This window comes from Hevea brasiliensis, chromosome 9, assembly GCF_030052815.1.
Source record: "Hevea brasiliensis isolate MT/VB/25A 57/8 chromosome 9, ASM3005281v1, whole genome shotgun sequence".
NCBI classification, from domain to species: Eukaryota; Viridiplantae; Streptophyta; class Magnoliopsida; order Malpighiales; family Euphorbiaceae; genus Hevea; species Hevea brasiliensis.
The window spans coordinates 28917949-28976732 of NC_079501.1; the positions used below are offsets into that span (position 1 = coordinate 28917949).

Below are 58784 nucleotides of genomic sequence, written 5' to 3' on the forward strand. Positions count from 1 at the left end.
GATAAAGTTCAGATAACTTAAATAACTAGGATTGCAGAATTTGGGTGAGACTGAGATATAGATGAGGCGTTTCAACCAATAGGAAGAGAGAGAGAGGGGAAGGCACCAATAGAAAGTGAGGAAGAGGTGTGGTAGGGTTTGGAGTCCTAAGGTGATAAGGTTCAGATAACTTAAACAACTGGGATTGAGGAAATTGGGTGAAACTGGGATATGGGTGAGGTGTTCCAACCAATGAGAAGAGAGGAAAAGGGGGTGGCACCAATAGGGAGTGAGGTAGAGAGTGGGGCCAATGGGGGAGAGAGAGTTTGTATAGGAGAGGGATAGAGAAAAAGATATTTTTCTTATTTTAATTTTCAAAAAATAAATTAAATGGGTCATATTTAAAATTCTTAATTATGCTTTCTTAGGCTCATGGTGCCCAATTAAACTCAATTATGTCTATTTAAGAACTACCCATATTAAATTTAAACAAAATAAAATTTTATTTAAATTAAGTTAATTTCCCAAAAAGTATATTATTTTTTTTTTCAAGATCATGCCACTGAATTAATAATTCAGTTTCATGCCTTCAATTATATCTTACAGTCATACAATTTTTTATCATCGGGTTTCCCACGACCTCAATGCACATACTTATCACAAAATAAGGGTCTACAAGGAGCCAAAGACATCAAGTATGTTCCTCAAACAGCCCTAAAAGCGTAGGTCCTAATTGATTTCATTATTGAACTCACACTATTACTGAAAGTAAAAATAGAGCAGAAGGTAACATGGAGCATTTGGGTCGATGAAGCAGCAAGCACTAGTGGATTTGGAATTGATATCATTTTGGAAGGCCCTCAAGGCATAAAACTAAAATACATCGCACGGCTAAACTTCTAGGCTACAAACAACGTAGTCAAGTGCGAGGCTATGTTGATCACCCTACTCATAATCAAGGAGGTATGAACCCCTAATGTTATTATATATTCTGACTCTCAGTTGGTAGTGAATCAGTGTCAGGGTAACTTCTAAGTGTGAATCTGAACCTGAGGAAGTGCGAAGCTAGAATACAATAGTTAATAGCCCATATCTGATCTAACTTTGGAGATGTCACAATTGTACAAATCTCTAGAGGAGAGAATTGTGATGCCGACACCCTAGCCAAAATGGCAGCAGTAGGGGAGCAGCACTTATCTCAATGAATCCACCTTGAGCAAATAAGTCAACCAATATTTAATTAACCAGGAAGAGATCCTCCCAATCGACATCAGTTCAACATGGATATCCCTAATCTTTAATTATCTCGACTATGGGACATTGCTCGATGAACCTTTGGAGGCGAAGAAGACATTATAAAAGTCATCAGGTTACAGTGTTCTCAATGATCAACTCTATAGGAAGTATTTCACACAACCATGGCTAAAATGCATTTCAACCGAAGAAAGAACACCAGTCCTATTTGATATTCATGAGGGACTATGTGAAAGCCATGAAGGAGCTCAGACAATTGCTAAAAAAGTATTCTGACAAGGGTACTTTTGGCTTACAGTAGTAGATGATACCAAGAATCTAGTTCAGCAATGCAAAAAATGCCAAGAGCATGGTTTCATCCCCCAAACCCTTGTAGAAAAGTTGACAGCAATCAGAAGCCCTTGGCCGTTCTACCAGTGGGGGATAAATGTACTCAGACCATTCCCAAAAGCTGCTAGATCCATACATACATCATCATTGCCATAGACCACTTCACCAAATGGCCCAAAGCAGAAGCAACACAACTCATCACCGCCGATATGGCCATATCTTTTGTCAAGAAAAACATCTTTTACCACTGTGGTATCCCCAAAGTCATCATCATAGACAATGAAACTCAATTCAAAGGACATTAATTTAAAGGATTTTACGCAGAATGGGGAATCAACCTCAGATTTACTTCAACATATCATCCGTAATCCAATGGCATGATAGAAGTCTCCAACTGAACTATCTTAAGTGGACTAAAAAAAAGACTAGACAAAGTAAAAGGATAATGGCTAGAGGAGCTCCCATTTATACTATGGACATTCCGAACTACTCCCAGATCAGTAACCAATGAAACTCCTTTCTTCTTGGCATACATCTTAGAGGCAGTAATCCTCGTAAAGATCAGCATCTTAAGCTCCCAAATAGAAAATCCAGAAGCAGCAATGAACAATGAAGACCTCAGATTCAATCTTGATCTAGTAAAGATAGTAAAAGACCAAGCTTTCATTAAGATAGCAGAATATCGTCAGAGAATGACAAGCATATATAACTAGAAAGTAAAACACAGATCCTTTACTGTTGGCTATCTAGTTATGAAAAGACTAGATATTTGAGGAGGCATAATAGGAGCAGGAAAGCTAGGCAGCAACTGGGAAGGACCATACGTAATTTTAAAAGTTATCTGCCTAAGAGCTTATAAGATCGCTTACTTGGGTGGGAACGAACTCCCACTGGCATGAAATGTTTGCAACTTGAAAAAATATTATCAATAAATGAGTTCAGATTCAATTTTCAATAAGAATCACTCGATCTTCAAAGAGACATCCAATCCACACACATAATCGCTAATCTCTAAAAATATTAAAAGCATAAAGACCTCATCTGAGGCACAAAGACCTCATTTGAGGCTTGAAGACCTTATTCGAGGAGCAAAGACCTCATCCGAGGCACAAATCCTAACAAAGGCATAGTTTTTATGAAATCTCACTCAACCATATCGAGCTTTCATCAATGAAAATTAGTTGTCCTACTAAAGGTTTGGATTTCTAAAGATTTTTTTAGACTAAGTTAGGAAATACAAAAGGATTGATCTTCCAAATAAATAAATAAATAAAAGAAGAAAAAGAAAAAGAAGAAGAAAGAAGTTAGCATCAACAGTCTCAAACAGAAAGAGGATGTGAACAAAAGAGTCATTTTTCATTAAATTAAAGGGGTAAGTACAAAGTCATTCGGTAGGTGGATCCCCACCTGCCTGCACATCGTCATTTACACTAATAGAACCCCTAGCCTACTCATCCTCACTCTCACTTTTGGCTTCAGCACCAAAGGCAAACTTATCAAGCCAGGCGAAGTCTTCATTCAGGTAACACTTCAGTAGCTAAATAAGAAGGCTAGTATGGGCTTGCACAAAGGCGCTGGCCTCCTTTTTAATTACTTCATTTTCTTATGCCTTTAGATTTTCAAAAAATTTATCCAGGTCAGCAGCCTGACTCGCTTGGCATCCACTAGCTCTTTCTATAGCTTTGGTGACCACCTTCGACATCTCTCGCCTAAGGAAGTTCACCTTCTCTTTCACTATATATTGGGTGGCAACTGCTTCCAGGCTCAAGCTCATGGACTGATTAAGGAGATCGTTAATACTCTCTAAACCCATCCGAGCTCATTCTTCTAGAAGGCATAAAGTCACAACAGTAGCCCTAGCCAGTCAATGTTGCCCTTCATAGGCTGGTTCCTCTTTAGAGACCGAGAAAGCACTTAAGCACCCTAGGAGATAGGTTGCCTAGATGAACCACCTCCTAAACTGGTAGAAACTAGCAATTGATATGAAGGCCAATCTTGAATTCGAGGTGAACCAATATCGGTAGGCTCATTTTGAATATGAGCCAATGAGCCCATCTCTTTAGCTTGGGCCCTCTTCTGTGGCTGTTGTTATCCTACCTTCACAGCAACAGTGGCCTATTTCTTCTTGAGAACTCATTTGGCGAGCTCCCTTTTTCTCTTTTTTGCAACTCTTTCAGCCTCAATCCTGCCATATCTGCACACAAAAAGAAATTAGTGAGTTCATACTGAGTTAAGAGAGTAAGAACTACGGTTTTTACCCTTTCTAGGTCCAAGATCGAAAAGTTGCAATGGGACACTCTCCCTAGTAGTATTGGCCAACTACCACTTCACAACATTGGCCTTTAAAAACTGAGAGGTGTTGGCTTGACTTTTCAACTCCGTTACTACCACCTCTTAATCCATATTCAGGACAATGTCTCTTCAAGGCCTCTGAACCAAATAATTCCAGCTCCTCGAAACACCCTCAAAACTATGCGAATTTTTGCTTTGAAGTACAAAAAAATTATCTTTCCAATTTTTTAAAGAAGACAGGAATTCGGTGAAAAGCCTACAGTTCGGCTTTGCCTGAAAAAACCAATATTTGTCTTTTTTTTTTGTCACCCGAGGTAATGAAGATCAGTAAAGGTTTTCACTGTAAGAGTCAAATTTTTAGCCCAGCATAGACCTCAAAAGGCCATTAGTGTTCACCAGGAGTTCGGATGAAGCTGAGCTACACAAATGCAATGTTAATTTAGCACATCCTTATAAAATTGCTCTAAGAGAAAATGCAAACTAGCCTTCAACTGTTCCTCATAAACTATGATCTGATCTCCTTCCTTGAAACTATGATCGATGCTAAAGTCCTCATGACACTTGATCAGCTCAAAAATATTCCCTGAGAGATTGAACTCTTTGCTTATTCTGTTTAGATCTGAGGATGGCAGAACTGTTGGAACCTCATCCACCGATAGTGATTCTTTTCTCGGTTTCTGAGCTATCTTTTTGCTAGGATCAACAGAGTTATCAAGATTTGGCCCAATCCACACTTCTTTGACCTCAACCCTCCCACTAGTTCCCACATTGTCATCAGAACTCCACGAAAATTGAACAAATGTAGTACTCACCAATCTTTGACTATCAGTGTCACTCATCCTTAAAAGGGAAAAAGAGTAATAGAGAAGAAGAAAGCAGACAAGAAGCAAAAGGCACTACCTTTTTCGATAGTGAAAGAAACTTTGTCGGAGTCTCGCTAAAGTTGTAAAGTTGCCAAACAAAAAAAATCAAGAGAATTCGGAGAGAACAGAATAAAAGCAAAACTTGTGTAGGAGACGCGCATATATATAATGGAGAGCATTAAATGATAAAAAATTCAAATCGCCACTAAAACCATCACCTCGAATGCCAAAAATAGTCATTTATCTCTTGCAGCTTTCAAGAGAGAAGCCATCAATGCTCATCCAATTTCAAAAAGATAGTATCTTCCAAACCTAAAGATTTGAACTTGGCAAAACGATTAATGATATAAAAGACTAAAAAATTGACCCAGCTAGAGTTCACCCATCTGAGCTTAGAACTAGGCAGAGCTCGCCCATCCGATCTCAAAACTCGAAACCTAAAAGGACCGAACTCTGAGGAGATCTCTGATAATATTTCGACCTGTTTCGAGAGATTAGATAAATCAAAGAGATTGGTACTCTCTTCGAGTTCAGACCAAATGAAGACCACGTCACCAACCATGCCACTGAACATGCCTAATTCCTGGCATAATCTAAGGATGATTATAGTTACAACTTAAATAGAAAATTGGCGAAGATCTAGCCAACATTTCATCCCAATCACTACATAAACAAGGTAAAGCTTTAAAACAGGTACACAAAAAAAACACTCACTTTTATCATATTGAATACTTGATTCATAATCCTATTATTGACTTGAGCGTTAGAGTGGTTGACAACCACCACCGGCTCTCATTTATTCTTTGATTTTTAGGAGACCCACAATCCGATTAGATCCAATGTCCAGGAAATCCCTGGCAACATCACATGATAATTAGGTTTTCATATGATTTTGTTTTTCAATTATTACTAGCTAATTATTTGGAAAACTCACCAACGTTTTCAAATTTTAATTCAAAGGAAAAAAAAAAAAAAAGAAACTCAATGCAATAATGTCCATGGTTTTACAGTTCCCTTCACTAGGAATAAGAAAAAAAATTAAGATCAAAAAATTTATATTTAAAAATGATTTATTATGAATTGTAGCATCCATTATTAAAATACATATGTTAATTAAAGTAACTATATATAAAATACACATTTTATTTAATAGATCTTATGATTCATATAGGATTTATTCTTTTCAATTATATATTCTTTTCAAAATGATTTTATAAAAAGGTATAAATTTATTTTTACATTTTATATTCGAATATATAGATTTATTTGATTTGATTCAAAATATAATTACATTAATTTAAATTAATAAAAATATTTTTTAATATAAATTTTCCATTAGAAATAAATATAAAACAAAATTTATTTTTAAATATAAAGTTTAATCAATGGACTAAAAATACCAAACACTTATATTAATTTATTTTTACATCCAAAATTTTTATTTATCGATCAAATAAAACTTCAGATACTATATTGTAATTTACCATTAGCTTTTCAAATTTAATTTCACTCTATTGGACAATCATGACAACTATTAAAAGTGTAGCTATTTCAAATAAAATTAAAAGTTATGAATATAAATGTAAATTGACATAAACATTTGGCATTTTTTATCCAATTGGCTTTTGTAAAATAGGTCATGGGGTGTTCAAAAAGCTCTTAGAAAGGAATAAAGATTCGAGCATTGAAAAAGTAGGTTTTATTTGAACTTCAGAGTGGCTAACATAAGGGGCAAATGGCTAGTTGTTGAATTTATAGATGTAGTTCATTAGTTTTGACCCTTGAGTAGTTAATCTAGGATGGTTCTTAAAGTGGTTACGGTTGGTGTCTTAGAAAATAAAAAGCTATGTTGGTTGCATTAGTTTTTGCAAGTTTATTGATGGCATTAATTATATTTCATTATTCAACTTTTTCCCTTTTTTAGTGTTTGAAAATAAAATTTGAATTATTGGAGAACAATCATTTTTCTTTTTTTTTTCCAAAGGCAAATATTTCATTTGATTAAAAGGGGCTTTAGCTCAGAAACAAAAGCTTAAAAAAGCTTGATCATAAAATGTCCATGGTCCAAAACAACAAAACCCCAAAACTAATTTGTAACCCAAACCCATAAAATCAAACCCATACTTGACAAATATCTAACCCTAACCCAAAAGGACAAACATCAACAATTCATCCTCACTATCGTTCAATATTCTAGCACTATTAGAATTGATCATCGATTGCAAGCAAGGTAGGGAAATCATCATCATAACAAAACAGAGAGTCACAGATTAGGTGAGGTAACAGACAAGTGAGGAGAACAGAGCCACAGGTCGAAAAAAGTGTCGAAGCCATGAAGCCTAAGAGAGCACCGCCCGTACGGGCAAGACAGAGGGTAACAGTGATAAGGACCATTGGCATCTCACTCGCGCCATGCCCTTATGATGGCTAGCAAAAGGAGCAACAACCTCACACCTCTAAGCTGATAGCATCATTTGCAGGAGCCACCGCTTGGTTGCCAAGGAAGAATAGGAGATTCATATTTACGCCTGAAGGCTTCTAGAATAACTGCATGAACAAACAGAGCAAAGAATAGAAACACACAGCAAAATAGCAGCCCAAACACCCTTAACATTAATGATATGGTTGTAGCTAAAACCAAAAACAATATCTACAACCTACTCTGGAGGTGAGGAGAGAACCCACAGCTAGGTTAGGGGAAGAGAGGCCCTCTCCTGTCCAAAGGGGCAGAGGAAGGCTAACAAAAATGGTAGAAAAGAGAGCTTGAACCCTAGGCAAAGAAAAAAGAAAAAAGAGAGCTTGAGAGAAAAGTTCTCTCTCCATTTTTCTTTTCAGCCATTGCTATCTAGAACTAAAGATATTTAGGTGCCTTCAGTTAGACAACATTAGCTTTGGAAATTTTACTACCTAAATTGTGTAAGGACAACACTCATTGCCAAGTTTCAATGACTATAACATGTGCAAGCTAAAAGCAGCAACAGTGGAACAGATTAAAGCAACTAAACCATAGCATGTTGGTCAGCAAACTTAAAGTTCTAAAATAGATCAAGAGTATTTGCAGCTTCAAAATTTAAGGCGCAAATATGTGAGAGCTGACAATACTAATAATAATAAATAAATAATAATAGCACACCATGCCGCATTAAAAATTTCAGGAACCCTTAATTCCCTCATGGCATTTGTTACATGACATGCTAGAGCCTGCAAAAGAATTGTATTTTTTTGTTCAATTAAATCATAATCTCATTCACAATAAAATTATAAACCACTTTAGACCTAAATTAATTAAAAAGGAAATAGTGAGTAACCATTCTGAAGTTATCTAGAGAGACACATATTGACACACACCCATCCCTATTTGGTTCCAAATGCTGACAATTTTGGAGAAAATTATATAATAAAATAAAATTTTAAAAAATAACATGTAAAAAGCTAAAAATATCCAAGTAAACTTAGCTCTCCCCGAGTTCGTGATCCAATTTTTAATGAATAAATAAGCAGTAGGGCCAATATTCAATTCCTGCAATAATGATAGATTTAAGATGATTTTAATATAAAAAAAAAAAAGAGTTTGAAAAATCAAAGTTACCAAAGATGCAACCCATAGAACACATATCGATAATAGTAGAGCAATGTGTGTAGGGGAGTAAGAACTCAGGAGCCTGATACTAAAGAGTGACAATCTCGTGGGTGTAGCTTTTAAGGCAATAATGAAAGAGCGACCAAGGTCAAGATCAACAATATTGTGAGGAAGAGGAAGCTATGAATGAGAGCGAAAGTTAGAGGCCTAAAGTTAGTGCTTTTGCGGTGGGAATCAATAAACTTCTTGAGATCAATGATTCTCTATCACAATAGAGCATAACTTTGGATCCTTAATCTTAGTAAATGGAAAAGGACAGTGATGCTTCACCTTCCTTCCATTTGAGCTCACAATCAAAGCGAAAGAGTCCTGAGTGCAGCAATAAAAAATGAAAGGTCTTATTTCACTTTCCATCAGAGGAGTTCGAGGAGGAAGAATGAAGGAGTTTAACTAGACGAACAACAAACTCCCAACCTTCTTCTCCTATCTACCCTTACTTTCTTTCTCTCTCTCTCTAGCGCGTGCACGCAGATTTTGCATACCCAGAGAACATCTGTCCAAATCTCATATATCTGTCAGTAAGGTGTATCGAAAAACTACCAAAAAGATTAATTCAACCAATTCGAATAAATTCAAATTGAAATTAGTGATTTTATATATTTAAATATTAATTATGGTTTCAAAATAATTATAAATCAAATTTTCAATTTGGGTTTCGAATTGATATAATAAAAATTGAACATATATCATTTGAAAATAATTATAAATCAAATTTTCAATTTGGGTTTCGAATTGATATAATAAAAATTGAACATATATATATATATAAAGAAATAGGTGAATAATTTTATTTTATATTTTATTCTTATTTATTTTTATTAAATAATACATCTTAAGTTAATATTTCATTTTGATAACATGTATATGAAAAATACTTCATAAGAATTGAATTATAAAAGTCTAAAAAGTATTATTACAAGTACAAACTGTTCAAACCGAACTCAACCTGATTAATGTGAAATTAAATATATGTGATTTTATAATTTAATTTATTAATTTCGATTTAAATACTATCAAAATTAACTATTTTGATTTGATTTAGTAAAATATATTGAACTCGTCTAAATTGGTTCATGTACACCCCTATCTGTCAGAGACATGGAGTAGCATCAAATAGGAAGAACATTGTTAATCTAGAGTGTGGGCAATGGATATGCAGGAAAAAGGCTTGAAACATCGTGGCTTTAGGTGTGGGTCATGGGGAAAAAGGTTAATTAAACAAAGTCAAAGGTGTAAAGGTGTCATAAGAAAAGACAAAGAAATTGAGGTTAAAAAGACATAAAGCCTAAGGTATTTGAAATTACGAACTATGTGACAAAAGCAAGAACTATGTGACAATATGTAATTTCCATTGGCAAAATAAATTTTGTCTCACAGTTTTAATGTCTTATAATGGAAGAGCTATTTTATGATAATAAAATATCTATTCTTTTTTTTTTTTTGTTAATATCTGTTCTTCGTTTTTTTTATAAAGAAAAGTAGCTTCACTATAAAAAATGCAGACTTCAACAAAACAAAACACTGACTTTAAACTATTCATTACTAGAAAACTGATTTGACGAATTTAATGTAATTTCAAGACTAGAACTGCAAACTGGGGCAAAATCATCAACATTTAATCTTCAAGTTATCATAAACAAGTGGGGCACGAATTTCGAACCTTCAATTGACGAGAGATGCACTATTCGTGAAACATATGAGAGCATGACATCTTCATCAGCGTCAACTAGACACCAGATAATCCCTCTAAACAAATTGTGCAACCATTGCCCTCCTTTGCGAAAAACCTCCACTTATTCAACTTATTAAGTGCAGAGCTCGTTGCACTTTTGGAAATCACATATTAGCCCACTTCATTCATTATCATGGTCTGATCAATAGTATCTGCATCAAGCAAGTCTTCATGGGTAATCTGCATGTCGGCCACCACCACATGAAATCCCAAGAAAAGGTGTTTATTGACCATAAAAATAAGGACGCTAACAATGCGACAAGACAAGAATTCACGTAATGAGTCGTCAAAATTGAAGCAAGAAAATAAGTCATCAAGATAGCATCGGTAGAGTGGTTGATCAAGTAGGTGAAGAGGATGATGAATTTGGAAGGGAAAAGAGGAAGTTGGAGCAAACGAGTAGGCTTGCATCTCTCTTAGGTCTCCTTCAAGATTTCTGAGCGGTTTTCGATAATTGAAGTGGAAGCGAAGCTCGAGAAACAAAATGGGTGACTGCATGGGATTGAGGAAGTTGCTTATAGAAGAATTTAATATAACATCAATTCTTCCGGCACTCATCTTGAAAGATGACTGAAACCACTAGGTATTGAGAATACAAATTAGGAATTTTCTTGGTTTTGGGTTATATGTAGGTTTTAATCTCACAAAGGATTCATATCATCTCTTTTTCTTTTCTTGCTGGTAGAGATTATCATTGGTTTCACAATCTATATCAGATTTGGAGTTTTCAACGTAATTAATCATTCTTGATTTATTTATTTAAATGATTGATGCGAAAATATTTTTGTAAATATATATTAATTAAAAAATATTAAAAATTAATTTAAATTTAATATTTTAATTAAAAAATAAAATAATAAAATAATTTTTAAAATTTTTTAATAACATTTAAAGTGATATTTAAAAAAATATATATAGTTTTTAACCTCTAAAATTTAATGTCAAATGGGCCCTAAATATACATTTAAAAACAAATACAAATTTGTAATTACATTTACAAAATTATTTTTCTCGTAAGATGGCTAGATTTCTTTTAAGCTTGAAAATAAAATCACGAGTTGGATCTTTTTCTTAGATTAAGGGCAAAAGAGCAGAAATTCTTGTAATGTAGACTGTAGAGGATGGTCAGAGAATCGTCCTGATTCTATATTACACATGCTCAGTCTTCATTAATTAGCATAAACATTAAATAATCTCATAAATTCTGGATCAAAATGATCAAACAGATTGGCTAAGTCAGTCACACCATCATTCAATACAATTATCATTCAATACAATTAAGGATAAAGAAAAGAAACTTCATTATTAAAAAAATGCAGACTTTTAACAGAATAGAATATTGAATCCTATAACCCGTTCAAACTGCACATTGCTAGGTAACTGATTTGATGAATATAATCTAATTTCAAGACTAGAATTGAAAACTGTGGAAGAAAACAAAAAGTCACCTCTGAAAACAGTACGATCATCAGCATTCAATCCTCAAGTTCCTGTCGACAAGTGGGGCACGAATTCCGAACCTTCAACCAGCGAGAGATGCACCGTTCGTGAAATATATGAGAGCACGGCATCTTCGTGAGTGGGAATCGGGCTCCAGATAATTCCTCTAAACAAATCGCAGAGTCACCGCCCTCCTTCTCAGCGAAAAACCTCCACTTCCTCAACTTGTTCAGCGCGGAACTCGATGCACTTCTGGGAATCACTTCTTGGCTCACTTCGTCCATTATCATCGTCAAATCAATGGGATTTGCATGAAGCAAGTCCTCATGGATAATATTTACGTCGGCCACCACGGGAAACCCCAAGAAAGGGTACCTATTGGCCAAAAAGATGAGGAAGTTTGCAATGCGATAAGTAAAGAATTGGCGTAATTAGTTGTCAAAAACGAAGGAAGAAAACAGGTCTTCAAGATGGCATCGGCAGAGTGGCAGATCAAGTAGGTGAAGATGATAAATCTGGAAGGGAAAAGAGGAGGTTGGAGCAGTTGGATAAGCTTCCATCTCGAGCAGTTGGATAAGCTCGAGAAACAAAATGGGAGGCTGCGTGAGATTGAGGAACTTGCTTATAGAAGAATTTAGGTTGACTTCAATTCTTCTAGCACTCATCATGAAGGCTGACTGAAACCACTGAGTAATGTATGAGGAATTTTCTTGTTTTTGGGTTATATATATAGATAGTTAGGGCTCTTTTCTTGTCGGTGGAGATTACATCGTGGGTTTCATAATCCATATGGGATTCGGAGTTTCCCACGTATCTCAGTAGTTAACGATTCTTGATTTGTTTATTTATTTAGACAACGGAACATAAAATTTTGATAAATATTATTAGTAATTATCTAAATGGATAAGAAAAGTGAATTCCTAAAAAGAAAAAATTTATTAAATTCGTATTAAAATTAATGATTTTTTATTTGTTTATTTATTTGAACAACGGAACATAAGACTTTAATAAACATTACTTGTAATTATCTAAACGGATAAAAGTGAGCTTGTATATAAGAAAAGTGAGTTCTTAAAATGAAAGAATTTATCAAATTCATACCGAATCTGATATAAAATCAAACACAAATAATTCATAAACACAAATCAAATAAATCATTCCATAAATGAGGTTCAATTCTCAAGCACATATATGTTCATAAACTTTTAAACTTTTCCAACAAATATAATGAACAATGTAATGACAGTACAACAAAGAATTTCATCAATAATAAAGAATCAAAGAATAATAAACATAAAACTGAATCCAAATTCTATGGACCGAAACCTAGAAATCTGCCCTGCAATGAACTGAAACAAGTATGAAACTACAAAAGAATGAAAGAATGATGACAGCTTTTTCTACCTACAAAGAATTTATTGTCCCTTTCTGTGTGCAAGAATGGAATGAAATTTGATGGTATGTATTAAGAAAAAGAAACCTCCAGCAATCAACTTGGCTGAGAAAAAGAGGATGAGCTTCCCGCAACATCTAGAGGCACCCATGCAGACACTGTATAGAGAGGCTGATCTAACCAACATAGAGTAAGTGCTGCTCTATCTTGCTCTTGTTTAACCCTATAATCCTCACAAGAGTACATCTTCAACAACATTTGGCTTTGAAGCACTTCCCTCTCACTAATTCCCATGCACCGGAATCCACCTTGCTCCATCAACTTTCTCCACTTCTCAAAACTTTCATGCCTTTCAAGCCTATCACTTCCTTCACAAGCAATTATATTCCTAATCTCCCGTGCAAACATCTCCTCTATTTTGATTCTAACCGGGCTTTCTAACCGAAGGCTAGAATCGATTGAGTCAAATATTGCAGAGTAGTACTTCAAAGAATTGCACACTCTTGCTTCCAAATTAGGGGCATTATGTTCTGCTTCTTGCTCTGCCATAAGGACTACTGTAGGATTTGTGCTTCGAATAAGTCCCAAGAAATCCCTTAATGCTCCTCCATTTCCATCATAAAGTGTCTTGTGCATCTGGAAAATACAATTTATAGCCACGCACTCCCCTTCCTTCACATGGAGCATCCAAAGCCTCACGTCTTCCAACCTATCCACAACAGGATGGAACTCGAAAGGCAGGTTCAATGCCTCAGCAAATCCGGCAAGCCTATCACCTGTCTCATTCAGTTCTTGCTTGGACTCGCCTATGCCTGTGATTCTAACATGGCTAGGAGGATTAGTCCTAGAGGCCAGGCTTTGAAACAAACTAGGCCATTGAAGTCCTTGCTTTATGTCAAAGTCTATAATGTGAACCCTATCCTTCCCCTCAAAAGCTCTCAACAATATCTCATTTGCTGTGAAATGAATAAACTTGGGGATGGGACTCACTTGATTCAAAAGCCTCAATGCAGCTCCAGAATCCTCATCAACTCGATCAAACTCCCGCGGGGTAGTGATGTGAAATATATGTGGCCAAAGCCTTGTAACTCTAAGAGCTAAAGCCTCAGTATAGTAAGCACTAAGCCGTCTAAAAGCAGTTCCTTTTGGAGAAGCAAGATCCCCCAATTTAGCCATACAATGGTTGATCACCGCCATATTTTTGGACCCAATTGCTTCAACACATGCTGTAAGCAAGCTGATCAGCTCAAATGCATACTCCTGGTGATTCTCCTCTGCAGCTTCCACAGCGGTGCCTTCTTGTGGATGAGGATTCCTGGAGCCATTACCCACTTCGTGCACCACAACATTCTCGCTTAGCCTAAGGCCCAAGCTATGACTATCTGACGATGCACTTGAACCCGAGGCTTCTTTTACTGGTCTTTGGCTACTCTCTCCATCTTTCTCGCCGAGGTCAGTGATCTCGGTTACAACAGAGTCCAACCATGGATTGTTTGACAATGGCAAAGGTGGCGAAATCACCTCACCAGGCACAAAACAGACCCTCTCCTCATCTCCTGAACATGTCAAAGTGAAATGAGCTTGTGGAGGGTTTAGGCTTCTGGGTACCTCAAATCCTGATTGAAACCAAAAATTGCCACTTTCCCACTGACCTAGAGTCAAAGTATCTCCACCTTCAAGAACATCACCTGACTTACCATTATCATTGCTACCCCTTTTTCTCTTAGCCCTGTTAGCGCAAGACTCATCAACTGAAACCTGCTCTGCAAACCTCTTCAAGCTCTTACCCTTCTCCCAAAACTCATCTTTCACTGATTGAGTGCTTGTTGCTAAAGGGGGGAGCCTGATATTCTGTTGGAGAGAGCAACTGCTGGCCTTGGATTCAAGTGACTTATCAACAGAGAGACCAACACCAACAGGCCTAATAGGCTGTGACCGCGAGGATTCTTTGCGAGAGAAGGTACATGGCAAGTCCAATCTCTGCGTGCTCATTGAAGGTAACTGGAAATGGCAAGCTTGAAACTGTGCAGGTGACTCACTCCTTAATCTATGCCTAGGTGACAGCAGTGTAGAACTAGAACACCCGGCCAACATCCTCTACAGCCTTCCAATTTCTTTTGTCTGATATTTTTGTGCGATTCACCCACCCTATTTTCTTCTTTTTCTCTCCCTATCTCTCTTTGACTCTATAAAAAAATTTTGAACTATGAAACAAATGGTTTATTGAGTATACAGATACTGTGTTCAGATGAAAACTTTGTGTGTGTACATTTAAAAACGGAGATCAAGAGAGACAGACTAATGTGAGTGTGAGAATTTCTTTTAAAGAATCAATTAAAAAGAATAGGAATCCGATGAATGATAACAGATAAAAAAAAAAAATCAAAATGAAAAGGTTTCTCTAAAATGTCAAGTGATCCTATATGACAAATGTGAGTGTATGGAATTAATAAACAACAAAAGAATATGAAAAAATGTATCCCCAGCCCCAAAACAATGAAAGAATTGAAGAGTAATGAATCAAACACTTACGAGAAAACAATCATCGGATTCCAAAACCTTCAAAAATAACTCATGGGAAAAAGCTATGAACTCTATCAACAACGCAATTCACTTGAGGATTGGAAATGTAAAAACATACTTGCACAATTTGGTATCCGAAATCAACAGGAATCTTTGGACCCACATCAGCATTTGAAGTTTGCAGCAACTCCATGATGGCTGAAACGAGATCAAAAACAAAAACCACTAGTCCCAGCATGCATGAAGAAGTGATTAACAAAGAGACACAGTTATCATCCCTGGACCCTGGCTACCCAAAGAAACCAAAAATCATTAAAGGGCTGTGTTTTTATATACTAAGGTTCTTGCTTCTTTCTCCCTCCCCCTCTCTCTCTCTCTCCCTCGTTATCCCTCTCTCTCCCACTACTACTTCCGACTACTATACTCCTCCTAGAATAACTTCCATTGCTGTCTCGATCATTGCTTTTCTAAATTCTGTGGACCTGTTCGGTTTTACCCAGCCCTCGAAAAAAAAAAATGATTACCGTGAAAAAGGGGGTTCGAGAAGACTTGGAAAACTGGGTGTGTGGCCCGTGGGATTGGCATCAGACGGTTGAGACAGCAAGTCCAAGTGACCGTTGAAGGATGTCGGTGAAATATGACCGTTGCGGGCTTGGTGTACGGACGGACAGGTGTGCATGTGATTGCCTGAATTTTATCCTCTTTCTTCTCTTTACTGAGTCACATGATGTGCACGTGCCTGTCTCCTTGATACCCGTTCACATGACCGTTGGGTTTTAATAATACGACATTGCCTCGTTTCTTCTGTTAACTTCCTTAACCTCCTACATAATTACGGAAAATTTAAGACACGTGGCGCACAACTAGCCGCCATTACAGCCTAATTATATACTAATAAACTGAACTTTGACTAGATTGTTCAACTATGACTGTCTGGGTCCTCTGCGTTTTCTATTTATGTTCAACCACGTCTTACACTAAGGAAGGGCTCTATGGTCATTGTGCTAGAACTATTATCTTTATTTTTTTCAAAAAAAGAAATCTTCATCAAAATTTAATGGTAATTTTTGCATTTTGCAATTTTTAAATATAAATAATATATTTTCTTTTTTTAATATAAAAATAATAAATCTTATAAATAATTTAAATATTACATTCGTCTATTTTTATTTTTGTGTTTAAATTTTACACAATAAATAAAAAAATAATAAAATAATTTTATTTTTATAACAATATATTAGTAATTAATATTATTTATCTTATTTAATTATTTTTTGTATAAATATTTATTATATTTAATAAAAAAATAAAATTAAAAAATAATTAATAATTTTAATTTTTTAAATATTATAAATATTTTTAAATTAAAAAATTCAACTATAATAAATAAAAATGAAAGTAGAAAATATTTCTTTGCTTTAAAACGACTGGCACTCCCTTCATCATATTATTAGAATATTTGGAAAAAGGCAAATTTATTAATTTGTTCACTCTCTTGAGTTGGATATATATATAGCCACCAAGTCATTTCGGGTTCCAACCAACTTAGAATCGCTGGTTCTTGGTTTATCAAAAGGGTGAACTTGAATCGGCTGGAAACCTCCTCATATTATAGTTTTAATTTTAATTTTGATTTGATCTAATTTTAAATTTTTTTTTTTAAAACAAAAAAAAAATTAATTTGATCCACCCATACTGAATACAATTTCAATTTAATTCTAGCTCAATTCATTCACAATTTGAGCTAAATACAGATTTAAGCAGTTTCTGTTTTGAACTAATCCATGACGGAGTCTAGGTGAGTAAATAGGAGTTCATCTCAAATAATTCATTGAGTATAATTCTTGAAAAGCTGAAATTACCTTAATTTTTTTTCTTATCCTTGTCATTTTTAGAACACGTTGAGAAACTTCCACTTGTATTTTTTTTAAGTGAAAAAAATAGGTACAGAAAATTAAAAAAAAAAGTTGTGTTTGAATTCATAAATTTAAAGTAGGGATAATAATGGATAAGGTATTCGTAAAAATTATTATACTTTAATTTAAAACCGATGAGTATAATCAAAACTCGAATTTATCATAAATCCTATTAGAATTTATTTTCAATATCTGAATCCGTACCAAATCCGATTATTATTATTCGAAAAATACTTGAATTTATTTAATTTTATAAATTTTAATTAATAATTTATATAAAAAATATTTTTTATTAATAATTTATATTTTAAAATTTTAATAATTTCATAAATATTTAAATTTTATTTTATTTAAAATGAAAAATATAAAATTTATAAATATTATTATAAAAAATATATTTATTTTATATTTAATTACATATTTATATAAATAGGTTCGATGATGGATACCAAATATGTAAAATTCAAACCCGACACCAACTCGTCTCAAGTATTATTATCACAACTCAAACTCATCTCAATTCCAATTATACACTACCTAAATCATTCCTATTAGAGTTCGGTCGGATTAGATACCTGCTAAAATCTAACTTATTACTATATCTAATTCAAAGTTTTGGATTTGGATAAATACCTTATTTGGAAGGTTTAAAAAAATATAAATTTAAATTTTGACTAAATTCAAGATAACTATAGAGAATTAAAAAGTAAGAATTTGAAATAATGGTACTATTTATTTTATTTGAAATTTAAAATCAATCTAATAATTTTTTTTATATTTATCTCATTTTAAATTTAAATACATGAATATAAACACAACATTAAAGAATTAATAAAATTTAGAGGGTTGAGAAATTGGAGAATATTGAGAGAAACAAAGTGTTTAGAGAACATTTTAAAAATAAAAAGTAAAAATATTTATAGAGAAATATTATGTTTTTACCATTTTAAAATACCCTCAAATATAATATTTTTCTTATATTAAGGATTAAAAAGATAATTAAGACTTTAATTTTTTAATAAAAACCTAGACTCTTGCTGGGCAACGACCACAAATGGGAAGGGACTAGACTAGGGAGTGGAAGGGCGCACCATGTAATTTAAAAAAATAAATTCAGTCTATTTCAAGAAAAATTTTAAAATATAATTATTATATATATAAAATAATTATACAATAATCACTTACCATAATAAAAACTCATCACAATTAATAATCAGAATATATTATACAATATTATACATATAATTATTATAATTAATAAATTCTTTTATTTTAAGGATCAGATAAAAGCTAAAATTAATCCTTTTAAATAATATTTTATTTTAATTTAATTCAATTTGGATCGATACACCATCCACGTCAAAGTAAAAAACCCTTCAACAAGATTATTCCCTTGCAAAGCGGCAAGAAAGTGGGTATGGCTTTTTTTTTTTATATATATAGTTATGATGAGTAATTATTAAATCAATTTTATAAATTTTTTTATAAAAATTATTAAATGTTAATTTTTTTATAAAACTCATCAAATTTTAATTTAATTTCATAAGAATTACCATGATAAAAAAATTAAAATTTTTTAAATTAACTTACTAATCTATTAACTTTTTTATAAATAAAATCATTTAACTAATAGTAGTTAATGAAGAAAAAATAAAGAAAAAAAAGAAATTTAACAGTGAGGAAAGTAGTTAAATACTTTTATGCATATTATTTTTTTTAAGAAATTAATAAAATAAAATAATTATCAATAAGTTAATACATAAAATTGTGCGACCACACGTAATATTTATTCAAGTATTACCTTACTTGTAGGGGTGGCCACGGTTCAGGAATAGCTGGTTACGGTTTTTGAATCATTGGTTATGTTCAATGAAATCATAAATCTGAACCAAACCGTTAGGGGACGGTTTGGAAGATGGTTCCTGAACCGTCGATTCCGGTTTGAGCTCCGGTTTAAAACGGTTTGAAGGGCGATTCAAAAAAGAACGGTTCAAGACAGTTTGAAGGACGGTTTGAAAGCGGTTTAGGGATGGTTTAAGAGTAATTTAGATAAAAAAACTAGAGAAAAATTTTATTGATTTAAAATTTAAGTTATATTTGTAAAAATATTTTAATTTTTCTTAGAAATCTTTCAATCAAAATAAAATAAGAAAAAAAAGAAAGAAAATAATTTATCTTTAAGAAAAATTTAATAAATAAAGACTTGAACCTGATTAAAAAAACTAGAGATGAAATTAAATTTTTTTAAAGAAATTAGCAAAAAGTGTATGAACTTAATTTTACCTAAATATCCCTTTAGGATTTAGAGGAAAAAAAAATTTTTAGTTCTATCACTTGCCTTTTTTTAAAAATTATATAATAATTGATAATTAAAAAATATAAAAGAGAAAAAAATTAAAATAGAGAGTATTAGAAATTTTATTGATGATTTAAAGTAATAACAAAGTAATTGAGATAGTATTGAAAATTTCAGTGAGTATATAAAATAATAAAGTAGAAAAATTCAGAGAGTATTAAAAATTGAAATGAGTGTAGAAAATAATTATTTAGATAATTTAAGAAAAATTGAAAAAATATTAAAAATTAAAAAAAATACAGAGAATAATTGTATAGAGATTTAATGATATATATAAATGAATTAGGAGTTAGGTAACATACTTATTTAATTTTTTTATATTTAAATCACCGATTTAATCCGATTCGAAATCATCGATTCAATCCAGTTCGAAACCGTCGATTCACGGTTCTTAAAAAATATGAACCTGAACCAAACTGCAGAAAGACGATTTCAGTACGATTCGAAATCGATTCCGATTTTGACCGATTTTAGTCTTATTTTGACCGAACTGATTCCGATTTAAAACCGGACCGTGGCCCCTTCTACTTGCTTGCACGGCAGCTGAAGGAACGGTAAATTTGGGAATAATTTATCCTAAAAATACTTTAATGCACCAATACCCTTCTGAATCGGCGAACCACCTTGGGTCTCCCAAGATCAATAACGCATCCTCTGTTAAACTCTAACCTTAATTAGAGACAATGGAATGTGTCGATCCAAACACCATCACCATTCCACCAAGGCAAACGCAATTGCCAGAATGAAATGTTCTACTGAAAATGTTATCGCACTGGTTCAGTTATCGATTTACACCTTACGTAGAGCTAACGGACCATGAAAAAGGTTCAGGCAGTCCATTTTTCAGATCATGACAACTGTTAGGATTAGTGATCTCTATCCCAAATCTCAATATATTCCTAAGAGATAGTAGTGCATAACCCATTCCCCCAACCCCCAAGCCCTAAAACCACTTCACATACATAGGCAATCAATGCCACAACCACAATAACACTTTATGAACACAGCCTTCTAATCCACACCAAGAATTGAAGTTACTATCCAATTAACTTAATATCATAAATTACTGAATATGTACAAAAGCATTCATTAACGATTAAACATATGATGAAACAAATGCTCACCATTAATTGTACTGCCCCTCCAACCATAATTGTAATGCTCCTTCAGTAGAACTAGATGTTTTCATCTACCCAAATTTCCTGCAATTTGTCCGAACAGTACAAACCCAAATAACACCACCCCACCCCCCGGGGGCCTTTTCCCCACTTTGATGTATCACTTCATGTTTAATTGAAATTAAATCTTCAAAGGAGTAATTTTCTACAATTTTAAAATGTTTCTTTTCTAGATTAACTCCAGGAACAGGGCCTCCTGTTTGCTGGTCAGGCCAAGTTCATTCAGTGTCAGTGCACTTTCTCCATCACTGAAAGCACGCCTTGGGTATGGCCTTACCTGTTCAAGTAACAAAAATTAGAGATGAAGGCAGAATGTGTCAACTCTGGCTACTTCCATTAATTCAAGCATGAACATATACACGAACAAAATTTTCTCACCAACAACAAATCAAAGATACATCAGGGATGTTCACAACAGTTAACTATAGTATTGCAGAAAAGCACAGATGAACAATTACCAGTCTATAAGTGCCAGGCTTGACCACCCTACCAATATCTATGAAGTCAAAAAGAGACTGCAAAGCAAACCACAATTAGCAACAAGAAATAAAGTGCTTGTGTATGGATACAAGTACTGAACCAAGTTGCATTCTTCACAGAACTTACCTGCAAGTTGTCAGATTTGAGAAATCGGCGGCCACGACGGGTACCATCAGGCATCCGCACCAAAAGTGTAACAGCTTTCTCATCATTGGATTCTGGCTCCTGAGACAGAGAAGCTTCTTTTGCTGCCAAAAGTCTTTCAAATTCCTGCTAGTGCTAGGAAGAATCACACATCCAGCTATAAACAAACACTATACATTAACTTATAAAAGCTATCCCCTCCACTCCAGCCAGAAGCATACAGGAAATAAATGGCTTTGGTCAACGGCAGTATATAGTACAGCCATATTAAAAACCAAAAACATGAAAAATTAAGGAAAAGGATAAGGCAAGGATACATGAGCACCTAAAACTTCTTTTGCAGCAAAAGAATAGCATATTACAAATTGAAAATAAGTAACATTTAGATCATTGCCTCAGTCTCGGTTTAAAATGAGATAACATATAAATAGTACCTGCTCTTCTTCCAATTTCTTTCGAGATTTTTCCTCTTTTTCCCTTTCTTCTTCAAGAGAAGCTTTCCTAGCAGCTTCTTCTTGCAAACGACGGGCTTCAGCTTCCTCCATGGCCTTCATCTCCTTTTCCCTGTCAGCTGCCAATGATGCGAGATACTCGTCATCCTACATCCATCAGGTAAGTTATTACTTCATCATACCATCACTGATGGTTGATAAGAACTAGAGTCTTTATTTTAAGGTTGGAAACCAAAAAATAAACCTGCTGTTCACGGATCAACCGCTGAGATTGTAAGGATGGTGAAGGGGGACGAGGCATCCGCTGTGAATAAGGGCCTTCACTCTGAATGAGCTGATGAGGTGCATATGGAAAGTGATATCCAGTCCCTTCAGGAATTCCACCAAACATTGCAGCCTCAAGCATGACAGCTTCATCATGCTCCTCAGAAGATATGCCTCCCCACTTCAATTTGGTAAAGAACAAAGCTACAATTAGCTTGTTTAGAGAGCACACAACCAAGAATTTTGATTTTTGAAAGTCCAATTGAGTAATTTTATAGGAAATTTAAGTAAAAAAGAAACCTCATCAGAATGGAAGGCATTTCCATTGTGCTGGGTGTGACTGCTTATATTACTCTGTCCAGGACTAGATGGTGGACTAGCCTCAATGACTCCAACTTCTCTGGCTGATTCAATAGAGCCAGAAGATGTACGTCTTGATCTATGCCTAACAAGAGGCTGCTCATCCACATCTTCAGATTCCTCTTGAATAGATAACTTTCCTGTCCTAAACCTAAATCACATCAAAAGAAAATTGTCAAATTTCTCACCTCCAATAGTGAGGAAATTACCCTAAAAACATTGTTCTAGCATCCTTCATTATGACCATCCCGGCAGAGGAATGCCAACACATGGTCACAGCAATGGATTCAAATCACATCTTTAAGCAGTAACCTAGTATATACATATATATACACCTTCCATTTGAGGTCACTACCGTCCCCAACTCCACCTCATCTAGCTTAGAAGCTCCCATTTCTGGTGCTCTGGTTTTTCCCTGATGCTCTCGCAATGCTTTTTCTTGCTCTGCAGCCTGCACTTGTTCATGTTAAATGTGACCAAGAGATGCCTATAAGTAAAACACAACATGAAAGACCAGCAAACCTTCAGGGAGAAATTTTTTTTTTTTTGGGTTGGGGGGTTGTTTGTGGGGTGGTGGGGGTGGGGGGGGGGGGTGTGGGGTGTGGGAAGGAGAGGAGATGATTTTATTCTCTTCAACAAGCAGAAGGATGCTTAGAGCACACGATTCCAAGATTGCAAGGAGGCTATTTCCATGGTTTAAACCTATGACCTCCACTTCACAATAGGTCTCTCTTCTCAAGTCTCAAGCAAGAAAAGAAGGAAAAAGGAAGAAAATGCCTCCAAGGACAATAACAGGTCCCAGGATCATTCAATTGGTGTATGATGGTGAAGATCATAAACTTATAAAGCACGCACAATTCCACAGAATACAAACAGGAAGACAACCCAAAATAGTAAATTTTATAATCTCATGAATTGCAAACACGAAAAAAATTGTTCGCTTAGCTCACCTGAGCCTCCTGTTTTGAAGCTTCTATGGCAGCACGAATCATTTCTTCTTCAATGTCATTGCCGTAGTCTGGCAACTTATCAAATTCAGAAGCACTCGGTCTACTATGACTCTCATGAGCACTGCCACTAGAAATATCACCTCTTTGCTCAGTCTGTTGTGCAGACCATCCAGTTAGATCAGTTGAAATTTCATTGTCATCTTCATCATCAACTATAACAGTCCCACGAATATCTGGGCCCAGTGCATGTTCAGTTCCAGTTACATCCTCAATGATAGGGGCATGACCAGAATGGCCGGATACATCATTGTCATCCTTGACCTCTATAGGTATCTCTCTCCTCTCTCTTGGGTGTGAAACAAATGGTTCACGGTTCATAAAGTCAGAACCACCATCAAACAGACTTCTTCGAAAGTGTGGATCAAGAAATGAGAATGGGTTCATTGTACTAGCCTCAGATAGAACTGAAAGAGGATTTCTTCTAGATGCAACTTCAACTGGATCATCTATATCCATGAGATCATCTTGAGGAGCAACAATAGGAGTTTCATTGATACTGGACATGAGAAAAACAAATGCAAACATCACTCTGAATCTTGTTAGAGGGATTTCAGATAACAAAGGTATTTAAAAGTGAATGGAAAATAATATTGAAAAAGAAAAGGACAATAAGCAATGGCATCTACAATGGTAAGACACTGACGTGCTTCTCTCTCCTTCACTGAAATGTGCATTGACAGCTGCATTGAGATCACCATGATGCTCCTATTGCAGGAAAGAAAATGTATTAAAGGACAGGAAGCAATTCATTTAACCAATTGAATGTAGAAAAGTTAACCAATTGAATGTAGAAAATTTACCATCAAGAAGCTTGGCCCAAAACTCTAACCAGCTAAAAGCATAATCCTTGTATCTTAAAATCAAATAGGCAAGACAAGTCCAAAATCTAATATTCACTTGTGGAAGCAACAATATGTGATGGAAGAGAATAAAACTAGTATTCACTTGTGCAAGCAACAATACGTGATTGAAGCATACAAATAAGAATAAAATTATACAAATTAGGGTGAAACAAAACTGCATAAAAAGTTCCTACTTCCTACTCCCAAGCATTCCATGGGAAAACATGCGGTCATGCAGCATTTTTTTTATCATATTATCTAATCATTTGTATGCTTTCTTCTAACTTTTGGCCCCATTTTCTTTTGCAAGCCCAAGAAACCAATTTTATGGCTCCATCATCAAAGCTAACTTATACTTATTTTTCAAAAAGCATCTGCCTTTTTTTTATTTTCAATCTACAATAAAAGGCAGAATTTGAAATAGGTGCATGCAAAGCAGCATGTTATGACATTAGAACCCCTGAAAAACGAAGAAGTCCTTCAAACACTTTTAAAGCTCTAAGATGAAATGACCTATCAATAAAATAGTATCAATTCACCCCACTGCTCACAGAGATTCGTCTAATCTAATACTGGCATTAAAGCACCAGTGCTTCCCACCGCTTGGAGTTGGAATTGCAACTACATCGCTTTTTCCCTAATCTAGAAAGCTATAAAATAGAAACAGGTTAGTACTTGTAGATAAAGGCAATAAATATTTGCACAATAAGGCACAAAACCAATGGACTAAAGTGATTAATTTAAGACAGAACTCTGTGACGTCAGCAATGCATGCACCAGAACTCCTTTTAAACAGCCTCAGGGTAAACACAATTTCAAAAATAACAATACACTGTTTCGTAACAGTTTCAGCTACTCTATACCTCACAACATTCCACCAGTTCAGAAGGAAGTCAAAATACAATTGGGAACCAATACAATGAACCAATTTTAGAACAAAACAAGTTTTCTTTTTTTTTTTTTTTAAATGAAGAAATGACATTTAGCAAGACCCAAAATATCTGAAGGAAAACCAATTTCAGTATCAATGAGTAGGACTATGCTTAATTAGTCAGACTTCATAAAAATAATAAACAATAAGCAAACTACAGCTTTAGAAAACATCATAGCTATACAAACTACGTGCAATCCCACTAATGATATCTCAATAGTGTTCTTTATGTCCATTCAATTAAGCATATCTTAATTTCATTCACACATTGTAGCAACACCTTGAAAATAATAATCATCTAAATTTACAAGTCATTCCGAACCTCAAACTAAAAACAACATTAGCTTCATCAAAAGTTCCAATAATACTAACAGTAATAATAATCAGAAATCAGGTTAAGATTAATAATCAAATTCAAGCCAAGAAAAAATGTCGACCATTTGCTCAAACTAGATTCCCTCAAACAATCAGTAATGGTAATGCAATACAAAACCCTAATTAAACACCGAAACTACACAATCCAGCATCAGTCAATACAGAAACCAAGAATAACATTGCAAACACCATTTGGCGATTATAATAAAAATCCCACAACAAAAGCAAAAAGAAAATAGATAAAGGCGATGATCAGTACATTACCTCAAGCTTTTGCGCGGCGACAGCTTCTGTGACGCCAGTGATGCTTATAAATGTGTCGATTGCTTCTTGATTAGGCCTTGCCATATTAATAGAGAATTGAGAGAGCTAGTGATAAATTGTCGGTATTGCAGTTTTGAGAGAGTTTCTTTTGTAGAAAGAGAAAAGAGAGATATTTGGTGTGGAATCCGATCAGAAGCTTTTATAGGTGAAGGAGCTTGGAGCTTCTCCAATATTCCACGCTTCCTGCCATGGCCTAAATGGCTTTGACGGATTGGAAAGAAAATGGGCTCAAATAGGCATGACAACTTTTGGGCATTTAGGATACCCAAATTTTGATTTGATTGAATTATATTGTGGTAGAATGAATTTAGTTTTAAATATTAATGCTTGTATTGAGTTAAAATTTAGGTTTAAAATTTTCATAATTATTATTGAAATCATAAATTGGGATCTACATTGCTCGTTCCATAAGGTGAAATCTAACACAAAGTGCTTATTGAAATCATTTTTATTTCTTTTTTAATGATTAATTTTTTTTAATATGCATTATATATTTTTTGTACTCGTTATATATCCATAATTTAATATTTTTATATATAATATTAGTGTAATATATTAATTATTATTATAATAATATAGCATTTTTCATTTTTTAATGTTATATGTTCACTATTTTTAGATTAAATTAATAAAAAAGCAAATATATCAACAAAAATAAAAAATTATAGAAGTAAAATTTATTATGTAAATTTTATTATTATAACATAATTTTATAATTGTAATTATTTTTTAAATATATAAATTTAAATAATTATTATTTTATTAATTTATATATTTTCGTGTTAAATATTTTTAATAAAAATTATTGAGGTTATCAAGACAAATCAGTTTTTAGTATTTTATAATTTTTACAAAAACATATATAATTAACGTAAAAAATTTAAATTTTTTCAAATACTATTTAATAGTTTGTACATATAATATTAAAATAAATTTAATATGATATAGTTTCATATAATGTTGATATTTCTTTATTTTTAGTTATTTTCAATTTTTTTAATTTTATTTAATAAAATTAACTATACACCCTATATCAATAAGTATCAATATTATTAATTTTTATTTGACCTATAATTTATATAATTTCATATTTTCCTATGATATGGAGGAAAACTTAAAAAATAAAATTGATAAATATATTGACTAAAAAATTATTTATAAATAATAAATTAATAACTATAATTTTTCTTTATATAAAAATAAAAAATAAAACAAACTGACGTTAGTGTATTATTATTTTTAATTAGAATGATTATAGTAAAATGTTTAGACAATTATTTGGTTATAATAACACTCTTTGTTAAACTAACACATAACATATTTTTTAAATTTTTATAATTATTTTTCTAAAAATAAATGTCAAATTTCAATAAAAAAAGTTGTTAAATTCAAATAAATAAAAAATTTATTAAATGATATAATATTTATATTCATATGAAAATCGTAATCTTTTTAAATCAAAATATCACTTTGTATTTATATTTAAATATAAATTTTTTTAATTGAAATAATAATTTTATATTCAAAGTATAATTCTTAATTTTTTTATGGGTATTCACTATTTGTCAAGTTAGGATTCTTAAAATATAAAATTATTATATTATTTTATATGTATACATATTAACATTTTTAAACTTTCAATAATGTACCATTTCAAGATAAAAAAAATTAGTATTATAAATTATAATCATCCTATTAGTTATATTAATTTTATAATTAATTTCAAGACTATTATTAATTTTTTTAAAAATTTTATATTCATATAATTTTATTATATATTATATATTAATTTTATTTTCAAAGTATAATTCTTAATTTTTTTATGGGTATTCACTATTTGTCAAGTTAGGATTCTTAAAATATAAAATTATTATATTATTTTATATGTATATGTAACACCCCAAAATTTTAAATTTTATTATTTTATGAGCATTTTTGGTATTTTAATTTTATTTAAATTTTAGGAATTTTTTTTGAGATTTTTCGGATTTTAAAAATCAGGTTCGATTTTCCGAAAATATAAACTTTGATGATTTTTAAAAATTAATTTAAAGACCACGTGGAAAAACTAAAAATATATTTGGAGTCTACGTATTTTTCTGAGTTTTCTGAAATTTTTTCGGAATTTTTGGACCTCGTTTTCGGTCCCGAGGCAGAGTAAAAATTCAAAATTTTGTATTCTGAATCGGACCGGCCGAATCGAACCGGACCGAACCGGACCGAATCGGACCGGCTCCCTTTTTCTTCTTCTCTTTTCTTCCGCACGTCCCGACCTCCTCCCCTTTTTTTCTTTCTTTTCTCTCTCCTCCTGCCCCTGTCGCCAGCCAGCCACCTCCCCCTGCCACCCCAGCTCACCGGCGCCGACCACCAGCCATCCCAGCCCACCGGCCGCCGCCCCGAACGGCCGGAAAACGCGCGCAAACGCCCTCCCCTGCGCGCGCGACTCTTCGACTTCCCCGGCCAAAATCCGGCCGATCCGGCCACCAATTGGACCGGGTCTTGTGTCTAAAATCATCTACTCGACGAGAGCTTTCCATAGACACTAAGAACATCGAAATCCATCAAGCGGTTTGTCCAATTTTTGCCCGGGAAGTTTTAGCCAATTTTGAATTTCGGGCTAGATTTCTCGCAAACCGTGAATCCCACGAGAAAACCGAGAGTACCAGAGCGCTCCACTCGTCGAGAGCTTCGCGGCGACATAAATTTCAAAATTTTCCGACACCGTTTTTCGGTGGGTCCCACGGAACTTCGCAGTGTCTCTTCGAGCATTAAATGAGTTTAGAAAATTCTGAAAAATTTATGTACTAACCCTCGTGTTGTGGGCTTCGTGTAGGTATCCTCAATTCGCGGAAATTCGACAGTTGACCGGGTCTGCAAATTTCGGGCCAGACAGATCAGTTACCGGAAAAGTCTCCGAATTGGACCAAGGTTTTGGCTACCCCCCATTGTCAGACATCCCGAGCGCGTTCCCGAAGTCGGAATCAGCAAAGGTAAACCCCAACCTTGCTTTTTCTTAATTTTCTAGTGCTTAAATAGGATTAAAAATCCATAAAATATTCGTGGTAGCTCAGAAAATTATGATTCTTTTTGCAATAGCCTAGTAATATTGCTAAGGACCGCGGGGCAAAGTTTTAGAATTTTTAGAGCTTGTTTGGGTAGTTTTTGCAAAAATGATCAATTATAAGGACTAAATTGAAATTTTACATATTGTGATGGATGACTGATTTGATGGGCCCAGGAGGGGCTGTGTGATGTGATTGAGTTGTGGATATATGGATTGTGAATATAGAAGTGTGTTTTGAGCCATTTTGCAGGTTGGGTAGGTCCTAGGTATAGGGGAGACTCTGCCGGATTTTCGGCACGACTTAGGACGTATTTGGTCTTTTCTTTGTTTGTATTGAGTCAAATTTATTAAATGATTGTAATAAAATTGTCAGGTGAGCCGCGACAGCCTTCTTCCTCCGTCTAGCCGCCTCAGTGACCACCGTCAAGTCTGTGAGTAAAATATTAATTTTAATTGTAATTTCGATATTATTATATGTTCAAGCATGCCCATGCATCACTTATATGCATATATTTATGTAGTTAAACTCTAGGCACGATTTATGTTGCATTCATAACTGTTAAAGTGCCATGGATGTTGTTGTGGTAATTTGGAGCAGTGTGCGTGCGTTGGCGTGCGTGTGATGTGGTGTGGACTATGGATAGGACGAGTAGACACGGCTTGAGATCTTCGCTGGGACCCGGTCCTTCGGGGTAGACACGGCTTGAGTTCTTCGCTGGGACCCCGATTTGGTTATTAAGTGGAAGTCCGAGCTGAGTTCTTCGCTGGCACCAGGTTGGATTTAAGAGAGCTGTATAGGGGATCAGCTCCCATATATTATGATTGATGTTACAGAGTGCGTGAGTGCTCCAAATTACCTTTTTGCTGTTATGATGTGAAAATATTGTTACTGTTGCATTTCACTCCACAAGTTGCATTAGTTCTAGATAGTTATAGAGATTATGGTTAAAATTGATATTTTACTCTCTGAGTCGAACGCTCACTCCTGTTCAATATTTTTCCAGGCCACAGGAGGATATTTTTGAGGTTAACCTGCTTTTCTCCCTCGCAGGTCATTTATTTATGTTTGTGTAATTCTATAAACTCCTAGAATTTCCGCATGTGTTAGAAATGTTTATTTGATTTGGGTCTGTAAACTAAATTATTATTGTGGACCTGTAAAATTATTATATGCATGTTTGATGGACTGGATGAGGAAGCTGAGCTCCCATTTATCATTATGATGATATGAATATGTGGAGGGTGAGCTGAGCTCCCCAATGGATTGTTTATTGTGTTTACAGGTCGGGTGAGTCAAAAACTCCCCGTTGGTAGGTCCATTTTATGGCCAGACTCTGTCCAGTTGGTTTCTTGAAATTGGGCCCAAATGGGCCATAGAGTTGGGTAAATGAATAGTTAAGGCTTACTACGGGCCTCGGGGGCTTTAGGCTGGCCCAGGTCCTAGTGCCGGTCCGGCCCATAGGTTGGGTCGTGACAAATGTGGTATCAGAGCTTAGGCTCTAGATTCTTAGGGAATGTTCATCTAAAGTGTTGGGAAGAGTCTACTGGGAGTCACATGCGGAAAAATAAGGTCCACATTCGTCTTGCATTGTCATCTTTGCTTCTAGTTTCTGCTTCATATATTGTGTGTAAATATGAGTCTATAGAGCTATGTAACGTGCAGTTTTGAATTTTGTGGGCTAATGCTGCTGAATTTCAGGAAAATGCGTAGAAGCAGGAGAGCTGCCACTGCACCAGAACCAGATGTGCCTGACGAGGTGTCAGCACAGGATGAGGCGCCTGCCCCGAGGAGGCGGGGTAGGAGGCCTAGAGCTGCTCAAGTAGAATAGCAGCTGTCCACAGTTCAGGAACAGTCTCTCATGGCATAGGGTCCCATGGACCCCATGGCAGCTACTCTAGCTGGGTTGCAGAGAACCATCGATATGATGGCGTAGTATATGGTCCACCCTCCACTGCAGCAACAGTCCACCGCACCAAGAGGAGAACCTTACAAACAAATCATCAATTTCAAGAAGTTGGTGCCTGGTACTTATGATGTGTCAGACGATGCATATCGGTTTTTGGATTCCTGCAGAGCAGAAACGAGTTGCGATTGGTGATAGAAGACTTATAGAGTGTATGCAGCATGTCATGGGGCCTATGCCTAGACAGTGGATGAATGACTACGTATTACCTCGGATGGAGGGTTTATCGTGGACTTAGTTTGTGGAACTGTTCATCAATCGGTTTGTGCCAGAAAGCTTCAGGGATCAAAAGCAGTGGGCCTTTGGGGCCTTAAGACAGAATGGCAGGTCTGTAGATGAATATGCTACAGAATTTCTGGAATTGAGCAGATATGCCCCTACAACAGTAGCTACAGAAACTATGAAGGTGAAGAGATTCCTAAAGGGGCTTGATAGGAGGTATGCAAACCTGGCCATGATGTCTGATCAGTCTTTTGATGTGATAGTTGATCGAGCCAGACAGATAGAGATTAGCTATGCGGTGGATGACAGCGGAAGAGCAAAGAAAAACAAAGCAGAGGGTTCTTCAGGTGTTCCCCACATGGGTACTTCGGATAGTAGGGGCCAGACTAATTACAGAGGAAGAAGCAGGAATAAGAGAAGTGGTTTCAGACACAAATCCCGAGGGTTCAAACTAGGGTACGGATCCAGCAGTGGTCATAGTTCGGGGTACAGCAGTTCTGGGTCTGGATCAGGATCCTCCTTGGCACCTTGTGCACAGTGTGGAAGAGGACATTCAGGACCTTGTCTGATGGGTTCAGGAGTATGTTTCAGGTGTGGCCAACCAGGTCACTTTGCTAGGGAATGCCCCGTTTTCAGTGAGCCACAGATGGGGTCATAGGGTTCTGTTGCAAATGTTCCTCGCCAGTTGTATCCGGGTGCTTCCAACATGGCAGGCAGTCAGTTCAGTGGCCAACAGGGCCGAGTTCAAGGGGAACGTGGATTTGGAGGCAGATCAGGAGGTAGAAGTCCGTATCAAGATTCTGCCACTCAGGGTAGGGGTCAAGCTCGGGTTTTCACCCTGACCCACCAGGATGCTCAGGCTTCAAATGCAGTTGTGGCAGGTATTCTTCCAGTGCATTCTTATGAGGCTCGTGTTTTGATAGATCCGGGTGCTACGCACTCATTTGTCTCCCCTGTGTTTGCCATGAGGTTGGGTAGAAACCCTACAACTTTAGAATGCCCTTTGTCGGTAGCTACCCCACTTAGTGACAACATAGATGTAGATATGGTTTTTCCGGGTAGCCCAGTAGTAGTGGATGGAAAGATCCTCCCCGCAGACTTAGTTCCTCTACCAATGATTGATTTTGATGTAATTTTGGGGATGGACTGGTTGGCAACTCATTATGCCACTTTAGACTGCAGGAACAAAAAGGTGCATTTCCACATACCTGGTGTGGAAGAGTTTAGCTTTGATGGTGACAGGAGCGTGGCTCCATATAACTTGGTGTCAGCAATTAGTGCTAGAAAAATGTTAAGGCGTGGATGCCAAGGGTATTTGGCATTGGTGAGAGATACATCTGTAGAAGGTGTCAGCATGGAAAATGTTCCTGTTATCAGAGAATTTATGGATGTCTTCCCTGAAGAGCTTCCAGGGTTGCCACCAGAAAGGGGAATAGAGTTCTGCATTGATGTTGTTCCGGGTATAAACCCCATTTCAATGCCGCCTTACAGGATGGCACCAGCAGAATTGAAAGAGCTGAAGGAGCAACTACAGGAGCTTTTGGACAAGGGTTTCATACGCCCGAGCACTTCACCCTGGGGCGCTCCTGTGCTATTTGTAAGAAAGAAAGATGGGTCATTGAGGTTGTGTATTGACTACAGACAGCTGAATAAGGTGACTGTGAAGAACAAGTATCCACTTCCTCGGATCGATGATCTGTTTGATCAGCTCCAAGGAGCTAGATTCTTTTCCAAGATAGACCTGCGATCAGGCTACCATCAATTGAGAATCAGGAATGAGGACGTGTCCAAAACGGCATTCAGTACAAGATATGGTCATTATGAGTTCTTGGTGATGTCTTTTGGACTCACTAATGCACCAGCAGCCTTCATGGAATTGATGAACCGGGTGTTCAAGCCATTTTTGGACTGTTTTGTCATCGTATTCATAGATGACATTTTGGTATACTCTCGGACCGAGGGAGAACACGTGTGGCACTTGAGAATGGTGTTGCAGACTTTGAGGGAGCACCAGCTATATGCCAAATTTTCAAAATGTGAATTTTGGCTAGAAAGCATCTCATTCTTGGGACACGTGGTTTCTAGTGACGGCATTCAAGTGGATCCCAAGAAAATTGAAGCTGTAACTGATTGGCTTAGGCCTAAAACAGTCACTGAGGTGCAAAGTTTTCTGGGTCTAGCTGGCTACTATAGGCGTTTTGTACAGGATTTTTCTAGGATAGCAGCTCCCCTAACTAAGTTAACCCGGAAGAATGTTCCATTCATTTGGACAGATGACTGTGAGGAGAGTTTCCAGAAGCTTAAGGAGTGTCTAACCACTGCCCCTGTGTTGACACTACCTAAGAGATGTTGGGTTTATAAGTTAGCGATTCGTAACTTCTAGTAACGCGTTTTAAAACCTTGAGGGTTCCAGCCCAAAGCGAACAATATCACTAGTGGGCCGGGCCATTACATTTGTGATATCAGAGTCGCTCCGCGTGCAACCTTGAGCAATGGTGAGGCAAACCTCAGCGAGGACGCTGAGTCCCATAAGGGGGGTGGATTGTAACACCCTAGGCAAATCCCACATCGACAAAACACGGGAGAGATGTTGGGTTTATAAGTTGGCGATTCGTAACTCCTAGTGACGCGTTTTAAAACCGTGAGGGCTCCAGCCCAAAGCGGACAATATCACTAATGGGCGGGGCCATTACATTTGTAGTATTAGAGCCCCTCCGCGTGCAACCTTGGGCGATGGTGGGGCAAACCTCGACGAAGACACTAAGTCCCATAAGGGGGGTGGATTATAACACCCTAGGCAAATCCCACATCGGCAAAACACGGGAGAGATGCTGGGTTTATAAGTTGGCAGTTCGTAACCCCTAGTAACACGTTTTAAAACCGTGAGGGCTTCGGCCCAGAGTGGACAATATTACTAGTGGGCCGGGCCGTTACATTTGTGGTACCAGAGCCTCTCCGCGTGCAACTTTGGGCGATGGTGGGGCAAACCTCAACGAGGACGCTGAGTCCCATAAGGGGGGTGGATTGTAACACCCTAGGCAAATCTCACATCGGCAAAACACGGGAGAGATGCTGGGTTTATAAGTTGGCGGTTCGTAACCCCTAATGACGTGTTTTAAAATCGTGAAGGTTTCGGCCTAGAGCGGACAATATCACTAGTGGGCTGGGCCATTACATTTGTGGTATCAGAGCCGCTCCGTGTGCAACCTTGAGCGATGGTGGGGCAAACCTCAGCGAGGACGCTGAGTCCCAAAAGGGGGGTGGATTGTAACACCCTAGGCAAATCCCACATCGGCAAAACACGGGAGAGATGTTGGGTTTATAAGTTGGTGGTTCGTAACTCCTAGTGACGAGTTTTAAAACCGTGAGGGCTTAGGCCCAAAGCGAACAATATCACTAGTGGGTCGGGCCGTTACATTTATGGTATCAGAGCCGCTCTGCATACAACCTTGGGCGATGGTGGGGCAAACCTCAGCAAGGACGCTGAGTCCCATAAGGGGGGTGGATTGTAACACCCTAGGCAAATCCTACATCGGCAAAATACGGGAGAGATGCTAAGTTTATAAGTTGGTGGTTTGTAACCCCTAGTGACGCGTTTTAAAATCGTGAGGGCTTCGACCCAGAGCGGATAATATCACTAGTGGGCTGGGCCATTACATTTGTGGTATCAGAGCCACTCCCGTGCAACCTTGGGCGATGGTGGGGCAAACCTCAGCGAGGACGCTGAGTCCCATAAGGGGGGTGGATTGTAACACCCTAGGCAAATCTCACATCGATAAAACACAGGAGAGATGTTGGGTTTATAAGTTGGTGGTTCGTAACCCCTAGTGACGCGTTTTAAAACCGTGAGGGTTTCGGCCCAGAGCATCACTAGGGGTTGCGAACCACCAACTTATAAACCCAGCATCTCTCCCGTATTTTGCCAATGTGGGATTTGCCTAGGGTGTTACAATCCACCCCCCTTATGGGACTCAGCGTCCTCCCTGAGGTTTGCCCCACCATCGCCCAAGTAACGCAGAGTGGCTCGATATCACAAATGTAATGGCCCGACCATCGTGATATTGTCCGCTCGGTCAAACTCTCACGGTTTTAAAATGCGTCACTAGGGTTCTGAACCTCAACTTATAAACCCAGATCTCTCGTGTTTTGCCGATGTGGATTTGCCTGAGTGTGACAATCCACCCCCTTATGGACTCGGCGTCTGGCCGGTTTGCCTCACCATTGCTCAAGGTTGCACGCGAGCGACTGATATCACAAATGTAATAGCCCTACCACTAGTGATATTGTTCGCTTTGGGCTGGAACCCTCAAGGTTTTAAAACGCGTTACTAGAAGTTACGAATCGCTAACTTATAAACCCAACATCTCTCCCGTGTTTTATCGATGTGAGATTTGCCTAGGGTGTTACAATCCACCCCCCTTATGGGACTCAGCGTCCTCGCTGAGGTTTGCCCCACCATCGCCCAAGGTTGCACGCGGAGTGGCTCTGATACCACAAATGTAATGGCCCAGCCCACTAGTGATATTGTCCGCTCTGGGCTGAAAACCTCACGGTTTTAAAACGCGTCACTAGGGGTTACGAACCACCAACTTATAAATCCAGCATCTCTCCCGTGTTTTGTCGATGTGGGATTTGCCTAGGGTGTTACACTAAGTAGCTTGCGCTTAGCCGGTCCGAAGTCCGGATAAAGGAGGAGAGTTGCGGTAGGTGACAACCAGCATAAAAATTTCGTCACACCTTATGATATGGATTCAAATTATATAAATATTGGTGTGTCCTCTACATATTTTTGATAATTTAACCCAAAATCGTTTGGAGTAGAAAAAGCGAATCCATAGAGCTGATCCCAAATCTTTTGAATAAAGGCTTAGTTGAGTTGAGTTGAATTGAGTTGAGGTAATAAATTTAAATAAATATGTTTAGAATTAACTAATTTTAAGTTAACATAAATTTGAGAGTTATTAATAAAAAAATTAAAAAAAAAAACAGTAAAAAAGGAAGGAGGGGTTAGTCAATTGTCACTGATAAAAATACTCGATTTTTTAAAAAAAAAAAAAAGAAAACAGGAAAAATGATGAGAAAGACGAGAAGGATAAGGATTTGTGGAGCGAACGTACGAACGTGCTTTCTAAAAACATGAGCTTTTATTTATGGTTCCCATCGTTAACCATAGAATGTTCATTTATTTAAATCAGCTTTTTTAATGAATTATTTGGGTCACACTGCTTAGGCCCATAGGCCCATTTTAAGGAAATGGGTCCAGATCAGCCCATCATTGAAACGGCGTCGTTTAAATGACGGGGAGCACCTCCTCTTCTGAAATCCCGTAACGTATCGCCTCTGTCCGCTGTTTTCATTCCATTCCATACTTGGAACTTCAGCAGCCGAAAAATGGAGAAGAAGGAAGAAAACAAGCGGCAGAGAAAGAAAATAAGGGGAGGATTTTGGAGATGGGTGATAGCATCAGTCATCTTCAGGCTAATTCTCATTTATTTCCCGCAAAATCTCAACTTGTCCTCTCGCCCCGAAGTCTCCACTCCTCTCACCAGCCTCCGTCGCCGTATCTCTCTCTCTCTCTCTCTCGTGCATTTCTCTATTCTCACCGGTGTAAAGCTTACAAGATGAATTTAACCGATAATTATTATTATTATTATTATTTTCCCCTTCTAATTGTCTTTGTTTGTTGCTGTAGTGGCTGAGGGTTACTGGTTGAAGCAAGCCTCGATGTCTCCTTATGCAGGTTTGAGTTGAATTTAATTTACATTTTAGCTTAAATTATTTGAATTTGTTTTTTTTTTGTGTGTGTGTGTGTGTGTTTAAACTTGTATATTGATCTAGGAAGTGATTGATATGCTCTTTGGCTTGTAGGATCTATGTACCATGGTTCTCCATTGTTACTCTCTGTACTCGGGCCACTTACTGTTAAAAGGTACATGCCACTAGGAGCCTTAATTCAGTAACTTGATGATCTATTAATTTTTGGTCAATCTTCTTTCGGGTTTTTTTAGGTTCATAGATATTGTGTTATGTTGGTTAGATTTTTGAATCCTTAAAATCAATTAAAGAAAGAAGGAAAAAATTGGGTATCAATTAATGCCTGGAATAGCTGTTTTTGACTGGGGTTAAATTTATTTTATTTCATGGTGCAGAATTGAAGGGCAACCTGATCATGTGTTATGCAGGTAAGGTGATTTTTGTCTTTCATAGCAGTTGCTTCTTGTTTATTCTTTAAAGTAGAAATAATTGAATAGTCCTCTCTTAATAGTGTTTTTCCTGTTCTTGGTAACTGGTGAATAGCTTTTAAAGTTTTAAAGTAAATCTCTTGAGACATTTAATATTTAATCATTCCCAAGCTCTGTTTGTCTCCCATTTCATAATGCAAAATGAAGCTTTGAGCTGATGGTTTGGAAGGGCAGGGTTGGGATGTTTATGTGTATTTAATTTATGTGGTATGCTTCATGCTAGCAGTGTATAATTATATTCATAGTTCATAGTTTTCTCCCTTATCTTACTTTTACCAACCATTTAGTCTTGCATTTGATATCAACACATTCTCGGATACAGTTTGCTTTTTGTCATTGCAGATATTATGAGTGCCATGCTTCTTAGAGCTACTGGTTGGAAACTACAAGTGGCATACAGAGAGAGCTTGAAAGCACTTGATATCATTAATATAGTAGAAAGCTCAGGTAGTTCTAATATACTTCTTTGTTTAAGTTCCAGTATGAACTGGATAAAGTAATGTTTTAGTGATAGGAAGTGCATGCGAACTTGATAGAAAGACACCCTAAAAATAGTAATTATATATTGAACAACAACAACAACAACAACAACAACAACAATAACAATAATAAAGAAGAAATTCAGAAACAATGCAAGAAACAGTTTAAGTAACCTTGGTAGTTTTAGCGTGCTTTAGAGGATTGTCGCCTCACTGTATGTTTCTATGCCATGTAGATTGAGGGATGTTGACATCTTTTTACCTTGATGAGAAGGTTATTTTTGGATGCCTCTTATTTGCATAATTTGTGGAATTATATTCAGAAGCAAATTGTCTCTTCCACACTCCTCACATTCACAGGCTGATGAAGTGCAATATTGATGTTGTCCCCAGATATACTTGCTTCAGGAGATATTGCTGCTCTTGTGTACTTATGGAATCCGTTCACAATAGTTGCTTGTGTGGGTTTGTCAACATCCCCAATTGAAAATTTGTTCATCATATTGATGCTTTATGGAGCCTGTATACGTAAGTTGCGAATAGTCTTTGTTTAGTGTTTGAGACCTTAATTGATTGTATTTTGGATAATCACAGTGAGCTTTGCCTCCAACTTTTGGTGAAAAATTTTCAACTTTAATTTATATCATAAGTATATTTTCACACTCATTACAGCCTCTTAAATATGTTATTTCCATCCTAATCAACCTAAAGAGATGCCAGTGATTTGTCTTCAACATCTTATGATGGCAAATATGAAGTGTTCTGTAATTTCCATGATATCATATAAGGTATTCTACTTTTTTTAGCACCCCCTGATTTTTTTCACAAAACCGTAAAAATGCCAATTGGAATTCTTGCAGTTGATTATGGATGGATGAGGGTACATCCTCTGCTTTCCCCTTTTGTAACTCCCATTTTTTTTTTTTATTGAATATTGTTCTTTTTATGTTCCACAGGACTAGTTCCCCTAGCAGCTTTTGGATGGGTTATGGCAACTCATTTGTCTCTTTATCCGGCAATTCTAATTATTCCAGTAATGCCTTGTTTCTACTTAGCTGTTTATCTTCATATTGAAATTTTTGCTGCAAAATGTATGGGAATGTTTCTATACGGTTTTTTTATTGCCGCCAATCACTATTTAGATAATTAGTCATCATTCAATTTTGTCCCAGGTGATTCTTTTAATGGGATATGGTCTAGATGCTCCTCCTCGGAAGTTGTTCCTGCTGAAAGGATATTGTAAAATTGGAGATAACAACTCTGGCAATATTCACTGTGAACAAGAGGAAATGATCAACAGATCAAAGGCACAAATTATCTTTTCAAGGAGACCAGTCGTGCTTTTCTTTTTCTGGACAACTCTGTGGTCAGTCTATGTGTTGGTTCTATGTGGCATATCCGTCAAACAGTATAGTGGCCTATGGGAGATGTTTCAAAGGTATCAATTGAATATTATGCGCTTCTGTTTCTTTCTCATGTCCACCATGTAAAACAACTTTCAATGATGCTTCAACTGATGTATTCTTTTTCTATCATTTAATCAATGTGAGAATTATGACATGTTCATCATCAAAAGTCCATTTGCAAAGCTTAAAACTAGAAGAAAACCTTGTGAAGAAGTAGGTTGATTATGACAAAGGCTGGTAACATGTTCATTCATTACTCTAAAAAAGTTGAGCACTTAATTTGGTTGAGGAAGATTGTTAAGAAATTATTTCTATATTTCATTCACACGAAAAAGCAATCAATATTGAGTTAAGATCTGCTAGAGAAGAGTGTACACTTGTGCCCAAGGGTTCATGCATACATGGTATGAGGAGACTTGATACCATTACTGAGTTCATATTCTCCTTCGGTTTCTGAAAGTCATTTACTCTGGGAATTTCTTGCAATGATAGCTTTCATTCTCCGTACAACAAATTTTGCATTTTGAGAATTAATTTGTAAAAATCATATCTCTCTCTCTCTCTCTCTCTCTCTCTCTCTCTCTCCCTTTTTCTTCTATTTTCCTTTTATTGGTACTTAGCAGCTTGAGTCAAAATTTGATGAATGAAGAATGTCCTATATGGTCACCATTTTGTGTCAACTGTAGTACTTTCTTTGTTTTGATTTATATCAATAAGTATCATGTGGCTTGTTTGAAGCAATTTATACTATAATCATGTGAACTCTCTTGATGGTTCTTGTATGTCTGGCTTTGTTTTGCAGAACATATGGTTTCATTCTTACAGTGGAAGATATGTCACCAAATATAGGTGTTCTATGGTGAGCCCAAATATATCATTGTTATTTTTAGAATGTGAAGTAATTTGACCCTGTGTTTGGGTTTTGCACTTAGACAGCCATCTGTTTGATTTTGTTTTCTATTGCAATTTGCAGGTATTTCTTTGCTGAAGTTTTTGATTTCTTCAGAAATTTCTTTTTGATAGTTTTCCATGTGAATATTTTGTTTATGATATTGCCTTTAGCCATAAGGCTAAACCATCGGCCCTGCTTCTTGGCTTTCGTCTACATTGCTATCTCATCAATGCTTAAATCATATCCATCAGTAAGTTCTTTTGTTGTTTGCATAGATATTCCATTTTTGCCAAGATTGATTCTTTTGTTGTTTCAAAATTACGACCTTTTATTGGGAGCAAGGTGTCTCTGTCATTACTATGGAGTAGTTGTATTTGACTATGTTTACTTACATTTCTATATGACATTTAGAGATGGCAGAATATAGATTCCTGACTACATGCCTAAAATATTTTTATGTTTTGGATCTGTTGAATCTTGATATTTGGCAGAGTGCCTATTGGTATTGTATTTTAGCATATCATGTCTCCTTCCTTGTGGGGGATACTATGAGGTTAATTTAGGGCCTATTTGGCTTTTCTAATGTAGTTACTGCTGATAAAAGCACCACCTGAATATGTTGATTAAAAGTATTTAAAACACCTGTATATGATAAAATTACTTTATATCTAATACATCAACATATTAAATATATTGTTGTTTTTTAGTGGGGATCTTGATAGCTATATGGTCCACTTGTATATTTTTGGTGGCTTTTTACAAATTACATTTCCGGGAAGTTTGCTTTGGATTTTTTTAAACTTGTATGATTTCATACTGTTATCATAAATATTTCATGGTTTTTGCTGTTCTAATGCTTGAAGCGTGTAATTTGATAGTTCTAATTGACATAATTGTTTGGGCTTGCATCACATGGGAATATTTTCATGAAATTTCTTTTATATTTGCAAGAGTGATTGCGAGATTACCTTCTTTGGGCTACTAACTTGATTGCAAGCTTCCAGAATGCGCAAATCTCAGTGCCTAAAATTTTTTATTCATGCGGAATGGTTTTCTGATAATCACCTCATTTACCATGACAACAAATGTTCCTTGGGATTTCTACCTTTCTGTGTATTCTTTACAAATTTATATTTTGGAACCTAATTCTGTCTTTTGGTTCAATTTTGACCAGGTTGGAGATTCAGCTCTATACTTGGGTTTACTGGTTTTGTTTCTTGATGAATTAGCGGGTAAGTTGCTAGGTTCTTTTATGTTATTGATGAATTTGGAATTGATCTGACATTTTATGCTGTTTACATTTTATGCCATGCAGATATGCCGTTCTCTTTTTTCATATTTTGCGGATATGTAGGGATTTCCCTCCTTAGCCCTGTGATGCACAACCTATGGATTTGGAGGGTATGCGTCTCTATGTAACTTATCTTATTAGGCAAACTGGTAGCTCATTTTCTGTATCATGGCTTATTTATTCAAATTTGCAGGGCACTGGCAATGCAAACTTCTACTTTGCAACTGCAATTGCTTATGCTTGCTTGCAGGTATGTTATATGTTGTTTATGGCTTTTACTTAGTTGATTCATGAGGATCTTCATGAGGATCATTGAACATGGATTCATGAAAGACATGATGAGTTTTGTGATTCTCTAGATTACACCCTCAAGTTTGATTTTGTCAGCACGAAGGTCCCCACTGGTCATTTTACCGAGTTCCATTTATTTTTCTACCAAATTTCTTAATCTCAATTGAACTTTAGCGAACAAAATTATCCAATAATATAAGTTAATGGTTGATTTAATTCTTAAAAATTCCCAAGAAAATCAAGTGAGCAAATATCATTTAGATTCAATTGATTTTTCTAGTGTAAGATGATGCATAGCAGCCTCAAGTTTGTTTTCTGATCTAAAATATTAAATCTAGCTACTTCAAGTTAAAAATTTGTGGCGATGTCAATCTAATAAGAGAGCATCTAGATATGTGCTAAATCTAAGTTTCTTGGTTTTAGATTTACAAAGATTTGCTTACTCAGCTCAAAAGTTTTTATAATAAAGCAAAGATTTGCTTAGGGCAGGAAATCTTGCTGAGGCATGTGAATGATTTGATGCACTGGTCAGTTGTTGGCTCTTTGATCCACACTCTAACCTTTGTTTTCTTCTCCTTCTTTTTTTAATTTTAAATATTATTATGCAGATTATTTTGCTGGTTGAGAGTGTTAGTGCCATGCTTAACCATGATAGGAAGCTAAGAAAGCTATCTGTCGCAAATCTTCAAGATGGCAAATCTTAAGCACTTCTCTAAACCAGGATACTTTTCTTACAATGCCACATCTCTTGGCCCTTGAAAGTTCAAACCCCGAGAAAACTTTGCTGGTAAGGATTCTTGTTTCAGTCTGTTGCCCATATCCTTGAGAGGCTTGGTTTTGCATGAGTGGAAGATTAACACATTGCATTGAACAACATATGTTTGAAGTCATTTTGACTTTTTTTTCTTTTCGTGTTTTCTAACTATTTTTGGGATAAAGGCTTAGTTGAGTTGAGTTGAGTTGTTGTTTTCTAACTATAGCCTGTTATAGTTTCTGTTGTGCACAGTCAGGACTTGTTCTATTCAATCGAGTAGAATGGTTTATGCATCTGTAATACACTGAACTCTGTTGAAACATTATTGTAATTTGGCAATTTTGGTCTTATTAGCGAAAATGGAAAAGGGACATCCACCTAGTCCTGACGATAAGCTGGTTTCAGTCTGGTTTCGGTTGCAACCAGCAGTTTCGGTCTCTGGAGGGAACGAATGTGAACTGGACCACGGAGGCTGATTTGGCCCCTATCTGGTTTCTGGCGATTCTGATTTGATTCCAGTTTGATTTAGATTTAGATTGAGGCCACTCAACTAATGAATTTTAAAAAAATAAAAAATAAAAACTTATGCGAACGGGATTGGACTGTCGGGCAGAACCATTGGTTCTAGTCTGGTCCGGTTCACAGTCCTGGGAGGGAGGAGGATAACCATTTCTGGCCCTTGGTATTCCTGGTCCAATCTCAAGTTTGATCAGGCCGGTTAAGGACCCAAGCTGTCTGGGCTACATCCACTTCCAGGATGACCTTGTGGCCTCCAACTTGTTTACAATTGTAAGAGAGGGCATCCTAGTCCCTGCGTACGTCATTACAGCCTTGATCTTGCTCTGGATCTTGATTGGTCAGTCTCACTTGCTTACCGTTTGATATTGGGTGGTGGGTCATGACAGGAAATTTGGCGGTGAAAAGAGGAACGCAGGCTCATTAATTTAACCAAATAATGAACGTTTGGAATTGATATCTGTCAAGGACTCGAGCAACTACTGGCAGTCTGGCATGGGTGAGTGATGATGTGATATCCTTTGTTTTGTATCCCCACCAAAATCAAGCCATGTTAGTTCAACTCTGCGTGTCAATTCTGCTAATCCCAGCCAATAACTGGATTAAGTCACACCTAATCACCTTAAAGGTTGTGATAAATTCAAATACTGCATTAGTCATATCTAATCACCAAATGAGGAGAGCCAACTTGAACCTCGCTATTTAGGGGGGTCATGTTTGAATGGAGCGGAGCGAGGGAAGTGTATTTAAATGGAGTGGGGGAATGTTTTATAAAGTAAGGTAATAAAAAATAAAATAATAAAATCTTGAAAGTGTATTTAAATGGAGTGAGGGAATGTTTTATAAAGTAAAGTAATAAAAAATAAAATAGTAAAATCTTCTCAACTCTTTAATTTGGGAAGTTAAAAAAGTATGAGATTTGAAGGTTTAAAACCCCAAAATATATTCCTTCCAAAAAAAAATATAATATTTTAAAATTTCATCTTTTACCTCGTAAACTTCAAGTTGTTAGAATTTTCACGCTATTCCAAAAACAAGAGGATGATTAGTTTAGTGGATAAACCCCATTTATAATTTCTTATAAAGGCATTATCTCAAAATAATAAGACTAATTTATATGAAAATTTTCATTGACACTAATAATATTTGCTTATAGACTAATATTTTGGACCCTTCAACTTGCTTTGGAATTTGAATGAAATGTAGTTGCAAAAGGGTAGTTCTAAAATGGCAGTAAGGGTAATGTGCTTTTCAAGTGCAATTGAAATATATATATATTTTTTTTAAAAAGAATAATATACATGCAAGAATAGAATGGGATTTGTTGTCAAGCAAGGTTTTGATTTATAATATAGCTCAAGGTCATGGATAGCCGCATATATTTCTTGCTTAATAAGCTTTTACTATTTTATTTTTCAGGCAAGTGTGTAAAAACTAGCATAGCATAGCACTAAATTGAAGTTGTCTAATATGGCGTTGTAGCCCCAAGTTGGGAAAAAAGTTGCTAGAAATATTGAACGCTTTTGTAGTTTCCAGTGTTCGTGTTTCCATTTCAGGAGACCGTTTTAGGTTCCATTGTTGATACACAAGCAATTACTAATTGCTCTTACAGTCCAAAATACCATAATTATTATACTTAATACAATTTATTTATTTAATTTTTTAAATTTGCTTAAAACTCGAGAAAAGAGAGAGGGAACTTTGTTTACAATTTATTTCTTTAAAAGGGAAATAAAAATCTTAAAGCTAAAGGTCAAACCATATTCTTTAATTGGCTAATTTACCCATTAAACAGCAAAGCTTAGAGTAAAACATCACAATTATTAAGTATATAAATAGTCTTCCTAGGCTCTTTTAGGTGCTTATTGAAGAATTAATTAATTAAATTGTAGATTATTAAGATATTCCTTTGAAATGAGAGTATCTTGGAGGTGGATGCAATTCTTACGACTTCTCTTATTATATTTGTAATTTCTCAATAGTGACCCTTAAATCGTTAACATTACAGGATACGTCAGAAGGTAGTTTAATTAGTCATTTTTTAATTTTAAGGTGTAAAAAACAAAGAGATTTCTATTTCGAGTTTCTCCACTAGGATTTTATTCATTTATGGTGAAAAATAGAATGTTAATAACCATCCATAAGTTAAAAAAAAAAAAAAAAAGTCTCCTTCCCGTCGGAGTCGTGTTTCTTTGCAGTGTAATTTGATAATGCGTTCTCCAGGCGTACGTCACAGACAGGAAGAACAACTTTCTCCTTAATCCTCTCTTCCTCGTGTAACTCAACACCTCCATTATTATCATCATCAATCTCTGTGTATTATCCAGTTATTAAAGCAATAATTTGGAGATTTCTTTTTCAGTTAATAGAGCCCGACTATGCCTAATAATTTTCAAATTAAATATTTAAATTTATATACATATACACATAATTAAAATAATAAACATATGAATTTTGATCTATATCAGCAGTAAACACACAGCTGGATGGTGGAGACAACCGGCCGACCTCCAACATGTTTCAAGCATACAATTACAAATATTAACGCAACAACTAATCCACTAATTAGCTCCTTTTAAATGATTTTTGATGTCAAATCTGATTTTTCTTGAAACATCTGATCATTAGAAAGGGGAATCAAAGGATTGAAGTCATCCCATCTGATGAACTAATTGTAGAAGATCTCCCTGTTGTGAACCCTTCACCTGTAGGTTCCCATCATTAGATTTTTTTTTTCTTTCATTTATAAATACGTGCAATTTGTTAAGGTGCATAATGATTTTTGTATAAAATTACACCATTTATTTTTTTTTTAAATTAATTCTTTCAAAAAAATTTCGTCCGAATTAAAATCAGACTGAATTAAAATCAAATTGAATTTAAAATATATCAAATTTTAAACCAAAATTAGAATCAGAATAACCTTTAAGTCTAAATCAGAACCTAACTACCGCCGAGACCATAACATCGAGAACCAATTCCTATAATCTGGTTCAGGACCTTTGATGCCACAGACCATAATCGGCCGGTGACCACTCTTTATTTCCCATATTATTAGAAAAATGTTACGTTGGAGACTCAGAACAAACTAGCTAGCAACACATATTCTACTGTATTATTATTGTAAGATAGTTAAGTTTCTAATTAATTCCAAAAACAAGAGCTTAACTTACCTGTCAGTGTTATGCACCCCATCAAGCAGACCATGTTCAAGCTCATGCCTAGCAGTTAAAAAATGTGTCATTCACTCTGAGCTATTTCTGTCAGCATTGAACAGATCCTAAGCTGAAAAAACAAATCACAGAAAGAAAAGCTTTAGACCTGTCTAGATAGCAGAAGTACAAAAATTTGTTATACTAATCTCAGAATGCAGAATAACCAAAACTGTTCACTGTCACCATCTCATAAAAGTACACTTTCTTGGCAGCTGTGAGAAACTTTCCTCTTCTTCCAATTCATTCCATGATCACAAAATGTCTATAGGACAATTTGCATAATAGTACCTACATGCAAGCTCAGAATGGCATCAACTTTACAGCTTTTTAACAAGCTGCACACAGCAGATACAGAATGTGAAAGGAATCTTGAAAAGAAAAGAAAAAAAATATATGGACAAATATAGTTTTAAGTCTTGTCTAAACTTCATTCTCTTAGGTCTTTGCCTTTGAAGCTTCATCCAACATTATTGTGACACAGTGATGAAATTTTAATAATCCAATTGCACATAATGGAGGGTCATAACATTTCACAGTAATCTACCTACATTGTAGTAGTGGTTGCATGGAGATGGAGGTTTCGTGGCTCAATGGGTCAACGGGGCCGGTGCTCTATGTGTCCATATTGGCTAACCTGATCAAGTAGCATAGCTTTCCTACCGTCAAACCATTTCAGGGAGCTGAGAACAAAAGCATATACAGTAGTTGCATGCATATCTAGAACTCTCCAGGGGAAATCACTAGTGATGTAAGCATTAAGATCAAGAGTTGACATTAACAGAGAATGGTAATAATTTCATGATTACAGGTAAAGAATATCTAGGATGAGATCCTATTCTAACAAACATAAGTTGAAAGGAAAAGAATAATAAATAAAAGAAAATGAAAAAAAAAAAAGAACATGTAAGGCATCTTTCCTGTAATAATCACAAAACATAGATATGGAGTATTTAACATAGATATTGGGAAGATTAGAACAAGTTTATAGAATCATTAGAGTTTAGCATGTATTGACGTATTGAAAGATTGGTTTCACAGAAACAATTACGTTGGACGGATCCTCTGAACCTCTATGATCTCAAGCATGTCCTTGAAAAAAACCTCGTGCTTTTTCAGTTTCGTTTTATTTGAACTTCCTAAACTTGATTAAAATATCTTCTCAAAAAAATAAAATAAAAAACTTGATAAATATATATATATATATATTTATATAGAGAGAGAGCTAGGGAAAAGAGAAAGAAATCATCTGGTAAGCCTTAACACATCGTAGGGTTATAAACCGTTGAAATGTAGGATAGTATGTAAGTGGTCTCGAAGAATTAATTTTGAGCTATTATATTCTATATTCAACTACTAGTTCGAGCAAAATAACAAAACTAGAGAGCAGCAATAATACTGTTTTCTTGGCTAGTTCTAACTGCTGACCATCCTGTATAAGATCTCCTAATGGTTGCTAAGATACATGCCATCACTTTCTTCTCCTTCCTGTCTATTCCTCCCACTTTTCCCGCCTCAAACTCTTACTCATTTTTGGTAATCTTAACTGTCCCGATTTCCATTTCTGCTTAAAAACATTTCAGTATATTCTTATCCTTTCTCCAATATCCAACAGCGATCTTCTCTGTATTCATATTTATATTTGAGCAAGATGTGGGCTTTGTGTTTGGGAGATTTGGTTATTATAAGTTTCACACATTGGGTTTATCGGTGGAGAAATCCCAGATGCAATGGGAAACTTCCCCCTGGTTCAATGGGATTGCCACTCCTTGGCGAGACGATTCAGTTCTTTTCTCCCAACACTTCTTCTGATATCCCTCCCTTTGTTAAAGAGAGGATGAAAAGGTAAAATTCTTACAATCTTGCCAATTAGTTCAACAACTAGCATCATCATCATCATCAACCCTTCTTCTTGATCATCAAAAGTTTCTCCTGTTACTCTCAGATACGGGCCAATATTCCGAACTAATTTGGTTGGAAGGCCAGTTGTGGCATCTACAGACCTAGATCTCAATTACTTCATCTTCCAACAAGAGGGACAGTTGTTTCAGAGCTGGTATCCAGAGACGTTCACAGAAATCTTTGGACGTCAAAATGTGGGTTCATTACATGGGTTCATGCACAAGTACCTCAAGAATATGGTGCTAAATATCTTTGGTCCTGAAAGCCTCAAGAAAATGCTCCCTGAAGTTCAACAGGCAGCATCTCATCAGGACACCATCGAATTGAAAGAGGCGACCGCTAGTGTAATCTGAGACTAACCATTCAAAAGTTCTATTGGCAATTTCTTATCCCGAGTCTCATAGTAATTTGACCTTTGCAGATGATATTTGATCTGACAGCAAAGAAGCTGATAAGTTATGATAAGGAGAATTCCTCAGAAAACCTCAGGGATAACTTTGTTGCATTCATGCAAGGCTTAATCTCCTTCCCTTTAGAAATGCCTGGAACAGCATATCACAAATGTTTACAGGTAAACCCAAGTTGGTCAGTAGTAATCATGTAAAACAATCTCTCTCTCTCTCTCTCTCTCTCTCTTGAAAAAAATCTTGAAGATTGGGTGTGGAGTTCAGGCCCACCAGATTAAAAAAGAAGGTACAAGAAAGTATTGCTTGCACCTCGTAAATGTTAACATTTCACGGATGCATTGAATCAATTCCACAAATGGAAGCAATGCGCTTATCTGAAGGCAGCGTCCAATTTTGGTTTTGATTCAGGGTAGGAAAAGGGCAATGAAAATGTTGAAGAACCTGCTACATGGAAGAAGAGCAAATCTGAGAAAGCACCAAAGTGACATTTTTGACTTTGTACTTGAAGAACTTCAGAATGAGGGATCGATCCTGACAGAGGCAATTGCTTTGGATTTGATGTTTGTGCCAATTGCTTTGGATTTGATGTTTGTGCTACTATTTGCTAGCTTTGAAACAACCTCCATGGCTATAACTATGGCCGTCAAGTTTCTCTCGGACCATCCATTGGTGCTGAATAAATTAATGGTCCGTAAGTATATTTAATATGATAAGCATTGAGTATCTTAACAGCCTGTTTTGTTCCCAAACCTAACATGCTCTTGATTTTTCCACATTTCCAGGAAAAGCATGAAGCAATTTTGAAAATTCTGGAAAATGCTGACTCTAGCATCACATGGAAAGAATACAAGTCAATGACATTTACATTTCAGGTGGGTCGAGTTTTGCAACGAGTTTAATATCATATCAGTGGCTTTTGTTTGCTCTTTAAAACATGGTAATTTCAATTTGCAGTTCATCAATGAAACTGTTAGGCTGGCAAACATTGTTCCAGTAATCTTCAGAAAAGCGCTCTGAGAAATCCAGTTTAAGGTTATGTAGTAACAATTGAAGAAACCAGGTTCCAACAACAGTAAACCAGGATTTGTCTATTCAAAGAATGTCACATATAATTTGAAATATAACATGAATTGGTATTGATGCAGGATATACCATTCCCGCAGGTTGGGCAATTATGGTCTGTCCCCCTGCAGTACACTTGAACCGCGAAAAATATTGTCACGACCCAACCTATGGGCCGGACCGGCACTGGACTAGCCTAAAGCCCCCGAGGTCTGTAGTAAGCCTAATTATTCCTCAACCTAACTCTAAGGCCCATTTGGGCCCAATTTCAAGAATTCAGCCGAACAGAGTTCGGCCATAGCATGGACCATTTAATAGGGAGTTTTTAACTCACCCGACCTATAAACACACAATATATAATCATCTGGGGAGCTCAGCTCACCCTCCACATAATCAAATGTCATAAAAATAAATGAGAGCTCGGCTCCCTCATCCCATCCATCCATACATGCATTTAATAAGTTTACAAGTCCAACATGACAATTATATTACAGACCCAAATCAAATAAATATTTCTAACACATGCGAAATTCTAGGAGTTAACAGAATTATACAAACATTACAGACATTAATAAACGACCTACGAAGAAGAAAAATAGATTAACCACAATAATAATCCTCCTGTAGCCTGGAAAAATAATTGAATAGAAGTGAGCATTCAACTCAGAGAGTAAAATATCAATTTTAACCATAATCTCTATAGCTATATAAAGCTAATGCACCCTGTGGAGTGAAATGCAACAACGTTAATATTTTCACATTATAATAGCAAAAAGGCAATTTGGAGCACTCACACACCCAACACTGTCAAACAATACATATATGGGAGCTGATCCCCTATACAGCCTCTTAATCCAACCTCTGCCAACGAAGATCTCAAGTCGGACTTTCTCTTAATAAACCAAATACGCGGTCCCAGCGAAGAACTCAAGCTGTGTCTATCCCGAAGGACCGGGTCCCAACGAAGATCTCAAGCTGTGTCTACCCGTCCTGTCCATAACCAACACCATACCACACGCACGCCAACACACGCACACTGCGCCAAATCACCACAACAACTTCCATGGCACTTTCACAATTGTGAATGCAACCTAAAATGTGCCTAGAGTTTAACTACATAGATATATACATATAAGTGATGCATGGGCATGCTTGAACATATAATAATATCAAAATTACAATTAAAATTAATATTTTACTCACAGACTTAACCGCAGTCACTGTGGCGGATGGGAGGGGGAGGAAGGCTGTCCCGGCTCACCTGAAAATTTTATTACAATTATTTAGTACATTTGACTCAATACAAGCTAAGAAAAAGATTAAAGATGTCCTAAGTCGTGTCGAAAATCCGGTAGAGTCTCCCCTATACCTAGGACCTACCCAATCTGCAAAATGGCTTAAAACACAATTCTATATCCATAAACCATACACCCACAACTCAATCATATCACACAGCCCCTCCTGGGCCTATCCAAACAGTCATCAATTACAACATGTAAAATTACAGTTTAGTCCTTATAATTGACCCTTTTGCAAAAACTACTCAAATGAGCTCTAAAAATTCTAAAACTTTGCCCCGTGGTCCTTAGCAATATTACTAAGCTAATGCAAAAGGAATCATAATTTTCTGAGCTACCATGAATATTTTATGGATTTCTAATCCAATTCAAGCACTAGACAATTAAGAAAAAGTAAGGTTCGGGTTCACCTATGCCGATTCTGACCTCGAGAACACGCTCGGGACATTTGACAACGGTGGGGTAGCTAAAATCTTGACCCAATTCCGAGACTTTTTCGGTCGCTTATCTATCTGGCCGAAAATTCACAGACCTGGGTAATTGTCGAATTTTCACGAATTGAAGGTACCTACACAAAGCCCATAACACGGGGGTTAGTATATAATTTTTACAAAATTTTCTAAGCTCATTTAATGCTCGGAAAAGCACTACGAAGTTTCTTGGAACTCATTGAAAAACGGTGTCGAAAAATTTTGAAATTTATATTACCGCGAAGCTCTCGACGAGTGGAGCGCTCTGGTACTCTCGGTTTTCTCGTGGGGTTCACGGTTTGCGAGAAATCTAGCCCAAAAATCGAAATGAGATAAAACTTTCCAGACAAAAATTGGGCAAACCGCTCGATGAATTTTAGTGTTCTTAGTGTCTATGGAAAGCTCTCGAGGTGTAGATGAAGTTTGACATAAGACCCGATCCCAACGGTGGCTGAATTGGCCAGAATTTGGCCGAGAAGCCGAAACGATGCGCGCCCGCAGGTGGGTTTTTGCGCGCATTTTCCGGTAGCCTGGGACATCGGCCGGCCGTGGGGAGGCACTGGGGCGGCGCGCCGGCGAGGTGGGGAGGCTAGGGTGGCGACTGGGCAGCGAGGGGAGGTGAGAGGAGAGAGAAAACGGGAGGGGAAGGAGGGATGTCGGGCGCGCGCGAGGAAGAAAGAAGAAGAAAAAGAAAAGGCCGATCCGATTCAACCAGTTCGATCCCGTCCAATTCGATTTAGCCGGTCTGATTCAAGATTCAAATTTTGAATTTTTACTCTGCCCTGGGGACAGAAAACGAGGCCCAAAAATTCCAAAAAATTTCTAGAAAACTCAGAAAATATATTTAGTTTTCTTATATATTTTTAGCTTTGCCACGTGATCTTTAAATTAATTTTTTAAAATCATCAAAGTTTCATAATTTCGAAAAATCGAACCCAATTTCTAAAATTCGAAAAATTTCAAATAATTTTCCAAAATTTAAATAAAATAAAATATTAATATTTACCCACAAAATAATAAATTTAAAAATTATGGGTGTTACATTCTTCTCCCCTTATAGAAAATTCGTTCTCGAATTTTACACAAGGCGAAATAAAGTACAGAATTATACATTGAATAGATAAGGGTACTTGCTACGCATGTCCCGCTCTGACTCTCAGGTGCAATCTTCCACTGACTGGCTCCTCCACAAAACTTAACCATAGGGATATGTTTTGATCTTAGTTGCCTCACTTGGTAGTCCACTATGGCTACAAGTTGCTCCTCAAACGTCAGATTTTCTTACAGATTTACTACATCCGGCTGTAGCATATGAGAAGGATCAGGTATATATTTCCTGAGCATGGAGATGTGAAATACAGGATGAACGTGAGAAAGGTTGGATAGTAACTCCAACAAATAGGCAACTGCTCCAACTTTATCAGTAATCTCAAAAGGTCCAATATACCGAGGTGCCAACTTGCCCTTCTTCCTAAATCTCATGACTCTTTTCATTAGAGAAACCTTCAGAAATACGTAATCGCCTACTGAAAACTCTACATCCCTCCGTCTAGGATCTGCATAACTCTTCTGCCTACTGAAATCTGTTTCCAATCGTTCCCTGATTAAAAGAACTATCTCTGAAGTGTACTGCACTAGGTCTATATCATGCACCCTCGCTTCTCCCATTTCCGTCCAACACAGAGGAGACCTACACTTTCTGCCATATAATGCATCATAGGGTGCCATCCCTATGCTGGAATGATAACTGTTGTTGTAGGAAAACTCCACCAAGGGTAATTGTTCATCCCATTGACCTCCAAAATCCAAAACACACATGCGAAGCATGTTTTCCAGTGTTTGGATTGTCCTTTCGGACTGCCCGTATGTCTGAGGGTGGAAAGCGGTACTAAAGTTCAACTGTGTGCTAAGTGCCTCCTGCAACTTCCTCCAAAACTGAGAAGTGAACTGGGGCCCTCTGTCAAATATTATGGAAGCCGGAACTCCATGCAATTGACTATTTCTCGAATATAGAGCTGAGCGTACTATGCAACAGAATATGTGGTCTTCAGAGGCAAGAAATGAGCTGATTTTGTCAGACGGTCTACAATTACCCATATCGAATCATATCCTCGCGTGGTACGAGGAAACACAGTCACAAAATCCATAGTAATCATTTTTCACTTCCATTCTGGGATAAGGAGCTCTTGCAGCTTCCCTGATAGTATCGTACACGTATATATGATAGCTCATACAGACCATAAGCAGCGGATTTATTAACAGTTAGCACAGGTGGTATTCGCAGTGTTTGCATGTTGCTGGTCGAATTCTCCTCCACCTCCAATATCTCCGCCACAATCGACGCCTCTCCCCCACTCTACACCGGAAAAAGCCAATAAGTTGTTTAATTAAGAAAAATGGAAACAGAGTGAGATAGAGAGCACAAGCAACCAATAAAACGAACTCCTTACTGAAATCTGCACAATTCCATGACTAAGGAGTTGATAAAACAGGAAAAAAATTTTAAAAAATTCCTTAATTTTCCTTGAGTGGCCGAATAATCGCCATTACATTTCTAATCAGGCAAACTAACATGGAAAACAGGCGAAGTAGAAGCTTACTGAACCGCTGGGAACGGCCTTGTTGAGGACGATTTTGGCGGTGCAATTGAGTGTATCGGAGTCGCAGCCCTTCTCGCATTTTTCAAGCTTCGATTTCGATAGAATCTCTACTCCAACACTTCGCACGCTTAAGTAACTCACCAAGCAACACAAAATCAACACTATCGTTTGCCCCTCCATTGTTGTTTTTCTGGTTAATTTTTTTGGTTCTAAGCATCGGAAGAGGTAGGAATAAAAGAAGCGATTTTGGCGGGATTTATTTCAGTTTTAAAAAAATAACAAAAATAACCGCCATTAACTGTTACCTAAAGATAAATGGAAAAATATCTCCATCACCGTGTTGACACTTTGTATCGACAACGATGAACTCCAGTGATACTGAAGCAGTAACGACGACGTTTTTATATGGAAGCCGCAATCCCTAAGTAGTCCCATCCTTAGCCTGATCCTGTAATATATGAGACTTTTGGTTGGTGGGCCATCGAGTGCTTTCTTGCCGAAGTATGAGTAATCACCATTCGTGTCATCAATCGATTCTATTGATCTCCAACATCACAAGGCACTATCGAGCATCGACGCAATCACTAGTCCACAATCTTTACTTCCATGGTTTCGCTATCAAGCCATCTCATATACCCACGACAATGATGCTAGTAGAGATAACAGGCCCGTCCTCACTTTTCATGAACGATATTTATCGTGACTATCAACCATAAACGATGATGGCTTCCTTTCCCCTTTTCCCTTGACTCTCGCCTCACATTGTTGGTTGCCCCGCAATCTCACTTTCTAGATCTACTCTTATCCTACTCTCAGAATCAAATAATTGAATTGAATCAAGCTAAAATCAGTTTTGATTATTAATTCAATAGTTAAGAATTTCATAATTAAGTAATTATAAGGTGCATATGTGCAATTTCTCATATTTTTTATAAACATATAGAATTTATTTTTCATGTTATAATAATTTTTAAAATATTATGAAGAGAGTTTATTTTTTTATATGAAAATAAATATTATTTTTTTAATATATCTAATAATTAACCCTTAAAAAAATTATTTTCTGTTGAAAAATGCCAACTGCGCTATTGGGTAAACAATCGAGTAGTGTTAGAGAGTAAGATACTAAATTTTTAACTTATGAAACTTTATTTTAACAAAGATATTTGATATTAAAGTTCTGATAATAATTTTAAAAAATTGTTAATCATATATAATAATTTATTTTCATTTATTTACTCTTGTTTCAATCCTGCATTACTAATTCATAAAATAATCTCATTATAACAATAAACTATATATATTGTAGAAATAATTAAATTATTTTTTCAAAGAATCAATTCAAAAAAGAACCGAAGAAGCTCTAGGCAAGAATGAGAATTGGAATTGGAATTAAACTTCTGATTATTTGACTTTTGGAAACAAACTCAAAATTAAACTTCGGTTTCGTTTTCAGCTTGATCTTAAACAATTTTAGTACAATTTTGATTTTAGTTTCAATTTTATTTAGATTTCAATTTTTATTTTAATTTTATTTTAAATCTTGATTTTTATACCTAAAATTACAACATTCACCTGTTCATTTTAAAATAAAAAATATAATCTTAAATTTCTAATATAATAACAACAGTAAAAAAATAATATTAATATCAAAAATATATTTTTAAAAAGAATATCATATTTTTTTTATACATTTTTAATTATATAATCTTTAACTAAAAAAAATATATATATATATATATAATTAAGAATTTAAAAATATATTATATGACTAATGTATGATTTAGTCATAGAATTAAGAATTTTAGATGACGTTCCTCCCTCTAAATGGAGAGATCGTCTCGTAGAATTTAAAGCTTAGCTTGATGTTCAGATGCTTCGAGAAGATGCTGATTCTCATACTGTCCTCAGAGAATTTATCTCTTAAACTACTGGCAAGATTAAAATTATTTTAAAAAATTTTAAAATAAAAAATAATATTAAATTATATGCACTTATAATTAAAGATAAATTAAGCTATATATATTACAGTAATTACATATAAATATAAATAATTTTATTGAAATTATAATATATATTAAAAAATATAAAAAAATAGTTATAAAATTAATTTTTTATACTATTCTGATTTAATTTTTAACAAAAAAAATTAAAATTAAATTAAATCAATAAATATAAATTGGATTTGATTTTTACTATAATGATAAAATTGTACATAATTTCTGTCCATATAAACTTTGGCTTTACACTTTTTTCCTCGGCCAAGAATGCTCTCACAGTTTGCAAGTTATTTCACTTCTCATTTTCGGCCAAAGAAAATTGGTCAGCCGCGTGCAAGTTAGTGGACAGACTTGGCACTAAAACCAAACCATGTCCCATAACATGTATGGTTATACCCGGCGTTTATATACTCTCTTTCATATAATATATGAATTCATCTTCTAAAATAAAGGAAGAAATTATTTTTTAATTTTTATATAGAATACCAATTTTTAATACATCTAATATATTTTAGAATCTTTCATAATTAGTAACTTTCTCATAAAAACTATCTTTCACTAACTATAAAGTGCATGAGAGTCTAAACCCACATCTTAGTTGCCTTTTTTTTTTATAATATAAATGATAGCATGAATGGCGTAAATTAACCTTTGATCTTTATTAAAAAAAATTTAATAACACCATTAATTTTAAAAACATGAATGGAATAAAATTTTTTTGAAGATTTGAGTGGTATTAGATTATTTAGATAAATTTTAATCTAACTTGATTCAGTGATTAAATATATATTACTCGTTTAGTAAACCTAAGCTTAAATTCTCACTCATCAAATCCCTCTATTAGAAAAAAAAATCATTGATGATTCAAACTCGCTTTCCTTCAAATGCCAAGGGCAACCTCTACAAATTGAAAAGAAAAAGGTCAAGGGGTGCTTGTAGTTCAGTAGTCACATTTCATTATTGGACTTAATTAAGGAGTCTAATGCGGGAGTAGCTGTAGATGAGCACGGAAAATGAGGAAATTAAAAATTTAGAGCACGCCGCAATCAAGCGGAAGGGCAGTTGGCTTCTGGCTTTTGAGTTTTGACTTTTGAGATATTAACATCAACAAAACTCAAAAAAGGCCTTGGATTGGCTTTACATTCATCATGTAAATGAGGCTTTTCCATTACAAAATTTTGCATTTTTTTTCCCCTAATTGTTGTGAATAAAATATTTAAATTTAAAATTTTATAATTTTATAAATAATTTTAACACTATTAAAAATTAAAATTTGTTAATCATCAATTAGTATTTTATTTTTTTTAAATTGATTTCAATTAATTTTTAAATTCAAAATTTTACATTTAAAAAAAAAACTAATACAATTAAATAAAGTTTTATTAGTTATTAATTAGTGATTATATTATTTAATTAGATATATTGAATACACTCAATAAATAATGCTCGATGCAAAATCTTTAATAAATTATTGAAAAGTGAATATCATAATTTTTTAAATTGAGTTCAATTAATGTTTAAATTCAAAATTTTACATTTAAAAAAATTAATACAATTAAATAAAGTTTTATTAGTTATTAATTAGTGATTATATTATTTAATTAGATATATTGAATACTCTCAATAAATAATGCTCTATCTAAAATCTTTAATAAATTATTGAAATGTGAATTTATATCTATATATAAAGTAGAGAGATATTCACAAGAGAATGTCACTTTTCTTGAAAAATTTGTCACGTGTTACATTCAATAAATATTATCATTTATATTAATTATTATTTAATTTTTTTCATTTATTTTTTAATTATTATTATTATTTACAATAGTACCTAGATATTTATGGTTCAAATTATTATTTTCTTTAAAATTTAATTTTTAAAATTAAGACATTTTTACAATTAAATGCAATATCTAAAATTATTTATATTATTTTATAAATATGAATTATTATTTAATTTTTGTTCCTTTTAATTATCATTAATATTTACAATATTATCTTAATATTTATAATTTAAATTATTATTTTCTTTAAATTTTAATTTTTAAAAATTAAAATTTAAATACAATATTTAAAAATTATTTATATTATTTTTTAATAAATTCATTCATATAAAAATATTATTTATCGCATGTTACCCTCTATAATAATAATAATAATAATAATAATAATAATAATAATAATAATAATAATAATAATAATAATGGCCATTAGTTTAAAGAAAATTAATTATTAATTTGTGATCTTATAATCAACTATTATATAATTTGATTAATCTTAAATTATTTCATATATATAATAAATATTTTTATTACATTGTTATATTTTTTATTATTTTTATTATAAAATCTTTATTAAAAAATTTAAGAGATAAAAAGTATAGTCTATATAAAAGATTATAAACATAAAATATAGATATTTGACTTATTTATAATTAGTATGTATTATTTTTTATGTTAATATTTTATTTTTTTTTATTTCACTTATGTAAAATTAATTAATATTTATTATTATTATTATCATTATGACAAACTTATGACCATTTAATTGAAATGGTTAAATAGATAGAAAATGTTTTACTGTTATAAAAATTAAATTTGAATACTTTTATTGTCGTTATTCAAGTAAATAATA

General features: G+C 35.3%; 5 protein-coding genes across 7 annotated transcripts; 2 read left to right on the forward strand and 3 right to left on the reverse strand.

Moving 5' to 3' along the window:
* Positions 1-11565: 11565 nt before the first annotated feature.
* LOC131182861 (uncharacterized) lies at positions 11566-12090 on the reverse strand. Its single transcript, XM_058152206.1, has 2 exons — positions 11990-12090; positions 11566-11905 (listed from the first exon to the last, which is right to left on the reverse strand). The coding sequence occupies exons 1-2, from the start codon at positions 12088-12090 to the stop codon at positions 11566-11568; spliced, it is 441 nt and encodes a 146-aa protein (XP_058008189.1).
* A 633-nt stretch (positions 12091-12723) lies between these two features.
* LOC110654781 (scarecrow-like protein 28) lies at positions 12724-15961 on the reverse strand. Its single transcript, XM_058153646.1, has one exon. It carries the CDS (start codon positions 15015-15017, stop codon positions 13020-13022), a length of 1998 nt encoding a protein of 665 aa, XP_058009629.1. The 5' UTR covers positions 15018-15961; the 3' UTR covers positions 12724-13019.
* Positions 15962-20752: 4791 nt separating this feature from the next.
* On the reverse strand, positions 20753-26300 carry LOC110654780 (plant UBX domain-containing protein 8). 2 transcript variants are annotated; one of them, XM_021810873.2, is made up of 10 exons: positions 26019-26300; positions 24250-24311; positions 23547-24102; positions 22932-23047; positions 22537-22747; positions 22217-22417; positions 21955-22119; positions 21503-21646; positions 21355-21411; positions 20753-21173 (listed from the first exon to the last, which is right to left on the reverse strand). In XM_021810873.2, the coding sequence occupies exons 1-10, from the start codon at positions 26100-26102 to the stop codon at positions 21066-21068; spliced, it is 1704 nt and encodes a 567-aa protein (XP_021666565.2). In that variant the 5' UTR covers positions 26103-26300; the 3' UTR covers positions 20753-21065. The 2 variants fall into 2 exon arrangements, with proteins under 2 accessions (XP_021666565.2, XP_021666569.2); XM_021810877.2 differs by lacking the exon at positions 26019-26300 and having other exon boundaries at positions 24233-24307.
* A 10350-nt stretch (positions 26301-36650) lies between these two features.
* LOC110654779 (uncharacterized) lies at positions 36651-43071 on the forward strand. 2 transcript variants are annotated; one of them, XM_021810872.2, is made up of 14 exons: positions 36651-36888; positions 37021-37068; positions 37197-37257; positions 37478-37510; positions 37893-38017; positions 38443-38577; positions 39006-39082; positions 39222-39487; positions 40258-40314; positions 40429-40597; positions 41522-41579; positions 41663-41748; positions 41832-41888; positions 42538-43071. In XM_021810872.2, exons 1-14 carry the CDS (start codon positions 36720-36722, stop codon positions 42631-42633), a joined length of 1437 nt encoding a protein of 478 aa, XP_021666564.2. In that variant the 5' UTR covers positions 36651-36719; the 3' UTR covers positions 42634-43071. The 2 variants fall into 2 exon arrangements, with proteins under 2 accessions (XP_021666564.2, XP_058009630.1); XM_058153647.1 differs by having other exon boundaries at positions 36779-36888; positions 37913-38017.
* Positions 43072-48062: 4991 nt separating this feature from the next.
* LOC110654776 (cytochrome P450 87A3-like) lies at positions 48063-49737 on the forward strand. The gene is made up of 6 exons (XM_058154177.1): positions 48063-48256; positions 48357-48657; positions 48735-48884; positions 49129-49407; positions 49503-49592; positions 49675-49737. The coding sequence occupies exons 1-6, from the start codon at positions 48063-48065 to the stop codon at positions 49735-49737; spliced, it is 1077 nt and encodes a 358-aa protein (XP_058010160.1).
* Positions 49738-58784: the final 9047 nt, after the last annotated feature.

What these genes read in the sequence shown, in the direction of transcription:
- LOC110654781 (XM_058153646.1), bottom strand. Translation starts at nt 15,017, where the DNA reads ATGTTGGCCGGGTGTTCTAGTTCTACACTGCTGTCACCTAGGCATAGA.
- LOC131182861 (XM_058152206.1), bottom strand. Translation starts at nt 12,090, where the DNA reads ATGGAAGCTTATCCAACTGCTCCAACCTCCTCTTTTCCCTTCCAGATT. An exon ending in CGATGCCATCTTGAAGACCT is followed by an intron (nt 11,906 to 11,989) that starts GTTTTCTTCCTT and finishes TTTGGCCAATAG; the next exon opens with GTACCCTTTCTTGGGGTTTC.
- LOC110654780 (XM_021810873.2), bottom strand. Translation starts at nt 26,102, where the DNA reads ATGGCAAGGCCTAATCAAGAAGCAATCGACACATTTATAAGCATCACT. An exon ending in TCGCCGCGCAAAAGCTTGAG is followed by an intron (nt 24,312 to 26,018) that starts GTAATGTACTGA and finishes TTCCTGCAATAG; the next exon opens with GAGCATCATGGTGATCTCAA. An exon ending in GGTTGATCCGTGAACAGCAG is followed by an intron (nt 22,120 to 22,216) that starts GTTTATTTTTTG and finishes TGATGGATGTAG; the next exon opens with GATGACGAGTATCTCGCATC.
- LOC110654776 (XM_058154177.1), top strand. Translation starts at nt 48,063, where the DNA reads ATGTGGGCTTTGTGTTTGGGAGATTTGGTTATTATAAGTTTCACACAT. An exon ending in GTTAAAGAGAGGATGAAAAG is followed by an intron (nt 48,257 to 48,356) that starts GTAAAATTCTTA and finishes TGTTACTCTCAG; the next exon opens with ATACGGGCCAATATTCCGAA. An exon ending in CAATGACATTTACATTTCAG is followed by an intron (nt 49,593 to 49,674) that starts GTGGGTCGAGTT and finishes TTCAATTTGCAG; the next exon opens with TTCATCAATGAAACTGTTAG.
- LOC110654779 (XM_021810872.2), top strand. Translation starts at nt 36,720, where the DNA reads ATGGAGAAGAAGGAAGAAAACAAGCGGCAGAGAAAGAAAATAAGGGGA. An exon ending in TCTCACCAGCCTCCGTCGCC is followed by an intron (nt 36,889 to 37,020) that starts GTATCTCTCTCT and finishes TTGTTGCTGTAG; the next exon opens with TGGCTGAGGGTTACTGGTTG. An exon ending in CGGCAATTCTAATTATTCCA is followed by an intron (nt 39,083 to 39,221) that starts GTAATGCCTTGT and finishes ATTTTGTCCCAG; the next exon opens with GTGATTCTTTTAATGGGATA.